Source organism: Calypte anna, chromosome 1, assembly GCF_003957555.1.
Source record: "Calypte anna isolate BGI_N300 chromosome 1, bCalAnn1_v1.p, whole genome shotgun sequence".
Lineage (NCBI taxonomy): Eukaryota > Metazoa > Chordata > Aves > Apodiformes > Trochilidae > Calypte > Calypte anna.
The window spans coordinates 56,679,719-56,751,807 of record NC_044244.1 but is presented as its reverse complement, the minus strand read 5'-3'; the positions used below and the strand labels follow the sequence as shown (position 1 = coordinate 56,751,807).

Here is a 72,089-nt window from a genome sequence, read left to right as displayed (position 1 = left end):
CAGTGGTTGAACCCAAAATAAATAAGTACTTGTGGTCAGCCCAAAATCAAATTCTTGTGTGAATTGAAACAAATGGTTATTGCCAGTAGGAATATTCAAACCCATATGGAGAAAATGCAGTTTCTAAGGTCTCATCTTGACAGCAGAATTTCTCAGCAAATATTCACCTTTTGCACCATATGCTTTCATGACCCATTGTAACCCTGCATCCTGTTGCTGCTAGCAGAAGTAAAGGCTTTTCTATACATGTTTTAGTTTTTCCTGTATTTGGAAGTAATGAGGCCTTGTTTAACAGTAAATCTAATTTGGATGTGATTATTACTGTTGAGAGAATAAGTGCTGGATGGCTGGGCAGGGAGCCAAGAAAGGTTTCTAACCACAAGCAAAGAAAGCAGCAAGATGGGACTCAACAGCTCCATGACCTTGCCAAAAGGGTAACACCAAGTTTGAGGGAAGGTCTCAATAGCAGGCATAAAGAGAAGACCTTTGCATATGGTGTACTGGAGCATGCCACTGGTTAATCACAGTCCCAAAAGCAAGTGGAAAGAGATCATAGCATCTGGTGTTGGTAATGAGGAGACAGATGGGATAGGCACAGGATAGTTATTTCTTTAAAGTTTTGTGTGTATGAAAAAGAAATCTGTTCATGTTTTTTTCTGAGGGAGAAGACTCGGATGCTTTGCTCCATTCAGTAGTACCAATTAGCTGTGAAGGGTTTGATGTAGCTGGGAAAAAAGGGTTGAGCCACAGTTTCTCCCATCACCACTGGTATTACAGCTGCACCCAATTCTGGGCAACTGTGTCCTAGTATGAGAAAAGTAAGTAACCATATAATAACTGTATATTGGAGGTGGTGGGAAAGAGAATGAGGAAATCAGGATATTAGATTTGCCTCTCTTTCTGCCTTCTACCCCAATCCCAGTCAAGGAGCTTATCTGTAACAACAGCCAGCAAACTGCAAGATCTCAGGCCCCGATAAGACATTTAACTCCACCCTGAAATTCCTCAGATTACACGAAGTCCTCAGATTCCCAGGTTCCTTGGAAATTTTCTTTGGCAAAAATTTTTATGACAGTTGAAGAAAAAGTGCAAGGCAAAATGAACGTAACAGAAGACTGGCAAAAAAATTAATGTCCAACATATGCAGTCAATATGTTGTATAACCTGCATGATTGTTTCACTTCAGAGACAGTAGGCTTGTTCTGAGTGAGTTACAATCTCTCTGTATGGCTTACACCTCTGTTGTGTGTTGGAATCACTGCAGTTGTAAAGAAATTATGTTTTGTGCTAGCCAATAGATGTTGCTCTACACATGCCTGGACTAGCATGACTGAGAACTATCCCCCAGTTAAGTTAAAATACAGAGCATTCAGTAGCTTACTGCAGTTCTGTGTTACTTACAAAAATGGAAAATATTCATTACATCAAAAATTGTGATTGCTTATACATCTCCTTTATCTTACAAAGGCTATGGAAAAATTGCCACTGAAATTATTTAAATATTTCAGGTGGAAATTCTTTTCTCTTAGAAAATTCAACAAGCAGAGAAAACTGGGTGTATTTTTAATAGGTTTTTTTCTTCCTTTTAAAAAAGAAAACACTAAAAAAACCCACTCCAGAAAACAAGATTCCTAGCAAAACTTGTTTTTTAGTTTTCTTCCTTGCCAAATCCTCAGTTTTATATCGCATAGTTTCAACAAACTTGTTTTCAGACAGCCCAAAGAACAAGAGAGATCAAATAAAATCTAAGATGTGCTCTTCAGCTTGAGAGAGGGGGTAAAATTTTACAAAGCAAAAAATTCTAAACTGTTTGGACCACAAAGAAGTGTTTGGGGAGTCTACTTAGACTCGTCTATGTCTCGCTGATTTGCCCTGAAACTGCTAAACAGCTAATGAAGCAAAAGTTCAATTCCAACAGTTCAATCTAGAGCTAACTGAAAAATTACTTGGAGCAAAACATTTCAATATAAAATGGCTTTTTTCCAAAACCAGAACTTTTAGGAAAAGCATTCAGATTCTTCTAAATTTCCATTTTTGCAGGAACAAAAAATTTGCCTTCTCTTCCTCTCTTCCCCCCCTAACCCCTTTCCACCACCCCCTGGCACTTCCTCCCAGCACCCTACATTCTTCTTTCCTTTTGCCACTGAATACCATATGAAGACTAGTGTCTAGGGAATATTCCCTCCTAAAGCTTCTTTAAAGATGTTTTATTTTATTCGTGTATTGTTGTTTGGTTGGTTTTTGGTTTTTTTTTCATTTTTGACCATCTGAAACATTCTCATCCCCGAAAATGTGTGTGTGTGTGTGTGGGGGGCAATAAAAGTGTGTGTGGGGAAAATGTCATTTGCAACTTTTTCAAAGTAGAGAAAGCTTTGAAAAATTGCAGAATAGCAGATTTTTTTTCTGAATAAAATTAATGTTGTTTAGAGAGAAATAATGTTATAAAAACAGAAAATTAATTTGAAATAAATTTGAAAAAAAAAACCCCTCATACTCCAAGTTGCATATGAAATAGCAATAACTTTGTTTGCCACTACTGTTGTTTTTATTGGATGATGGATTGTAGAAAGCCTGGGAGAAGAGTCAAGGGGCACACAGACAACAGACAATAGAATGGGGCTGTGGATTTTAAACAAGAAAGATTTTCTTGGAGCACCTATCCTATGAAAACAGGCTGAGAAAGTTGGGGTTGTTCAGCCTGGAGAAGAGAAGACACTGGGAAGACCTTATAGCAGCCTTCCAGTACCCGAAGGGGACCTACAAAAAAGCTGGGGAGGGACTTATGAGGGCATGTAGCAATAAGACAGGGGAATGTGGTAGATTTATTTATGTTAGGCATTAGAAAGTAATTCTTCCCTGAAAGGGTGGTAAGACACTGACACAGGTTGCCCAGGGAACTTGTGGCTGTTCCTTCCCTAGAAGCATTGAAGGCCAGGTTGGATGGGGCTTTGAACAACCTGGTCTAGTGGGAGGTGTCCCTGCCCATGCAAGGGGGTTGGAACCAGATGATCTTCAAACCCAAACCATTCTATGATTCTATGATTTTTGTAGTATCATGAATATTAGATAATTGGTGCAGGAAAATTGTCTAGAGAATGCAGCAAGTAACTGTGAGTCTAGGAAGTCCAAGAATGATTCTAGATTTTAGACAATCTATGAATGAGGTTAAAGACTGAAGGAAGAAAATCTGAAGAAGTAAGAGAATCACACAAAAGAGCTTTTTGTTGTTGTGAGAAAGGAGAAAAATATGTAGGAGAGCAGAATTTAAAGCAGAGAAATATCATAGGAAAGAGAACTAACAATTTGAGAAATGTGTGTCAAAGTTGATTCAGAAATAATAGCTTTGAGTAGGTGTGAGGAAAGAAAAAAGATCAGAGGAAGTGGCAGGGGATACAGAAATCACGTGGGAATGAGAAAAGAGTCAAGAGCTTAGAGAAATATAACAAAGAATTCTGAGAAAGAATATTTTGGGGTTAAAGGCTGGCAGACGTAGGCATGCAAAGAAGCCATTCTGGTTTTTTCCTCCTTCTCTGCTGTTTGTTCATATCCCGCTGACGACAGTGGAATCTTTCTCTCTCAGTGCTGTCAAACTTCTAACGTTGCTGGTTTAATAGCTTCAACCATGACTGGAAGATTTGGTCCATAGAAACTGGAAGAATATGACTGTCCATGCTGTCAACCATGCGTGCTTAGCTAACAGCACAGGAATCGAGACTTGACTGACTGTAGCAAATTAAGCAATGCCAGGGAATGTTCCGAAGGCTGCTTTTCTCTATTAAATTGTTAACATGGATGCTGGCAGTTCTTTGACCCAGGTCAGACAGTACTCATCTAGACAATTCCCAACTCTGGCTCAGGAGCCAGTGTATGCCAAGGGCAGTTCCCAGTAGGCAGTTTGTGGATGCACTCGCCCCATTTTGGCGAGTAATGGAAATGAATGGGAATGAGGCAGCCTATCCTGTGCCAGATGTGCTGTGGGCCAGGGAACATTCCTTAGCACATTTAGTTTACTAGTATGGATGCAGCCAAAGAGTGCATTGTTTCCTCTCTTTAAAAAAGAGGATGCACTTACTCCTTAGTTTAGAATAAAGCTCATCTTCTTTTAGATTAGAAAAGCTAAAGAGATAAAGGTGCTGGAAGAGCAGCTCTGGGTTTATGAAGGGGAAGAAGCAAGAAACACACAGAAGAATGGAAGAACTTTGGGGCAATGGAAGAGTGAGGGACTGTGAAATTGAACGTGCTGGTGTAAGTCTTAAGGGTGGGGAACTAAACCAGAGCTAGAGATGTATCTGGATGTGCTGAAACCATTGGCTGCCTCTTTGAAAAGTGTTAGTGCTGCATTTGTAGAGGTCACAAGGCATGGGGCCCTGCCCATGCTGAGAGGCACTAGGGCAGAGACATGAAAGTAGGCAGTATTAATTGATTATCTCCTTCTCTAATGGCTGTGCCTCTGGAAGTACATGTAGTGAACTGTGGTGCTGCAGGTGGGACACAGTGTCCAGAAACTACATGAATCAATTGTGAAATGTGCAAATGCTGAACCTGCAAATTGGCAAACTACATAACGGAGAAACCTGGAGGTTAGGTACAACTAAAGCTAGAAGTAAGCACACAGCTTTCTGGTCTCTCTTCACCTCTTGATAGCATTAGTTAATGTCTGCATGTTGAAGATTAAAGAGCCTTCATAAATTTACAATTAATGAATTAAAAGCAATAGTTTGTTTTAACAGCTTATGTAATTTGTGCCTTTGTGCCTAGATCCAACCAGTCAGCTGAAACAAAAGACTGAGTAAAAACAACTTGTAGTGTAAATAGTGCTTCAATGAACAGAGTCCTCAGCTGTGCCACGCTTCTGTGTTAGCAAGCAGATTCTACAGGAAGATTCTGCATTTCTGCAGCACATTGGAGAGTTTAACTCTGGAACGCAGTGCTATGATCTTGTCTGTTGAAATTTTCTGGCCTTGTATTCTCCATCTGTTTCCATTCAGGTCAAGTGCACGTGCTTCTCATTTATTACTGTCTGTCATCTACATGACAGGAACACCTAGAGGCCCCACCTGAGATCAACTTCTGATGATCCTAAATACTGTACAGAGATTCCTATGAATAAAGAGATTCCTATTAAGGCACAGCCCTTAACTCATAGTTTCTAGTTCAAATAGCTGTGACCAAAAAAAAAAAGATGAAGTAAAATATCTTCAGGTGGAAGATATCAAGGGCTAGAGGCAAGATAAAATCCTGGCCTAATATCAATGATTTTTCATTCGTTTCCATGTGATCTGGATTTCTTCCCTGGCTGACTTGACCAAAACTATAGGGGAAGTCTGCATCAAAGACAGGAATTGAACTTTGAGTCCTTGTTTGGTGACATCACCCTTCCTGTCAAAATGGTAGGATGATTTAGATGTGCTCCATGCACATCTCTCAACAAAATCCATGGAAGTTGTGCATGGCTTGGGTCATTAATCTCTTGTGCATCCTTTCCCTTCACCTCTTGGTAGAATCCCCCAGGTTCAGATTGTGAGAGATGAGTAAACTCAGCAGGTTCACATAGGCTCATGTGAACCTTCTGCAGCCTGAGTGTGAGTTTAGGATTGGAAGGAATCCAAAACCTCAAAAGGAAATTCAGCTGAAATGCCCAAGTTTTTGCCTCTTTTGGGGTCAAAACCTAGAGAAAACAACACTTCAGATGTTTTTTATATAAAAAAAAACCATGAAGCCACACGGGTTTATAGAAAACCACCTCAAATTTTCTTACTGTGAAGCCAGGTCCAGAAAGAAGGTATGGAAAATTGAGTAATGCAGCTCAAGTTTCAGGATGATGGCAAAGGTTCAAAATATTTTAAACCTGCTCCACTCTGGGCTCATTTCACTTCTAAAGCTTGGCATAAATCCAGCAGCTACCTAAAGTAGTGTAGTACCAAGATACTTACCAGACATTTGCAGTCTCCTCTACCAAACCATTTGCTAAGCTTTTTTCTTTTTTTTTTTTTTTTTTTTTTTTTTTTTATCCTTTTTTTTTTTTTTCCTTTTTTTTTTTTTTTGGCATTTACATTTTAAGCTTCTTCCTCAGGGATTCATGTGGCTCCTGTCAAAATTTGAGTGTTTCTTGGAATTTTATTCTCAGGAATTTTAATTCCAGACAGATCTCCCAGCACAGGAGATAAAATATTAAAAGGTCTAAATAAAGCATGGTCCAAGAGTTCTCCTTAATGGCAGGCCAGCATCCTGTTCCTGTAAAAAGTCAAGGCTAGGGAAATGCAGCAAACCAGTTATCTTGGTAGAGCTAGAGCTCATGAAGTCTTGTTCTTGCAATAGTTGACAGCTTCCAGCTTCAGCTTTGCTGTTCTACATGGCCCTTATTTTCTTGGTGAAATGTCAGACAATAATCCTACCTGTAGACTAAAAATGTGTTTGTTGAAATTTCACCTTGTTAAATGAAGTTCTGCAAATGATACATTGTCCATTTAAGCACAACCAGAGCCCTGGAAAAGAACAAACTTAGCTCTTAAGAGAAAATAGTCCTGTTTCAAATCTCCCTGAAAATAAGTGTACTACTTTCTTCACAGAGTATAAGAACTCTGCTTAAGTCCAAACCAGATAGTCAATATCTTGCAATGAAGTCAAATGAAAAATATTCCTATGATTTCTATCAAGTCTTTCTTGGTAAACTCTACTAATGGTGTCACTTCAGCGAAGCATTCAAAAATGTAAGAATCTGAATTCACCAAATGCTATGAAAAGCTCTTTTCTGGATGAAAATTTGTATGTATAGTCATACTTGAAGAATTCTGGGTATTCTAGTACCTCTAGTTCCTGTGCTACCTGTTATACATAAAGAGCAAAGAAAAGATGCTTGTCATGGCATTTGAGCAATATTCTTATCACAGAGGTTAGTCAGGATAGTGTCTTTACTCCAGGAGTAAAACAGAAAAGCAGATAACATGGAGATGAAAATTAACTTCTCCGTGAGGCAACAGATTAGTGTGTGTATTTTTAGTAGTCTTCTGATTGTCTTCAGTCTTCTCTGAACCAAGGGCAAGGTTTTCCTAGGAAAATCAGCATTGTGTTTTCAGTTTTGCTGAATTTAAATCCTGCTAAAGTTAACAGTAGCAGTCAAATTATATGAATTAAGATGGAGGAGAAATAAATAAGGAGGATTTAAATTGGAAATGAACTTGGTGACACCTAAGTCATGACAGAAGAGAACCCATATTAAACGGTTTTACTTATATCTGTATTACATTTGCTCTAATATAATTTTATATATAATAAAATAATAGCCAGTAGGGCACAGTCCTAGGCAGTCACCTACGATTAGATCCTACAAATAATCCAAATGAGGAATTTTGCCTGACCTATGAGAGTGATAAGTACTTTGATAAGAAAACTTCGATTTCATTTCAGTGCTACCATCTGGTGGCCAAAATGTGGACAGCAGGAATCACATAACACTGGAACATTCTGATACAGTGAGTTTTTGTTTTATTTTGTGGAGGAAACATAAGATATTATTAAAACAACTTGAACATCTGGTTTGGGGATAAAGTCATTTTGCAGTGCTGCTGCCAAGCCTCAGGGCCAAGCGCGAAGAGAACAACCCTTCCCTCCTCTCCATAATGCAGAACACCAAGCTGTAAAATGTCATGTTCAACACAAATGAAGAGCAAAATATACTGGACCTATAGATGTATAAATTTACAGAAATTCACCTGATACCTCGAAAGCCAGAGAACTGCATGAGATTAAAGCTGCAGAATTGCAGAAAACAACATCAGGGAAGAGGTATCATGTTTGTTTTTGTATGGGTAACCTAAAGACAAAGTTACATCAGGCATTCTGAGAAAAAGAAGGGGAAAGAAAATTCACTAGGAAATCTTTGTAATTAATTATTGTAAGGCTATGTTAAGATGCTGAAAGGAAGAGCAGGGCTATTTTCTTTGGTACACTTAGAACTTACAATGTGAAGGTGGAAACAAGGGTCAGATCCAATCTCCTCCAAGTATGGCCTGAACTTTTGGGATCTGGAAGAAAAGGGACTAATTGTTCCAATTTTGCATTACTTACTTTCAAATGAATCTGTCCCAAAACCTCAAACATTTATGCAAACTTTTTGCCTGTTAAAATGTACGTAACTGTCATAACCACATGACTTTAGTTTTATAAAACCTTGGGAGAGATTTTAATGAAAACACTGCTTCAGGGTTGAAGTTCTGGTGTCCTTAACCTTTGTGTGGCTGGGATTCTACTGCTGGAATTCTTCATTTTTCCTATATTGTCATTTTCTCAGACGTAAATAAGAACTAGCCAATGACATTTCAAATGCTGCCAGTCCTTTACTCAAATGATCTCTTTGGCCATCTTCCTGCACCCAATAATGAACTGTCTTTTAGAATGTGATTGAAGTAGAACTATAACATCTGGGATCACTGTGACATTTAGTCTGGCATAAAACTATAAAAATGAAACCCAGTTTAGCAACATTTAATCAATAATAGGTTTTTTGGAGCAGGTGTGAATATGCCATTACCAGTCTCTGAGACTGATACATTAAACCTTTTGATTTAACTCAGCAGACTTTATGTAACAATCTTCCATGTTTAAGTGCTGATATTGGTATTTTTTGAGTCCTGGGTAATGTAAATCTGCTACTCCACAAGGTCAGCCAGTAGGTGACTTAATGTCTCTAAGAACTTCCACTAATGAGTACAACAGTAATTCATGATAATTTCAACCTTGGTAATAAGGTTCACAGAGATCTGGTCAAGCATTCCAAAACTCCAGCTTCATCAGGAAATTTGTACTGCGGTTGAATGAGAATAAATAACCATTTTCTGAGATTTGTCTCATATATTGCTCTCCTGAGTTCCTGCCAGCCTGTCAACTAGAACAAATATCCATTCTTCCAGTATAGCTTAAAGTGACTTCTATTTTTCCTACTATGGTCTTGGCCCTTGACTTACAAGTGATGTGATCAGATGCAGGAAAGACTGAGATGAGTTACTGTGTTAAATATAAAGAAATTGAAAATATTTTTTGACTCTATAAAATATGGTCCTCAGGTTTCAATTCCTCTACACATTTTATATTGAAAAGGTGAACAAATATTAGAAATTCTCAGATATTAATTCCAGGGGAGCAGAAAGAACAACAGCTGCCTATTTAATCTGATTTCCTACACAAGTATTTCAACACCATATGGAAGTTTGAAGTGTGTTTTGGTTTGCTTTTTTTTTTTTTTTTTTTTTTTTTTTTTTTTTTTTTTTTTCTTCTTTTTTAGTGCAAGTGTATAATCATTATTTGTGGAAAGATCTCTTTCTGCAGTACCCTAGAAATTCAGCAGTTTCTCCTACCTTCTGTACTTAGGAAATGACACATGCTGGCTCAGAGATGCTGAGACTGTTCTGTATTTTTTGAGAAGCAATTCTGATTGGAAAAACCCCATAGAGAGTGTTCTGTGTTTTTTTGAGATGCAGTTCTGATTGGAACAACTTTTGCCAAATGCAGAGCTCAAAAGGACCTCAGCATCTACCTGGGAATTTGACACTGCTCTCCCTGACAAAGCTCTCCCTGGCTTTAGATGACTAAAGAGGCATCTTTTCAGACACAGACTACGGGGCTAGACAGATTATCTGTCTATCAGAGCCTGGACAGGTGTTCTTGTGTTTGTTAGCCTGCTTCTTTTGAGTTACCCAGGAGGCAATATTTTCCTTTCCTTTACAAAGTCACTTCAAATTCCCTAAGGGAGAAGTTTGTGCAGTCCCATAATTGCATGGTGCTCCCTCCATGGGAAGCCCAGCTGCCTCTCCCTGGACTGAGATCTCGGAGGACTCTGTGGGCCAAGAGCAGCTGCCTCATGCCAGAGGCTGTATCCTGACTCCATGGTAAGAGCTCTTGGTTCCAGCTGATTTCAGAATTTACCACATGCCTGAACTCCCACAGAGGTGGAGTCTTCTCTGTGGAGAGGCAAATGATTTTAGCTCCCTCTTATACTAAGCTACACTGAAACTATCATGTCTTTCCCCCTTAATTTCAAGCCCTTCCTGTATAATATCACCCATAAATTATTCCCAAGGAATTCCTTTATTTCATATATTTCTTCTTTTTGATAACTATGGTATCTTTTAGAAGGAGATCCAGGTCTGATTTGAAGACTTGAGCTGATAAATATTTCTTCCCCTGCTCAGCATTCAGTGACCTGACTGTATGCCTTTATGCCTTGGCTTTGAGACAAGCTAGTACATGGCTAGGGAAAAAGACATAAATAATGTCCTCAAAAGAAAAGGATGAAAAGAATATTGATTCCTTACTCAGGATTTAGTGCAGTTTGAAGAAAAATCGATTTGTACATTTTTCACTATTTTTTGCTAGCTCTTTGCAATAGTTTATAATAACCATGTTAAGCTCAGTATTATTCACAGGGCAAGATGAAAAAAAACATCTCTGTGTCAGAGTAAGGTGCTGGTAATACTGTAGGAACAATATTCCTTTGAGATGATCCAGGAGATCTGTTAGTTTTTTTTCTTTTGTCATACCATTTTCTTCTGATCATCTGCACAGATGGGTACAGGCAAGTTGTCTCAGTCTTTCATAGGCGGCATGACTGTCACCATCAGAATCATCTGCTCCTTCAGGAAGACATTCCAACCTGTCATAATTCTTTTAATTGCATAACACAGTAATCACTTATGCTGCTAGTGTCCGTGTCATTAAGCATCCTCACAGATATTCCAAAAAATAAGCAGAGTTGCTTGCTTCCTCCACAGGGGGCCCGAGTTGATTTTTAAACTGAGAGTAGCAAAGATGGAGTCCTGCAAAGACTGTATATTTTTTGATATGTCTAGCAATACTAGATTTGAGAGAGGCAATTTCCTGTATTTAATGTTTTAGCATGCTGAGTGGTGAAGTAATGACTATTTTCAATAGCAGCACTTTTTTTTTTTTTTTTAATTTTCCAGTGGAAGCTCGTTCGCTTTTCATACAGCAGCTGCTTCCTAGAGGATAGCTTAAAGGCTGCACACATTACAAAGAGGTATTGAAAGCGACAATGGTTGGATGGGCTTCAAGTAAGTTGGAAGAGAACCCCACTGGCCCTCAAAAGGCCTGAGATGGGTGGTGTGGGATCAGAAGGTGTGGAATGGTACTCCTATCAGACCCAAAGCTGCAAGAATCCATCTGCTCGGGGCTTTTGTTATTGATCTGTGCATTAGCAATAATTTCATATGTATTCTGCCTATTCCCAAGCCTTGCCTGGTGGTAGGGTTCTTTCAGCCAGATTTTTCAGTCTGTCTTCTTGGGCCCTTCTCCAGGGGATCGCTCCCACCTCCTTTATGTCAGAATGGATAACAAGGCACTTACCTCAGTAAGCCAGCAGAGTTTCTGCAACATTTCCCAGCAGGCTTCAGTTTGGATAGTGAGGCAGGTTGCCTCTGGCAAGGACTAATGATAGTCCTTTTAAAAGCTATGGTAAAATAGGGTTTACAGTGAAACTGGCTATTGAGAATTTTTCTCCAGTGCTGTTAATATAGTTTGTTTTGTCCTTCAGCTTTTTGTCTCCTAGCAATAATTTCCATTCATTTTACAAACTTATGAATGCTCTTATGATCCTTTTGCTCTTATGATCCTTTTGCAGTCAGTGATGGTGTCTGGCACTAGAACATTTGATTATCAACAGCAGAATAGAAAGTGAAAATGTATTCTCCCTATACAAATTTTAGAGACTGGGGAGAAGACCTGAATATACAGATTACAGGAGAATCTTCCTGTAAAAGCCTAGATGGCATGCTAGGCTTTTGCTATTGGTGCAGTATAATAAAAGGCACTATATAGCAATTTACCTTCTTTCTGCTGATATTTTTAAACAATATCACAGCATAATAAGTTAAACATTTGGATTCCTGCACTAGTTTTTTCAGGACACAGTAGATGCTTTTTTCCCCCCTCTTTCTGTAGCATAGAGTTATAGACAAAAGCATTTCACCAGACCTATGGAATACAGTCTAACAAATTCTACTTTGCCATCACATTTCAACTTTCAGATGAGGGGGAAAGGGTAATTCTTTAAAATATTGTGTCCCGGTCTTGGGGCAGAACTAATGATGGCTGTTGACATTCTCAAATGTGAAGTTTCCAGTAGATGCTGTCTGCCCTTCAATCTGTGATAGGACAAGGCAAACATGAGCATCTGAGAGCTTATTAAAACATCATTCACGTGAGTCAAAAACTATCAGTGGTATACAGAGTATATTCCTATGGTTGTAGGTGATTATGTTTGCATTTTGTCACTAGGAACTAAATCATAGAATCATAGAATCATCAAGGTTGGAAAAGACCTCTAAGATCATTGAGTCCAACCATCCACTCCACAAACCCTAACCACTAAACCATTCACTGTAGCTCTTCATCTACCCATCTTTTGAACAACTCTAGGGATGGTGCCCCCACCACCTCTCTGGGCAGCCTGTTCCAATGCCTCACTGCTCTTTCTGTGAAGAAATTTTTCCTAATATCTAACCTGAACCTACCCTGGTGGAGCTTTACCCCATTTCCTCATTTCCTATCACTGGTCACCAGAGAGAAGAGGCCAGCATCAGTCTCACTACCACCTCCTTTAAGGTAGTTGTAGAGAGCCGTGAGGTCTCCCCTGAGCCTCCTCCATCATGGCATTCTACACACTTCTAGTTAGATCTCTTCTCCAGGAAGAAAATAAAGTCTCAAGTTTTGGTTTCATGGGAAAGATATTGAGTAGTTTTGGGTAAACCTTAAAAGAGTGCTCTGAAATTGAACTAATCTCGTGTTTTGGGAGACTTAAAGACTGATCTTTACTGAAAAAAATTTTGCTCAAGGGGTGACATGGTAGCAGATGTCACTGCTACCTCTACTACTGCCTGGTAATAATCAAGCTTGGACCAAATGTCTTTCCTATCTTATTTGGAAGATATAGATAATCCCAGTGAAATTGGGATCTACTTGCCTTCTTAACTATATATTTAGCAGCAAGACCTTGTGCGTTATAGAACGTGCAAAACAGAAGGATAAATTATGGTAAAGAATTGAAGAATAGCAAATGATATTATGTCCAAAAAGGTCACTTATTTTCATGGGCTTCTCACATGAACTTTCACTGGTATTTAAGTCAACTCTCGCCACTCAAGGCTCATGGGACAGCACATTTGGATATATTTTATTTATGTGGGTTTCCATTAAGACCAATAATTACATTCAAGCCTCATGATACTGTACTTGTAATCAGACATACCCTTCTTTGTGTCTTTCTTTGTGGAGGGCAGATAAAATCTGAATCAGGAACAGAATTTTTGGTTTTCTTTATATGTCAACGTGATAGTTGGATTATTTGGTTTTTAGTAGTAATTTATTTAGGGCAGTGGATGTCTCATTTTCTCTTTGGAAGTTCCTAATCTCGAATAAAACAAAGAAATTAAGTAGTGTTGCATATTATTTTTTATATTTAACAGTTTTCCCTCAGTTGCAGCACCATTCTTTCCTCCATAGGTAGGATGTGACCCAAATGAAGTATTCAAATCAGAGACCCTGAAGATGAACTTTTGATCCATGCTTCATGCCTGAGGCCAGTCTCTTTTAGGAGGATTAATTTTTAAAAAATTGAGTACTATTAAAAACTGCTTCTGACTTCCCTGGACTTGGGATCAAGATGATGAGTGTATAGTATTTCCAATGTAAATCCTTGGATATACCTATTTTTGTAGATAGAGTGTCATCATTTGTAGTATAGGAGTACTCAAAGAGCCCCAGACACAGACAGTAGACAAAACTACAGTAGACAAAGCAACTAAGCTAAGTAAAAAAAACAAACAAAAAAACCCCCAAAAAAGAACCATAGATAATACATTTTCACAAAGGCAAGATAAAGTTCAAAGAGAAAAAGCTCGACTCAGACATTCAGTTATATGAGATTTATGACTGTACTTTAGAAATATTTAAATATGACAGTTCCCATGTTTATGAACAAATTATTGAGTTCCCATACAGATAAATAAAATGCATTTCAATATTCTTACACTGGTCTCTGTTTATATGAGTTTTTTGCCAGAATTCAGACTAACGATAAGGATTTGCTACTGCAAATGGCTAAAGATTAATCCAGATGTTGGTGTGGGTTCTTAAAAGAGTAGAAAGCAGATGTATTGAAAGCAGTGAAGCTGCTGTTGATGGCTTCTTATCTTTAGTATTACATTTTGTAAAGTGTGGTAGGGATGAAAGCATTTTATAGAATGACTGAATGGTATTTTGATAGTTGACAGCAAGCAGCTAGTAGGAAACAAATTTTATACAAAACTTTCATAGTAGATAATCTTAAAGCATCCAGCCTATCTTTATTGCTTATGTAGAATTCTATATCCTTATTAAAAATTGGTTCTCCAGATGCCTTTTTTGGTTTTACGCAGGAAAACACAGTGACTTTGCTATTATGATTTGGTTTTCTAGCACCTCTGTGGAAAAAAAGAAAAAAAAATGTTGTTTTTCTCTGTGAATCTAAATGCCTTGTTATAGAATGGGACATGGCATGATCCATTTAATTCTGCTGTGGATTACAGGATAGAGTAGGGCAAAAACTGTTCACTCCTAGTGCACAGGTCAGGCACCATTCATGGAATATAATTTCATGTGAACTATGGAAGGTGGGGGCACCATTCAGTCATGTAACTGGTTTGTTTTCCTGGATGCTATCCTGGATGGATTGCAATAGCAATACCAACCAGATACCATGAAGGACAGAGAGAAGGAAACAGAAAAAAGGAACACCAAAGTTCCATCCATTCTTCCAAAAGTTTGAAACCTTCTAATTTACAGTCTGAATTTAGTCCTAGCCAATTTACAAACACTGACAACGTTATTGTCTTTAGATTTTCAAATTTCTTCCCTGTATCTACTTTTTACTCGTTTCCTTATGTGTGCTGAGCTTACAACCATTGGGATATCCAGATTTCTTTGTTTTGCTAGGCTGAGCAACTTAATGGTTTGGTTCTCCTCTAGGAGGCAGACTGACCAGCTCTGTGCCCAGTCTCTGTACCTGCTTCATTTTCAGTATGTCTTTGTGGCACGTGGGTGGTCAGAGTTGTATTGTGCTCATAAGTAGAGGCTTGCCAAACCTTTTTGCAATGACATTAGTACTTCCCTTTAACAAGACATGCTGGAGTCATAGCTGTCATCTTCTTTGTAGCTGCATCTTGTTAATGACTCATCATCAATTTTTTCTCTCTTCTCCTGTTGGACCTATCCTAATAAAATCTATAGCTGTGCACTGTAACTAATAAGCCAGATTTTGTTACCATGCTATGCTTGGATATCACCATAAAAGTTTCAAACTAGAAGTTCCTTCTGTTTCATTTGTCTTGCAAAATTCACTGCTCACTCTGGCCTCATTAGCCAAAAGATTGTTTTAATAGGTGTGGTAATTATGGGTAAAGAATCAAACAAACGTGGTTGGTTTTGTGGTTGGGTTTTCCCCCTTTTTTTCATCCTTTCCTGTAATTATGACAAAAGATTCAGGGCATATGACAACTAGAGTCAGCTTGACCAGATGACTCAATTTGGACAGCAGAAAGGATTTACTGTTGAGTATCAGGACCTCATTGTTCAGGTGATCTACAGCTTCCTCACAACCACTTGACTAAACAACCAGCAAACTACAGAATGCTCTGTGGCAGGTCCTCACCTCATGCCATGGTGCCACTTGGCAATCTTGCCCACAGTCTCAGCTGGCATCTGCTCAGTCCTGCCTGACTATTTCCACACCTGTCTGTGGGCAATTGCTTGGGCCACCAATATTATTTTTGAAAAGTCATCAGTGCTCTTAAGGAATACAATAAAGTCTCAGAGGCATGGTGGAACAGAGAAGCAGAACTGCAGTAGGGATCCCCTCGTTCTCTCACTAGCACGGACCTTAATGTCCTCTGCTATCCCGAAGCACCATCTTCTTCCTAATACACCCCAATGTCCATCTCAAATTTGCCAGTCCAGGGTGTTTACAGAACTACAGAGATCATAGAATTATTAGACTGAAAGGGACTTTTAAAGGTTATCTATTTCAGCCTTCCTTGATTTGGATTATATGTTGATTTACCTCATCTGTGGGAAACATGTTTTAATCAGTCTGTGTTGTTCTGTTGTTGGTCTATACTGCAGTCATGATCATCACCATAAGCCAGATTGTGGGACATTTAAGTAATCTCTGCAAACTTTTACCAATAGATCCATTAAAATGACACCACCAGCACCTGAATCCTGGTTGATATAATGCCTTGAGGCTGTTTTCCCTGTATTTTTTGTGTCCATGCTTCTTGCAAGGATTCCAGGGACAATGAGCCCTTGCAAGGAAAAGAGACAGTGAAGAGAGAGACAGGATCTTTTGTTGGTCTCTAAAGACAGCCTTCCCTCTTCTGTAAGCTCAGAACAACTGCAGGCATTTTCCAACTGCATTCCAGTCTGCCTGTGTGTATCTTTCTCCAATGAAAGTTTAGGAAAGCAAGAAAAAACATTAGGCCAGAATATTTTACAGCCCACTAAGCCAGCCCTGAGGACAGCAGAGGGCAGGCAACAAACTCTTCACTGGTTAGACGATTTTAAGGATCCTGGGTAATTCTGTGCCCCTACTTTCAGTGTTGGCATCTTAAGATCCAGATGAAAGAGGCCTTTAGATTAGGCATAATCCATTAGGATTTCATTAGGAACAGCTTTTATGTTTTCAAATCCTATTGGCATTTTAATGTTGCTACTATTACTACTACAAACACCATGAATCATAAATATCACAGCTTATACAGTATCTGAAGGACACCTAAGGTTGATGCAAAATATCATGCATATTTTGGATAACATTTCATTCATTATTTTATCTGCTGCATCTCCACCTTCCTTGGGCATTAGTTGTTGACATTGGTTATCTTGTCACTGTAACCCAAATCATCCTTTTAGACATGATTCTATGTCTTCCTCTCCTGACTAATTTATTTTACTTTCCAGCTTCTTTTTTTTCTCATGGGTGGAAATTTCAGCCACTGCCAACAACTGACCTCTTCGCATTTAAGGGACAGGGCTCTCTTTCATGGTAAAACCAGTATTTGTGCAAAAGTATTTTTACAACTATGCTCACACTCCCATCATTAAGAGTATTTTATGAAGTCCCTCAGTGGTTTGTCTGCCATCAGAGGATCCCTGTATTACACAGCTCCCAAAGGGCTGTTTCATTAGCTGAATAGGAATATATTGCCAGTTATAATGCCTTTATCTCACCACTCTACCCAAGGCAGGAAGGTGAGCAGAGTGGTACAATATTCCCAAAATGCTATCCTCCATCTTAGAGAAAGCTTTTGTAAATCTGTGAAGCCAGGTGTGAGGTGTGTTTATGTCACTGGCCTGCTGCACAGTGACTTTGCTGGAGCTGTCTGGCTGAACCGGACCATAAGCATATTCTGAGAGGCAGGCAATTCAGAAACTCAGGAGCCACTTCTCTGTGTGCTGGCCACAATTCCTGCTTCCCCTGCCAGTATGCTTATGGTTTGGCATTTGTAAACACACCACAGCTGTCCAGTTGATAAACTGACACACTCTGGGTGGCCCCCATCTCTTGAGATTTTACAACTGCTGTTTGCTCCACCAGGCATGAATTGAAGTCTTCCAAACTCTCCCACAGAGACTTTCCTGGTACTCTGCTGTCAAGTTCAGAACAAGAATCCAGAGCAGACATTTTATTCCTAATAACACTTGTTTTCTTACACTGCTATTCTACAGCTAACTGGTGCCTGCAATAAACCCATACTACTGTTCACTGGGGTGCCTTGCTCAGCAGTATTCAGGAGGTATTTACCTTCCAATCCAGGAGCCCCCTACCCTTGAAGGAAAAAGGACTATGTATGCTCTACTGTCAAACTCAGGATAACAGATCTAATGTTTCTGCTGTACACATATTGGGCCTCTTTCTGGTCTTTCCTGCATGCTCATTTTTCAGGTTAAAGAAATGGCTATCACCCAATTTTGTACAGTAAAACAGCACTGGAAAATACAGTGTCCCTTGCAGAGATCTTGAGAAACACAATTACTGGGATGTCCGCAAGGTAAATTTCATAGTAGCTTAGAGTTATGGGTCTTGTATCTCTCATGCAATTCTTACTTTACTCACACATTACTTTTGGAATATGTAGTTTCATCATCTAGTAGAAAAAGAGAAAAAAAAATCACATCCATAAGAGGTGATGTTTCAAGCCAAGAAACAGAAATAGTTTCAATTTTTACTGGCCACCATCAACTTCTTGTCATGATTGTTCTTTTCTAATTCCTACATTACAGCACGCAGGTAACAGTGAAAGTGGATTTACTGATAAATCTGATTTCATGCCAAATTGATGCCATAGTAGAGTCACCACTGGATTGAGGACAAAAGGAGAGCTATTAATTTCCGTTTGCTTCTGCAGTAGATTCATTGAAATGTGTTAGCTCAGCTGTGTGCATATCTGCTGATGTAATCAAGCCAGGTGCATGCACAGGATTTTCTAACAGGAGGTGGAGATGACTTTGGATCATGCAAAGAGGAGATGGAGAGCTGTGCAGGATGTTTAAAGGTCACAAGGGTACTTAACATTTTGTACCAGATATGTGAGAAGGGAAAATAGCATAGGGCACAGAGTTGTTAATACACAGATGGCAAGAAGAGTATGAGTTAGACATTTAAAGGTCCAGAGCTCCAGATCATGTATAGTGGAAGGGAGAGGAGAGGGGACTCCACCCCTTTGTGAGTTTAGGTAGATAAGATTAGGGAATGTGGGCTGCTTACAGGAAAATGGAGTAAGGATTACCTCAGAAACGTTTTACTATGCCACTTGAACCAGACCAGACATTTAGTAGGCAAATATTTGCTTCCAGCAAAGCAGATCCAGAAGCAGCTCTTGTAAAATGTGTAAGTATGTTTTTTTTCAGTCACCAAATACTGCATTATAGTTCAGTTTCTCATTTTTCAAGGGAATGTGGTTTTCCTTTGACTTCTTGGGAGCAGGGAGAGATATGGGACAAGGGTACATGGAGGACACGTGGATAAACAAGGCTGAGCTTGCAGAGAAATCTCTCCAGCTTGATTCTTGCCACCAGAGACTTGCATACCATTAAACTTCCTAGATAGCCTCTCATTGTATGAGTAAAAAAGACATTACATAAGCTGCCAGCATTTTTCTCTTTTCCACTTCAAGAACCACCCTTGTGGGACAGTTGTAAGGAATTTAGTAGGTTTGGCTCTAATACATTTTTGCAGACAGCACTCTAAATATACAGAAGAGGAAGTGATATGCTTTTTTTTAACAGTTATAGAATTCTAAACAAGGGATTGAATACTTTTCAAAGTTTTATAGGAAACCTTACAATTTGCATTGCATTCTATTATTCTTACAGCATAGAGGGGATGCCATCAGATATTTTCAGTGGAAGTGAATATGTGCTTTCACATCTCACCAAAATCTAGTTGGATTATGCGCTTAATCCCCAACCTTCCTGTGACCTGATAACTGCAGTCTTGCATTCTTAGCAGCAGTCCACCACTTTTCCAGGGATGGTTTTACAACCCCTAAAAGAAATTGCATACTTCTGCAGCCCCGGTAAGCCTTCTTGTCCCACTACAAGTTCACTGATAGAGTGGTTGAATAATGCAGTAAGTCATGTCCCTCCATGCTGGTCTCCAAAAATGCTACTACCCATCTGCAACCGCAAATTAATGACTCTTTTGACTACCCCAAGTAATAACTCACTATGTTTACCCTTTCCTCTGAATCCTTTCAGTACTGAAATGGGGCTTATAAGAAAGATGAGGAACATTTAACAGGGTCTGGAGAAACAGGACAAGGGGTAAGGTTTCTAAACTAGAAGGACAGAGATTCTGGCTAGATACAGGAAGAGAATTTTTAAGGTGAGGTTGGTGAAACAGTGGAACAGGTTTCCCAGAGTGATTACAGATATTCCATCCCTGGAAACATTCAAGTGCAGGTTGGATGGGACTCTGAGCAACTGGATCTCATTGAACATATCCCTGCTCATTGCAAGGAGGTTGGACCAGATGACCTATATAAGTCTTTTCCAACCATTCTATGATTCTATGATCACAACAGCAAATGCTTAATATTGACATCTCATGACTGGCTTCATTTAGGAAACCCTATGGCTCTAATCTATAGGATAGAAGAAATCATATTTTCCCAGTTTCAGTAAAAATTTCATGATGTATGAAATTGCTTGCATGAAATTTAAATCCAGTTAATTTGGTTTACCACATATATGGATGTCTGCAATCATATCCCAAAGAGGTTTGACATACCAGATAATGGCCATTAAAAGCACTAGAAGCTTTGTTTCAGCCTAGAAGCTGCCACACTTGGTGCCTGACACTGACCTTGGTGGAAGATGCATGGCAATGCATGGCTGCCACAGAGCTCTGCCAGCAAGTCCCATAGGAAAGCCCTGACTATTACTTGTCCCACATCATCTCTCTTGTTTCCCCATGTGGTTGCTTAAAATCAGCTGAATTATGCAATGGAAGCTGACCGAGGTCTCTGTTGGCAAATCTAGTATTACAGCCCTTTGCATAATAATTCCAGGACCAGTCTTTCCCTCCATCTTCCAAGAAATTCAATAGCTCAAGGCTATGACACCTGTGCAGAGTGACTTTTCCAGAGGAGTGACCGTTCCCTATGAAGTTTGCAACCATTACTGACTGCAGTAAATTTGGAAATACTTTCTTCTGTCCCTTTTTATTTACATCAGTTTGGTATTGTCAATGTTGCTTCCAAGGTCAAATCTACACTAGCATTCGTTTTCATGAGAATCACTAGTAACCTCTTAAACAAATGACCTCATAAATTACAAACTTTGTCAAATTTGTTTGGAGGGGAATGGTACCATAGACATATACATGCACAGCCTGCAGTTGGGGAAAAAAGGCTCTTCTTTGTGCGTATTTTTTGTAGCCAAAAACTAGATTGGGAAAGGAAAAGATAACATCTGAGTTGGGATGACCAAAGTACATAGAGAGAACAATTTAGTCTCTTAAAACAATGCAAGAAGTTAGATTCCAGTAGTAATTCAAATGAAGGCAGGGGGTTGGGTTACAGCCAAACATCTACTCAGTCCCAGTGACCCAACCTATCACATGTGATATACCTCACTTCTTTATTTGCTTGTTTATTCTGAATGGCTACAAGGGCACTGGATGTGATAAAATGTGGACAATGTCCTGAGTTCAGCTGGAGGGAGTTAGAATTTTCTCTTTCTGGAGCTTCTCCCTGCAGCAATGATAATACCCGTTTTGGGGTTAATCTTTTGTTGAATACGCAAGTCAGGTTTTAAGGCACAGGTCCAGATTTTAAACAAGTCAGTCTCTTTGGAGCCTGCTTTGGCAGCTCTGCTGAGGTTACTATTTGTATTAAAATATTTGCTAACCTATTCTTTATAAAGCCAGGTATGTTTCCGTGAAAATGAGAGGCAATGTTGACATCTGTCCTCTTGCCAGCAGCAGCAATCATATTACCTTGGTATCTCAGCTAGCCCTTCCCCCCCATGCTGATGCCTTAAATGAGGGACTGCTGAATTTCTGGGCCAGGGCTGATTACATTTCTGCTCCACACAATTTTTGAGCATTTGTGCAAAAGGCAGGAGCAACTTGGCCCCATCATTCCAGTGGCACTGAGAACAGAAGAAACCTTAGTGCTGAGAGAAACCAGCAATAGAAAGCTCTGGAATGTAAATTTTACATGAGGTAGAGATTTTCTCATGTGGCTGACAAGCAATTTAGAGCACTAAGGAGAGTTCAAGAGGGAGTTAAGTGGTCCACGTAGATATACAGATACTACAATGATTTGAGTGCATTTAGGATGTAGGATAGACAAAGAATTCATTTCATCCCCAAGCTGTTTGGAGCTGTGACTACATTTTGGTTCTCAGCTTGTACCGAGTTTTCTACAGCAAGACTGGCCTCAGCTATAATAGATCATTGTAATAGCTCTGTTCATATTACGAGGTTGGGGAGTGGAAAGCAAACAACCTTAACAATGTAAGACTGCCACAATTGCTTCAGTTGTTTTTATAGGTTACCCATAAAATTGTGGGCACTTTTCAGGCATAGAAAAAGGCATAGACTTGGACACGATCCTTATAGCCCAAGGCTCTAGCCTAGTGCGTGCTCCTTGTGTTTTCAGAAGCCCCATTGGCTGCAGTAGTAGATCTAGGACGAAATGCAGGAAGCTCACAATTATTATTTATGATCCCAGATTTAATGAGATGTTTGCAAGAAAAAAACAGGATTAGCTTTGTGTGACAGAAGTTTGCTGTCCCTTTTGTATAAATGTGCAATCTGAAGGTAAAGGAGGTTTTATCTGATTGGGGTTTTTGCCTTTTGATCCTCCCGTTTGCCATTGGGTAGAATCTTTACTGAAAACTTTAATTGCTTAAACTTTCTGTTCTCCATTTCCATGCATTTGATAGTTTGTGGGTTTTTTACTATTTTTTACTATTTCTTTGTGTTTCAAAGTCTGATGAACAAATACCAGAAATAATAGATGTTGTACACACAAGCAAGGAGTTAAATCAGTCATTCTATTGTCTGACTTTTATATGCTGAGTGATTTACACCTCTAAGGCAGAGAATTTTTTCTTTGAAAGTACCTGGGGCTGCCCTCATCCTAATACCACCAATGCAAAGGTTCAGTAGGAGCAAAGGTAGATAAACTATGAGCACACTGGGGAGAATTCCCTGTCAAGTAATTAGGACTAGGCATGCTGCTGTCCAGATCTTGAAGTGATCTATCAAAAAATTATTATTGGTATACATTCACTTTACTTAGTGTAGCTGGATCAGTTTATATCTGACCCCTTCTTCTGGGAATTCTGAGTGACAGTGCTGATATATCAATGGTGGTCTAAGAATACAGACAAAATCAGTTTTGTGGGAAGAGGTGATGTGTTTCTTACTCTATCTTATATTACTGGAAATATAGACAATGTTCAGGGCACACGAAACCCATTTTCATTTTATACCTGAAGGTTGGTCCATATTTCTGAAGCCATGTTGTATTTTTCTATTTGGTTTGAGTGGGACTGATGGGAGAGTGTCTTTCTCTAAACTTAGGTACAGTGATTTCTTTAAGGCATGACTGGCTGTTGCAGCTCTTTCTCAGGTATCTGTCTATCACAAGGCAGCCTTTTCTATTTTTTTTTTTTCACAGTATTCAGTGTTTTTATTTTCTGGAATTTTTTCTCTTCTTCCCACTTCTGCCTATTCCCATCCATTATGTTTCCCTTCTTGTAAATGTCATACTGAATTCCCATTTAACTTTTTCCCCCACTTGGTGGTATGGATGGGCTTGCTCCACAAAAGAAAAAGCACTCCACAGTATCTTTATTATTGTGTTCACAGCATCTTTATTATTGTGTTTTGACATTTTTTGATTCTCATGTAATTATAGGCTGAGTTACTTTGATAGAGACCTCATGCGTAGCTGAGTATTTTATTGGTTTGCATACCGTCAGTGTTAAAAATTTATATTTTCTTTTAAAATGACAAACTTCCCTTGTTTTTCCCATCTTGTTTTCATTAGTTTTTCTTGACAGTAGGTCAGGTTAGGTGCTTTGCCATCTCTGCTTCTTCTGTCATCTTTTAATGTCAAAAATGACTTTTACAGAGGCTGTTGTTCTTATCTTGAACTTTCATTGCAAAGCTTGTGTGTGGGGTAGATTTTTTTCTTTCCCTCTGTCTTTGCTGTCTCTGTTTCTTGTCTTCTTGGTTTGTCTTTGGCTTTTGTCTTTCTGTTTTTTTGGCTCAGCTGTTCAGTAGCAAAGGCAAAGTTATTGTTAGCTCTGGCTGAGACAGCATACACGATGGAGAGATGCTTCTTTCTTCCAGTTTAGTTTGGTGCAAGCTCTTCCACTATCAGCATGCTTTTGAATCCCACCCTGACTTTTCCAATCTGAATTCAATTCACCTGAAACAGCACAGACAAACTTCTATGTCACACTATGATTTTTCAGGGAAACTTGACTGAAATCAGGCAAAACATTTTGGAGATAGGAAGATATTTTTAAAAATGGAGTGATCTCACTTTTGGATAACTTTGTAATGTTTATTTTAAAGAAATGTCATGACTCGAAACTAACTTGACCGAGAAACTCCAAACTTGGGTTACTTTGTTGTCCCTGGCAAGGATTAAGTGCTTTGGACTCAGTTTGAAAGGTATGGGAGTGTGTGTTGTAATTTAGATATTAGTAACAGCAATGTCTGCATACATAAGAAAGACATCAGTTTTCTGAATCCCACATTCTGGCTTGTGCATTGTTTATGAACCACATGCCAGCAGCCTTTGTGCTCTTTAAGCAGTACTATGCACTCTTTAGGAAGCTCATAGCCAAAGGCTACCAGATGGATGCCTGGACAGTTGCTATTATATCCATCAAGCAGGATGGAAGCAGCACTCAGTTTGAAGCATCTTCTGATCTCCACAGGAGTTTCTGCAGTGTCTGTCAATTTCATGGGCATTCTCAGGATTGTGCTTGTCTGAGAAAACCCCTCAGTGTCTCTGGGCAAATCCTGCAAGTGAGATCTCAAGATACCCTGCTCCCAGCCTACCACTGATTGTGAGTAGCTCCCTGTATGAAGTATGGCTGTTAGGGAAGCACTTAAACATTTCTATTAAATGCCAGAATGTTGAAATGTGCAACTTCCCTAATCTAGAATTAAGGCCAAGGAAAGAGTGCAAGGGGAGGTGGGGATGTGGGGGTGTTTAGGGATAAAATGGTAATCCTGCAGGTATGTCAGTACCTCAGTTACTCCTCAGTTACCGGCAAATAAGCCTGCAAAAAGCACAGAATTGGGATAAACTGTCTCTTAACATCTTGATAGAGAAAAATACTTTGTTATGCCTTAATCTTGGAAAATTCGAAGGCAACTTGGTCTGCCATGTAAGCTCTACACAGCCTCTAAATATTCTGTTCTGGAGTCCTAAGTCTGTTATTTGGGATATTAATCTCTTAATCAAAGCTGATGTAACTTAGGCAAGTACTTTTATTAACTGGCATTACTGTGGCACATACTAGGACATCTTGAGAGTGAGCTTTGCCTGAGCTTTGATTGCACTGAAACCTCAAGGCAGTGGACTTGGCCTCTGGTCACAGAGAATCTCTGGGCACAGGACTGAAGAATTCAGCAGAGGTTGAAAAGCTATCACTAGGTGGGCAAAGTAGTCCTCACTAAGCTCCTTGCTGGTGCAATAAGGCACTTTCCAGTGCACAAGAAAGGCAGCTTATGTTAGGTAAGTTTACCTTACCAAACCATTCTGTCTGCCATGGAGAAAAATGGAGAAACATTTAAAATATGTCTTATAGCATTTAAAATATCTCTTTATTCATAATGAGTCTAGGATATTGTACCACCTAGTATAACCATAGTCCAGAGATACTCAGAGTTTAAATACTCACAGTAATTAAGTAAAAATTGTGAAATCACATCCATTTACAACAAAGACTTCATTTTGAAGCTTCTCTTTTGAACATCCCAGCTGACATGGGGAAAGTAGTTTTAATGGGTACAAAGTGATGCTTCTGAAATCCTCTGCAGAGCAGTGAACTGATGAGGAAGAAAGATCTGCTTGTGAAACTTGTGTATTTTGCTATTTTGGACCCAAGACATCTGTTCCACAATGAATTTATTATACTAATGAAATGGACAGTTGGTACCTCTTCTGCAGAGACCCTGTATACTCAAGTGTTTAGATTTGGGATAAGTGTTTCAGGAAAAAGACAAATGAAGCTAATAAAGATGCATCTTTTGAGAAGATGAAGACTCACCTTTGGGTGAGGGAAATTTTTGACAGATTAAGACTTTTTAAAACACACAGAACATACTGTTCCTCCAAAATCTGTCTCTTTCAAGTAACACCAGAAACACTTTGGGGATAAAAGATCATTTTCTAGAGAATGGTTTGATAAGACAAAGAGTCTCTAGCCAAATATGACAATAGTCAACATAGTTCCTTGTGTACTTCACAGTTAAGAAATCTTATTGAAAGTTCAAAGGATTGGATTAAATTTCTCTTGGATTTCCTGTGATAATCTCAATTGGATCATCTGCTTTTACACGTTAGAGCTCAATATGACTGACTCTGTTGAGTAAAAATTACATTTATTAGACTCAACTTTCCTTTACAAACCTTCTTCATCTAACTGTGAGTCCTATAGCTATAGTCCAGTTAATGTATACTGCAATTTCTGGCTTTTGTAGCAATGATTAAATTCATCCTGCTTTGCACAGAAGCAGAATCTGGTTTGAAACACTCACCCATACATTATCCAAGTACTTTACTAGTGTGCTCAGTAGTAGTTGCACATAATGATAATTTTCAGCAACTGTGTGCCAGCCCAAAGGTCCAAAGGATGTTCATGACAAGTAACGTTAAGGGTCAGAGTTCTTAGATACAGACTTCTATTTCAGGAGATGTAGTTAGTGTGTATTGAAGACTAGAACACTGGTCAAATAGACCAATACTTCTTCTGGGTAGAAGAGTATTCATCGCATTTTCTGCTCATATCTTTATTGGCATCTCCCATTTGCTATTTTTTAAAGACATCTAAAACTTGGGAAGAATGTTTTTATGTTTGTTGTGTTAAACTCTAAGTAAACAACCCCTAGATGTTCACCTGGTAAAGATCATCCTAGACTGACTGATATTAAAATTACTTAGCCATGTATCTGCTCTGGTCCATTTGAATTCATTGGAAGTTTTGCTGTTGACTTTACAGGACCAAATTTCACTCACTCTTATAAATATTTAAACAGCTATATTTGGGAATTGTGACATTGGCAAGTACTTTGAATACACCTGATAAAGAAAATGTTTGTGATGTGTCATACCATGCTGTGGGAATGCATGCATTGTTAATTTGTTTGGTTTACTCTATTTTTACATAGTACTTGAGGACAAATTTTAAAATTTGAACAGTTTAGTCTACTAGTTAAGCAAGTGTTCTCCTTTGAGCCAGAACTTCTTTTTTTCCTCTATTTCTAATGCAGCCATACTCTTGTAAAGAGTTACCTATACATATAAAAAAGTAAAGATTACTAATTCTGTTTATTAGCAAATGTGAATTTTGTTTGAGCAGGGTTAGGTGGCTGATAATGATTTATGTCATGACTCAAACACAAATATGGAAGAGTTTGTGCTGGCTTCCTTGAAAGAATGCCTCTGCTGATTTTTTTAGTCTTTTTCCAAAACCCAGTAAGAGAGCTCTCTAGTGCCATTAGAGAGGCAGAAGCATTTCCAAGAAAAAGGAAAATTTGAAAATTTGCATTTTCAGCAGTGACCAGCATTGGTTATTCGTCAGTTTCAAGATTCAATAGCAGAGAATTAAAAGGAAAATTTGGAAGCAAATGCAAATGAAAAGGGGCCTCAGTTTCAGGTTGTTGGTACTTTATGCTTTTCAGACTCCTCTTTTGAATTATCTCCAGTCAGGCATCTGAATCGTTAGTCATTTTCATTTTAGAACTTTCAGACTCATTCTTTTCTTTTTTTCCCTCATCTTTTTCTCTTTTCTCTTTTCTATTAAGGTCAAATCCTGCTTCTCCCACTGCCAATAATAAAACTCCCATTGATTTCAACATGAGCAGGAAATATGCAGTTTGCTATTTACCACAACCACCACAATGAATCTCTGGGAAGAATTCATTTATATTCATTCCAACGATGCCATGAAATATGGCCTCTTGCTATTTTATCACATCCAAACTGTTGCTCTAACTCTAACATCCTAGTTGTTGCTAACAAGTCAGTGATGATTTGTAAATCAACAATTTATGGTAACCACATTCCATCCCCATTATGATGTGTGGTTTGGAAATGGAAAAGTAATCAAGACCTCCTGTTAAGAGACTTTATTTCAATTGAATGTTTCTGTAAATAAAAGCATTTTGAAAGGATCATGGCTATATGTTTCTAACTCCACATTTCTCATTTGATCTAGGCCCCATCTATGCTCCAGATTCCTGCCAGGCTCTGTCTGTCAGGAGTTGTGAGATCCCCACTGGTGGCATGAGCATACCAGCAAAATTGTTTCCATCAATGTAAGTATTTTCACTTGACTGGATAGTTTCACTAGACTGAAACAGCAGTTCCATTTCTTGGAGACAGCTATGACCATTCCTTGGAATACTTCATAGTACTTTATCAGCACACTATAAGGGTACTCTGACATAAATAAAGGCCTCCTACTACAGTTACAGTAACAAATGAAGAATTATAGTCAGACCCACGGTATGTAGTAATGCCCTCAGGAGCTAAGAGCCTGAGTAGTTTGTGCAACACTTTGTCTTGGTTGTAAGGATTGTGGGCAGTCACTCTGACAGTGAGGAGGACTTTCCAGCACTTTGATGGGAGACCACCAAGAATTACTGGTAAATAGACTCAAAGAAGGGAATTTTGTTCCAGTACTAGGTTCTGGTACCAACTAGGTTGAAAACCTTTTTCTGATCTCTTTGGCACTAATACACAGTGTCCTTTCAGCCCTATCTAAGAAGCCTAGCAGCCTGGGATTGAAGTTAGAGCCACTGTGTTTGATAACCTGCTAAAGGAGGTATCAAATTTTGCAGTCCAGAGAGTGCTGTAGTTAATCAGCACTGTGATGTGATGTGAAAGTAGAGACCACATTAATTAGGAGATAAAGCTCTCTTTCCTCCCCTTCCTCTCTTGCAAATCTTACTTGATCAGTTTATGCATCCCAGGATCGAACACAAATCACTAGGGGTAGGATGTGTGCTCCAAGGGTTTGTATGAACACCCTGATTTTCTGTTGAACAAAAGACTGACCACTTGAAATCACACTCAAACATTTATTTTGTGACCTAAGAGTACAAAGAGGTCTTGAGCATGTATGAATCCTCATGTGGTGTTCATTAACTTGGCTATACTCTAATAATGGCATGAAAACCTAAAAAAATATTTGGTCATTAAGTAACTTTTAAAGTAGAAATCTCTGTGACAGTAATATAAAAAAACATATTTCGAAGGACAGTTTACCTCATTTCGTACAATAGACTGAAAACTAAAACAGAAATGCAAGAAAGAGAGCTCATTTACCATTGGGAACTACAGGAGGTTGTAGATGGGACTGTCTGAAGCCAGTATTAGTGTTGTCAAAGCCAAAACTCTACCTTAATCTAGCTTTAGAAAAGAGCCTAAATATTTCACTAAAGAGATGATCAACATATGGCCTGACAAAATGCCTGATGTGCATTCTGGTGAGTCTTGAAAGGATAAGTTCTACCATGCTGTGGTCTCCAGCCAGAGAGCCACTCAAATGTGGTGTTAGGGCAGAAATGTGGTGTTAGGGCCCAGAAAATTTCATCCCTTTGAGCATTCTTTTATAATATTTGGTAGTATTTTATAATATCTGATCTCACTATCTCTGGCAACAAATCAAGATCGCAAAGCTGGGTTCCATGATTCCATTCCTACCCCTCATTCTTTCCAAATAGCCCTTTTGGGCATGAAGTAGATTTCTGTATCTCATCTTTATTTTCACAACTATATTTACTTTCTGTGCGTATATGTCTTTGGCCTAACATATCACGCTCTTCTTTAAATAGTAAGTTAACAAAAGGAAGAAGATCGTCAGCATTTGTCCAGCCGTAGGAGTCTGTCAGGTAAGTAGGCAAAAATTCTGTGTACCACCATGTTTACATTAATGCTAATGCTGCGCTACCACCGTGTGGACAAAAGGTAAATAGCACCTCGTTGCTCCAGGGGAAGTAGACTGCCCATGAGGAATACATCCAGCTGGGAAGGTGAATGTGGGCAGTTTAGCTGGCAAAAACAGGATAGCCTGAATCCTGCAGACTGAGCCAGTTCTGGGTCTGGGCAGCCAACAGAAGTCGAAGAGTTTGTGAAAAATCTGCTGGACTTCTGAAGTGTGATATCAGGTGAAGGGTACTGGTGACAGGCTGATTCTCTTCTAGAATATGGAGACAAGCAAGCAGATATGATATCGTGTTCCTACTAGAGTACCAAGGCTTCTACATAGGCAAATCCCACTCACAACTGCAGTCCTTAGAGCTACTTGAAACTTCCTTCTACCTGCTACTTCAAAACCAAGTCTTTTAGCAGTGTGTTACGTTGGAGTCCCAACTCCTCCGTGGTCTTCTCTCCACAGGCTGGGCTCACAGCACCTCTCTTACATTTCAGTGCAATGCTTCAGGGAAGAATAGAAAGCAGAACACCACCTAAAATTTCATTTACTGAACGTGTTACTAATAAGAATATAATTAGTTGCCTCTTCATCCCATCAGCCTTCCAATAGAACAGATTCCAAGAGAAGAAGATGCATCTAAAACCTTGTATTCCTTTTCTCTGAACGGATCCCCGTGCAGGTCTGAAACTCTGCACAGTCAGGAGGCAATTTGCTGTCTAATATGTTTCCCTCACACCTGAACTACAGAGGGATTTGGAAAAGAAGTGTCACTCAGACATCTCAATCACATGCCAAAGATCATAGGCATGGCCCTGTTTGGGTCTTACATGGCTGAAGGCAAAACCTTCTGTGGGACTTAAACCTCTTGCTAGTGAATTTAGGTTAGAGATCCAGACTTGTTCTGATGTCAAATTCTCTCTGTGGTCAGATGCAACACATAATCAAACTGAAGCTTTCCATGTTCAGAGAACATGTCCAAATGCTCCAGTTTATTTGATATTACAAATATCAGGAACAAGCCTTCCACAGTTGTTCTTTAATTAGAGCACTTATTTTTGCATAATAAATCAGATGTTCACTGAAGTAAGCACATGAACTTGGCTATTTCTGCTTCCTCTGTGTCTCATGTGCCCCATCCTTTAAATTTTCAAAATACATTTTTTCCAGGATTACCTCTTCTAAGCCCAAGAAAGGTCCATGCTGACATGAAGGAAGCCAATGAAAAATGGCAAGAGGCCTGCATGGTTTAAACAAAATGCTCCAGATATAACTCAAACATAAAAAACCCCAAACAAACGTGAAAGAGGTGTATCAGGTAGATGGAGGAAAGTGATCCTTCCTTTCTGCTCATCAGTGGTGAAACCACATCGGGAGTGCTGTGGCCAGTGCTGGTGTCCCCATGACAAGGATATCAACATACAGGGACAATGAAGGACCATGAAGATCATTTAGGGATTGGAGTATGTGGCAAACAGATACTGAGAGAGCTGGGACTGCTCAGCCTGGGAAAGAGAAGGCTCAGTGGGATCTCATCAATGTGTATAAATACATGGTGGGGAGAGAAAACAAAGTAGAGACAGACTATTCTCAGCAGTATCCTGTGAAAGGAGAAGAGGCAATGGGAATAAATTCAAATATGGGAAATTCTATTACAATGTAAAAGGTCTTTTTTTTTTTTTTTAACTCTGAGAGCCATCACACCCTAGAACAGGCTCCCCAGAGAAACCTGAACATGGATTCTCTGTCCTTAGAGATACTCAAAGCCTGACTCAGCACAATACTGAGTAACCTTGTCTAGCTGACCCTTCTCTGAGTATGGTGTAGGACTTGGCAGTCTCCAGAGGTCCCTTCCAACCTCTGTGATTCTGTTCAGTAACATGTTCATTACTACAGACACAGTTCCGACAGAAGCAATGCTCCTGTTTACACCTTCTTGTTCCTTTTTTTGGCAGACAGAGGAAAGACATTTCTATCATTTAATTTTCTTTCAGGATAACATTCAGCTTACAGGTACTGTGGGACATGAGTTAGGGTTACTGCCCCTCAATGGACTCTTCAGCCCTTTTCCCTGCCTTACTTCCCCTGTTGTCCAAAGAAACTTTATTAAGCATCATAGCACCCTTCTGGCCTCAGCTTCTGTCTTATCAGGAGATGGGAAAGACCAGAGTTTGTTTTAGTTTTTTGGTTTGGTTTGGGTTTTTCTGTGTGTGTGGCAGAAGCACAGGATAAGCTTAGGGCATGAGGGGCAGTAAATGCACTGCAGCTGCTCTTCTACTCCAGCTCTGTGGAAAAGTAGTCCTTTAATTCAGAATTAGATCTCTCACTACTTGTTCTGCCCCAAGCACAGCAGAATTGTAACACAGGACTACCATAAATCTAGGACTCTCTCCCATTTCTGCTCACCTGCTTGTCCTTTTCCTCCTCTCTTCCACTGACCAATACTGTGAAATAGCAGAAGTACCATGGACAAATGTGTTGTGTACCAAAACCCTTAATCTTAAAAATGTCTTAATATCATCTACTGAGTTCTTTCTAGTGAAAGATTTTCATGCCATGCCAGAAATAACAATTTCTTTACTGAAGGTGGAAGTCTGGTAATGTGACAAATGCTGAATCTGTTTCTCCAGAGAGAAATTGCTAGCAGAAGGCTCTCTGATGATGCTGTAGGAGGAATTCAGAGCAAAAGAGTTCTTGGTGAGTTTTGTTGGTTCCCTCAGTTACATTCTTCCTCATTTCCATGAGTTGTATTCCTCATGTAAAAAAAAATTTTCTCTTTATTCCATGTTTCCTAAAATACATAATTTATCTTATTCTGTCTTGCACATAAACAGGATTCCATATTCTCCAAACTGATACGTTAGAAAGCACAAAACCTGAACTCCCTTTCCTGAATTCTCAGAAAACATAGTGGGCCATGCAGCAGAGCCTAAGACAGCTCTTATGAAAGTGGTGGTGTAATACCATATCAGCTGAGGATATAGACCTAGGCCATCAGGGGTAATCATACTGTGCCCAACACCACCTCTGTAAGAACTTTAGCTTCTTCAGCTGGTAGTCAGCACCTTGCTAAAGGCTTTATTAAACTGTTGGAGTGTGAAAAACAACTTGCAGAAATTAAGCAGCAAAGTGTTTGCCATTAAAGAAGTAAAGAGCGAGGTGTTTTCTGCATAGTGATATCATTCCTGCTTTGCTTCCTGGAGCAGTTCAGTCTGGTTCCTGGAGAAGTACAGATGCCAAGGCAATAGGAAAGTCCATTTTCTCCACATAAATTTGTTTTTCATCTTTATCTTAACTCCATTTAACTGAATAGGGTAGCAATGCAGAAACTAATGACGTATCACAAAGTACTGAGAAAATCATCTTCAATGGTTCACCCATGACTCAAATGGGCAATATCATCATAAAGCCACTGCCATATTAGTGCTGAGGTGGAATTATTACCAAACTGTTTATGCATTTGATAGCACTATAAGATGGTATGTTGTCAACAGAAAGCCCATTCTGGTATCCTTTGACTTGTTTCCTGCCCAGGGGTAAAGATTGGTAATTGGAAGAAACTTGGAACAAGCAACAGTGATGAGCAATTTTCAAAACACCACCTTCTTCAAGTTCCCTGCAGCTAACACAATGTTTCATAAAGGGGCTAAAATTCAGATTCAGCCACAAAGCCTGGCTTTGTAGGACACTAGAGACACAAGAACCAAGTGAAATAATTTTGTTTACTCAGATTTAAACCAATAAATATAAACTAATGTAAGAGTCAGAACCAAATGGAAATATCTGAAGTACAGGACTTAAACACTGGACAAAATCTGTATCGTCATCCAACATGCATTCCATTTCTAACCCATCGGTTTTGGGATTCATTCAGGAAATACTTAAAAACAGGCTGCTTTTTTTTTTTTTTTTTTTTTTTTTGTGGGTTCTATTGCAAACGTTTCTAACAGTCCTTTACAAAACATAGTGATGGTCATCTGTGTCATCTTGTGAGACATCCTTAAAAGACATCATTTGTTAATTAACAAATAGATATTTCCCTTCTACTAGTTAACTTTAATTGACTTTATGTCAGAGTATTTGAAGTGTGTCAGTCTAGCACTTCAAACAATATTTCTATAGCACTGATAGTTGTGGTGGGGTTTTTTCTCTGTAAGTAAATATAAGAGGAAAATACTTAATTCTACACAGTGATATGACAGTAAATGGTCCCTTTATTTTTACTTCCATGTTTTAGCTATCAGCCTGCTCAACAGAAATTTTGCTGTTGTTTCAGAGTCTGTAGGTGGAATCAGTCATAGTGGCTTCTCTAATGTCAACAGTGAATCCTGATTTATTGCACACCCTGCTCAAACTCCACCTGTCTGATACTGTCGAACTAGGCCACATAATTGTAAATGGTATGCAAAATTATTACAAAGCAGACAGCTCAGATACTGGACTTCCAAACTGGATAATTTTTCTGGTAATTGTTCTATGCTTTATTTTATATCTAGTACTTTGTATTTGTCTATCATGGGTAGTTTTGAGAAAGACACACCTTGAGACTAACGCTACTGCTTGGGATTGGGAGTAGAGATTTCATTTGCATACACCTGGTAGTTGCTGTCACTTCTTTAAATCAAATGTAATAATTTTGCCAGGTCTTAATTGCCTTCAGAAAGGGAAAGGTTTAAGTTTCAAAGGGTCCATTTGTTGCCCAATTTGGACCTAAAGCCTTGAGAATATACTACTGAGCTTTCTCATCTTCGATGAGCTAATTTTTCCCATCTGCAAACACGAGTTAAAGGGATCAACATATAACATTTCAAATAAAGGGAAAAAAACAGCTCTGAGCAAAATAGTTGGGCAGGGTAGCAGCATAAAGCTATAGCAATAACAAATATAGTCTCTTCTGCTGGATGGGAAGTGCTTGGCCAGATATTTGCTTTCCCTTCCTACAGAAGCCTTTACTCAAATTTTAGGACTCCTGTGTATTGCAGGGCAGCAAGGCCTGGTCAGCTACAACTTTCCCATGCACTATGCTGAACAACCCTCTTTCGTAAAGAACTATTTTCTTCTTTCTAACCTGTGTGCCTCCTGCTATATGTAAATGCCCTAGGTAAGGCTGATGCTCCTCAGGCAGAGATAAAGTTTGAACTGACCTTGACTCCATACCCTTACAGGTACAAACTTTCCTCCTGTATGCTAAGAAGCTCCCTTTCAAGCAGAAGTGTTTCTGAAGTATAATGGAACACCGTATGCAAAAGAAAAATCTTTTAGGGCTATCTACCAGTCCTTTCCATTCCTTGTCCCTTTGCTCTGTCAATTGTCAGCCAGACTCCTTTTCTAGTCTGACTTACTTTCCCTGAGGAATTCTTGTGGTGAGAGAGAGAGTGCCAGAGATTTTCTTTCACTTTGGGCCTCAGCCATCAGCATTACCCAAATTTAATGTATATTTAATACGATACAGCCAGCAACCCTTTCTGCCAACCTCTGATCATCTGCCAGCTGAAGAATTCTGCGAACTAATATCCTCTAACTACATCTCAAAGCCCACATATAAACTCCTGATTAGCGGTGGGTGAGACTACTAGAGATGTATGTATATACTCTTCTGCTTCTTTTCCAGCTGGAATTTCTCCATGCTGTAGGATATCTATGGAAGCAGGCTCCAGAAAACCTTCTGGTTTTGCAGTATGTACATCAGGCAAAGCTACTGGAGGGTTTTTCCTGGTAGCTTTGTTTCCTGCCTCAAGCAGTCATGTAACACTTCTGTGCATGGATAATTGATGATCATGGTTTACTTGGTAAGTTATGGCATTTCAGTGATTGGTCTAAGATGATCTTCACGGATGTAGTTGTACATGGAACAATTTCATGGTTTAGTTTTTTTCAGCAATATACTGCCATTTCCATGGAAGATTGCTTTTTTCTGTTTGCTTCTTTCTTCCTTTATGGATCAACAGAGACAAGGAAGACTTGAGTGAAATAAAGTTTCTCCTCTTGCACAGTTGTGAGTTTTCATCCTCTTTCTTCCCTTCTTTTGGTAAGTAAGGACTCTTTTGATTAAGTAAGGACTATGTTCACCAGGTAATATAAAGGTCAAAATGTTAAGTGAACCAGAGAAAAGTGATTGAGAAGGTCTTTCTGAGTATGACAGCTCTGCCTTGTAATACAATACTATTTCTCATGGGAGTGGGTGGGAGGCTTGCCTAAATTTTCTCTTCCTGTCCTGCCAAATTCCCCAAATTGCATAACTGTGTATTCTCCTTACACAGTGGTACCCTTGGCATCCCTAGTAAATCTGCAGGGAAGCAGTGAAGCAGCTGGAGGCTTGAAGGTAGACCAAAATTGGTAGAGGACAGTCTTGGTTAGCCAAAAAACAAAATAAAGTCAAACCCACGAACTGAATTTACTAACTCTCCCATGTTTAACAGAACAGTACAATACAGATTTAATAATATACAGTATTTTTCTCTAAATACACTCCATCTAGGAAAAATAAGTTTATCAGGATAAGCAAAGGACCCATGGGGAGTTCATCAGTTCAGTTTCAAGTCACAAAATGTGTTTTACTTGGCTTTGGAGCATTCTTGGGCAAGATTAATGTGAAACTGCTGAAATGCAAACTGACAAAAAGACATATTTTTACTGGTTGGTGCTTTTTTCCTCTGTGCCATTATTTTCATCAGCAGGCCCCATCACTGTCTTCCCCATCACCCCTGCTTCTGAGAGAAGAATGAGGTACTTCTTGGCTTCTGGGAGGAAATGAAGGAATGACTATTGGAAAAGCAGCATGAACAGTGTACCTCATAAGGTTATAACCCTGAAGGCTTTTGCTTTGTCACTGCACTGAATCAGAAGAGAAGAATTTGGACCTCCTTAGAGGGGAATGTCAAGCAAGGCAAGAGATACCCTAACCTGGGGTTAGTTTTGCTTGAGCAAGGAGGGAAAGATTTGCCTCCTTGGGAAAAATACTGATGTTCCTTTAAAAGTTCAGGTAGCCATATTCATTACATTTGAAGCTTTGCTACTCTTCACTGGAGCCTATCCTAGCAATGTATGCTGGGTGGCTGTCACTAAGACAATAAAAAAGCAAGTACCCCCACAGAGGTTTTGATAATCCTGCTCTTACTGACTGTGTACAGCACCTTAAGTAGGCTCAGTACTGTTGCTGGGATTGCTTGAAAGATTGGGTAATACTCAGCATGTGTAAGGGTGGGAGAATCTGGCTCCAAATGGTTTCTTTTTCTCTCCTTGCTACAGGAACTGGAAAAGACAAGGGTGTGTGGGCGGGCCTGGAGTCCCTCCAAGGAAAGTGTGAGGCCTTGGGCAAAACAAATCCATCAGGTCTCTCATTTCTTCCAAATATAGGTCTATTCTGAGCAATAGCCAAACTCAAGTCTAAACTTCACATTCAACTGTTTCTGAGGGAATGCATGAAAAAGACCCCGCGGCCTACAGAGCCCGTCTATAGAAAATATTTTGTTAGCTCTTCCGCTCTGGCATTATCTTCCACTTAAAAAGAAAGAAAAAGAAAACACACAAAACTGGAGCACATGGTTCAATTTTCACTGTAAAACCAATTGATGAAAATAATACTTCTGAAAATGATCTGTTGTGAGCTATCAAGCATTTTTGCCTATGCACCAATTGGCAGAAAGCAGACAGATAAATTATTACAATATGTAACAAAATAAATTGCTCTGAAGATTTGTGTGTGTGTATGAACAGAATAAATAGAATTAAATCCATAAAAGTATGCTGAGAGATCATCCTCCACTGCAGCAGGAATATACTGCAAGCAAAGGAACTCACTTCAGCTCTGTCCCTATCTTAATCTCTAGCAAAACACAGTTTATGATATTCAGGTACTCTCTCAGAGTGCACTAGAGGTATCTTGGACTTAAATGGGAAAAAAAAAGAAAGAACTTGGGATGCTCCTGCTGTTGAGAAGAAAGTTCTTATAGACATTTTTGTCAAGGTGCTTCCAAATTTTTCAGATATCACCAGATTTTAATAAAATGGACCAGTTTCAGCAGCTCCCCAGATCTAAAATACTCTATTACTGCCCATGGGAAAATTTTCAGAAGTTCTTGAAGATACAAAGATTTAAGAGACAAAATCCCATTGACTTTGAGTAAGACAATTTCTGTAGAGCCTGGCACATGGACAAATGAGGGTGAGATAAGCTCTGCATGAAGTAACAGTATGTAAATTGCTCTGTTGTGTCTTTCTGTGAACACGCTCTTATCCCACAGTGACCAGTTAAAGCAGAGATGATGACTTTTCTTCCTTCAAGAGCCAAACCACCTCATATTTACTTCACAGTTCAGACCATGGACACTGCCAGTTAGTGGACAGCAGTGAACAACCTTGATGTCTGCTACATGCTAAATATGCTTTTAAATAATAGAGCTTCTACACTGTGCAGGATAAATCTACCCTGACATTTGTGGCATCATTGTCACCCAGCTGAGGCATAACATTCGCATTACCTCTCCTTATGCCATACCTGTAACCTGCATCAACCCCACCTATTTGCTCTGCTGCTAACAGGAGAGAGAATCCTTTTAGAACCAGAGGCACAGAATCATTTGGGTTGACCCCTTGAAGATCATCTAGATCCAACTCAAATGCATGGACTTTCACACCTCTTGGAGTGCTCAAAGCCCCATCCAACCTGTTCTTGAACACTTACAAGGACAGGGCATCCATAACTTCCCTGGGCAACCTGTCCTTGTGTCCCACCTTGCTCACATTAAATAATTTCTTCTTAATAGCTAATCTAAATCTAATCTCTTTCAGTTTGAAACCATTACCTCTCCTTCTTGTAAAATGCTCTGGAAAAAAAGTCCTTCTCCAGCTTCTCTAGAAGATCATCCTCATCTTCTTCTGAAATACTCTTAACTTGTGGACAGCAGAGGAAGGAAGGAGACACAAAGGTCAACAAAATCTGGAAAAGTCTGATACTGTTTCCATAGCATGGCTATATGGCTGCTAGTTGTTGATCCTAGGTTTTACACTATGTTCAGTAGATTTGGCCTTTTGGTTATTACTACCATCCTCATGACGTAATAACAAAGATTTTTAAAGGTCTCCAGGCATATCCAAATCCCATGAAAATACCTAATCTCTTTCCCAGAATCCAAATTTCCCTTTCAAATTTGTCATTGTAGGTGGTAGAACTAGAGTATCATGGGCCTATTATTTTCTGCTTTTTTTAGCCATAGGACAAATATTCTGCAGCCTCGAATATGGCAGGAAATTATTTTGCTGTATTTGAAGGCTATTGAATGAGTGTATAAAAATTAAATGGTGAGCAGAAGTAAAGAGTTCCTCATACAAACTCTTGCCCATTTTAAGGAAAACATTCATAGTTTTTGAGTACAATAGCTGATAGTAATTGCTAGCAGAAACGAGCTAGCTGCAAGGACTGCTAAATGCAGGCAGCTAACCGGCCTAAAAGATTGTCAGCATGTCATTTCAGAAGCAAGTAAAAGACTGTGTGGCTGAACAGTTATTGTGCTACTTTGTGACAGATAACTTGAAAAGGTGGCAAGTGAATTAAAAAAAAAAAAAAAAAAAAAAAAAGCAACAACTTTAGAAGTCCTATAATAATGGATAAATACACTGCAGACACCTGTAGCTCATATCACCTACCAAAACCTGCACTTATTTGGTCTTGTTTGTCACTGAAGCCTACTCAGTAAAAAGTCATCAATGTGGTGAAGTCATCAGCCTAAACGACAGTGAAAGGACTAGCTTGACAGAGCTGTCTTGTGGCCTAAAGATTTTTGCATACAAATACAACTTCATCACTAAATCTTCAAGTGCTGGAACCATCTACAGGTATCTCTGTGCCAGGTGAGATGTACTGCTGTAGTTTTAAGAAAGGTTTTCATAGGGCCAAGCAGAGGTTTTCCAGTTCCTATTTGATCTGATGGAGTGTCCTCTTGACCTTCTGAGGTGTGTTCATCACCTCTATGCTGCTGGTGTATGGATTGTAGTGCAGAGAAAAAGGCTTCCTGATCTTCATAGCATAGTTTCTGTGGGGGAAGAAGGCAGAACTGCTACTTCCAAAGCCCAAAGTGTAAAACCGTCAGGACCTAGTTTGTCAGTATGTAGGCATGGACTTATCAAGAAGCAGAAGCTCCTGATATATCTCCTTGCTATTACTCCTTAACATTGTCTGGTGCAGGACATCTTACCCATGTCTGAACTACTTGCAGCCCAAAAGATCTGCAGTGCCTGCTTTTCAGTGTGTCTGGCTCAGACCTGCCTTTGCTCTTACAGCTCTACGTTAACACAATCCAAAGTTATTACAACCACAAGCTGAGGAATGCAGGAGCACAGCGTGTCTTCTGCTTTCACTTCCAAGAAATAACCTGGAGTAGCTCTTTCTGAATAAAATTTTAAAAACCTGTTGATCCTAGGCATCCTGGGCTATTTTGCTGTCTCTATTAAAAGAAAAAAAAAGTGATTGCTTGCCATTTTCGACAACATTTCCATTATGTACATGCTGGTAGGAACCTCCTGTGCTGATGTTGCCTTATGTTTCCTTTTCTGACAGATTCTTGTGCCATCAGTTATTTTGAGCAGCTTTGGCTGCACAACTACCTTGAAAAAAAATGTATGAAAATCTTCATGTCTGAGAATGGTGTATTCCTTGTCCTTTCAATTTCTTTTCAGGTTTGCCTGAGTCAAATGCTCAAGAGTCCTTTTTCTTTTGCCAGTAAGTTCTAAGCCACCCCTTTACACACATTAATAATTTAATGTGATCCTTCAGATGTAAGATGAGGGGCCTAATTCGCCATTGCTATAACCTCTGGAGTTATAGCTTCTGGAGTAAAGGGGGGGTGGGGGAGGGAAAAAGCCTGATCCAGGTTCTCTTCCTCTAATAAATCCCTCATTTCAGTTCCTACACGCTCCTCAGTAGTTCTACAACCAGCTTCCTGCTTCCAGCCAGAACTGCTCACTTGGATCTAACTGTTGAAGTCAAAGGCCAGAATTTAAACCCTGCTTGCACTAAAAAATAAAACAATAAAATTTGACAAAATCCTTACTGCAAAACATAACACAGTCAAAGAAATGCATTTAGAAACACCTTAAGCTAATTTGAAATAATGTTATTCAGGCTTCAGTCAGCTACTTTGTAGAAATTAGATTGCTTGCGAGTGCTGATTCTGCATTCTTGTGCAGATATAATCAGAGGAGAAAGGCAATCTTGTTTTTAAGTCCCCTGCTGATCCGTGTTAACTCCTGAGTCTGCTATGAAATTTCAGTGTGACCTTGGGTAAGTCAGTTCCTCACCACCTCCTGTTTGTATTGACCAGATCATGGGCACCCCAGTTGTGGGACTGCACCCTACTCTTACTATTCACGTATAGAATTTACCTCAGAACTTGCCTTCTGAGGCATTGCTAAGCTGAAGCATGGGAGAGGTCATGGCAATATATAGTTAGGATTTTCCATGAATCTTTTTTGAGGTAAGCAATTTCATGTTTAACTTTGTTTAAAAAAAATAAAAAAAAACAACCACTGCAGATGAAGGGTGGAGTGAGACAGCCTGGAATGGCTATCACAGAAGTGGCAGATGTGAGATAAATATTCCAGCCAGTGTGCCCTCCTCAGTGCAAATACTCACAAACATTTTACTTACTGAAGCTTGGCCTTGGCATCTTCAAAATCTTCTGCTATGAAATAGACAGGCTGGAAGGCTTGATCCTGATAGGGGTGAACTGCAGTCACTTCTGGATCAAAAGGCTTGTACTCTGGCTTGTTTGATAAAGAATACTGTGAAACAGGAACAGCACAGGTGAGAGCAGCTGAATGAACATAACAAGAATTAGTGCCTACTGGGCTGTCAAATGCTCTTTGTGGAATAGTTAAAGTCATGGTCTATCACAGGTGAAAACTACTTTTTATAATTCGCAGTTAATAAACCAAATAATAAGTAATTTTTTAAAAGAAAAATCTGATATATTGCCTGCATTACAGTGATGTACTATTGAGTATCATAACTACATTCCCAGACAAGAAGGGGGAAGTTCATGCTAACCCCAAACTGAATATCTAGAAGAAAAAATAGTATCATGCTGCTTTTTTTTCAACTAGTACTACAGAAGATTCACAATCCTGTATGGCACTATTTCCAAGTCCCCAGCCCATGTCACAAATCTCACATTTCCTGCTGAGCTGAAGAGCAGACAACTCTCCTGGTATTTTCTGCACAGAACCAATGCCAGCTGAGCAGCCTAAAATCTTCCCGAAAACCCAGGGTCTAAATACACACTATATTCCCTGTGTGCATGTTTGTGCTTTGGGCCCACAGAAGTTCTTCTATGTGTCTTTCTGAGGTTCTTCTACATTGCCTGTTCAGGCAGACAGGAGGATTATGGAAGCCACCCATGTCCATGCTGCTATCCATAGTCACATCTATCAGTTCTTTATGCAAACTGGAGATACCTTGAACTCAGGCAACAGCAGAGCTGGTGACAGTGGGATTGCATGGGTATTGGTACTGGTTGTTTAGTACCTCTATAGGATGCAGGAAAATCAGCTCAGCTCAGGCTTAAAGCTAAACTCCATATATATATATCCATATATTTATCTCCATATATATATATGGAGATAAAGAATAAGGTTGCCATGATACAAAAAACACAGAAGCATCATAAATGTGCTGACAACAAAATTCACATATTATCATATAGGGGTATTTGAAGAGAAGGTATATCAGAGAAGGGAGGTTTCTCTCCTATTCTGTATCATCAGCTTAATATTCAGCTTAATGTCCTGTTTAGTCTGTCTATCCCTGAAACCCAAGTTTAGCACTAGTTCAGCCACAGTGACATTCAAACTGCACCACAGATATTCCTAAAAGCTTGTTTGGCCCCCAGATGGCCAAGTCAGAGAGTGTCACAGCCACTTGGGTGACGTGTTCTGGGTACAAACAAAAAGGAAAAAAAGCAACTTGTCCCACTCAACATCCAGACTTCTCTTTTTACTTTCAGCCTAGACAGTGGGCTCCATCCACCTTTTAGTACCCACCTCTTTTTTAAGATCTCCCTGTATGTCTTTCTTTTTTCCCCAGCCTTCAGAAGGCTCCCCTCAGTATCTTATGATCCAAATGCCAATCCTCATGGTGCTTATAAATAACTGGTAAGAGTGGGTGACCCTTCACAAGACTTTCAGCTCAATCTGATAAGAGAAAATTTGGACACTGTCTTTAAGCACTTATTTAGATGTTTCACTGAACTGAGACTGAACTCTCCTTCACTGCCTTAACTAGTAGGCCATTCTGATGCAGAAAGTAATACAGGACCTTAAAAAAAAAAAGTGTTAAATGGTGTTTTTCCTGTTCATTTGCAGAGTATGATTGAAGAATAAACCTAGGAGAGCACTCATGCAATCCAAGATTGATGGTATACACAAACATGAGGCTGCTCTTACAATCTATGAAGCTCTGGGGACTAATGGGAGAAGATTTTAGACACTCAGCCCCTGACAGTGGTCCACTATGCTGTCAATGTTGAAGCAGAACTAACATCTCATTGATTTCAGTGGAAGTTCAGCATGAAACCGGATGGCCTTAAAGTCCTCTACAAGTTAAGTACTTGTTGTGCTGCAAGAAAAGCATATGTAGCACTGACTGCTGCCAGAAGTGTGGTATGAGCAATAAGATTTTACAGTATGTAGGAGAGAGTCCAGCTGAGTATTAACAGGAGAAGCATTTTGGATAATGTAGAACAGCTGACAGAATATAGTGAAATAAACAGTGCAATACCAAGAACTGTTGAGGAGAAATTCTTACAGTTCAGGGGAGGCAAGGTTGGCCAGCAGTCAGACCCATTACAACTGTTCAGTTTAGACTTGGGTGTTGTTATTCTGTCCCTTCTGATACCTCACTGCTGTCACTAAGTGCTTTATTGGATAACAAAGAATCAAGTGCAAGTCTTGTGCAGAGGGTGTCTAGCTCTATATCTCATCCTCTGCCTTTCTCCTAAGTTATAAGTTATCCCTTGAGTTTGGACAGGACCAGCTCATTCACAGAAAATAACTGAGTTCAGTCATTTTCAGACTGGTCAGAGTGGGTGCTGCAGAGAGGAGGAAAACATTGTGAAGATTTCCTAGTCATGATGGGGTTCCCTGGGTTACAGTCACACACCTACAGTCCAGGCCACAGCTTAGGGATGTTCCCAAGATCCCTGCTGATGCTAAGCTCTCATATAACAGTATCTGGACATCCTGCTGCTCACTGTCTCCAGCTGGTTAGATGTTAGCTGCTTGTAGCCAACCACCTTGCCTTAGTAACTCATGCCTTTATTGCCTACTATCCTGATTTGAGCCAAGATAGAACTGGTTTTCTATCTAGTAATTTTACTTTTCAGTTAAGTCTTTTCTAAGGAGCTGTGCTTGATGCAATTAACAGCATGTTTTTCACTCATTGTCTTCTTCTAGGAATGATATAATGCTTGATGTTTCTGTTACAAGGCCTCTGTTTCATTCTGAAAAATACCTTCTGCTCTGGAAACAAAAGGGAGTAAAGGGGTCACACCTGCAACCCTTCTTTGGGGATGAGCAGAGCAGACAGGTGACCAAAATTAGCCAAATGAAGTATTCCATCCCAGACACATCATACTCAGTATAAATTTGAAGGATCTCTAGGGTTAAGCTCTCTTTGTCCATGGCATTTGCCCTGAGAGGATTTTAGCTGTTCATTTGCCCTCCTGAATCCCTGAATTTTGGCATTCAGTTCCTGTCTTCCACTGATTCCAAGAGCCCAGTCTGGAATGTTTCTATTGCCCTGCAGCCTTGGTGGCAATGTGAGTATTATGGGGGAGCTGGGAGGGGGGGAGGGAAACATGATCCTGCTTTTGTATATATTTGACTGTCTTAGTACATATTTCATTTTTTTCCTTTTCATCACTACTTTTTCATTAAATCTCTATAGTTTAGTTTCTAACCTGTGGGTTTATCTCCCTTATTCTCTCCTTTCCCTACAGGGAAAATGAGAGGGATTAATAGAGAGCTCTATAATTCATTTAATTGCCAGACCAGAGTTAAACTGTGATACTTCCTCAGTGACCAAATCACCCTGCTACTGCTGGTTTACTTTAGGGATGAGAAAACCCCTCCTTTCACAGGCTACTGCAGCTTGTCTCCTCCATCACGTGAGCTGCAGTGAGTCTGTGCAAAATATGATGATGGTCTAAATGACATGGAACTAAATTTGGGGGCTCCGTGCACGAGCCCATATCTGGGCCCATACTGAAAAGCCTGGCAGATAAATGACTGGATGGGCAATGGCTTTCTCCCAGGCAGTAGCAAAACTTCCCTAGAGCTTCTCAGAACAATTCTAAGACTGTGAAACTGAAGGCTACCTTAAGCCTCTCAATCTTGCTGTCTTCATCTCTAACAAAACTGCCCAGCCACTGCTGTATTTCTAAAAAAAACTAATAAATCCTGCACTACACATGATTTTTTCTCTTCAGCTTCAAAACAAGCAGTAGGTATACATTTTCAAGTTGTTAGCAGGTGCTTAGGCACAGGACCTGGGCTCTGTCCATACACTGCCATTGTCCCTACCAGTTAGAATCAAATGCTTAATGTGGACTAGAATGATTAAATAGAAACCTTTATGTATTTCAGTTTTGTTGCAAATAAAACTCAGTGAGATAAATGCCAGCTGTAAAAGGAAACTTCAGCACTTTAAGGCTGTGGATGTTATTGCTTTGTGTACAAGCAGTTTCTGATGCTCAAGGTGAAGAGCATCACATAGGGATTGTACAGGAGGGCACATGGCAGCATTGCTGGTGAATTGCTTGCCCATCTTCAGGCTGTCTTAGGTGTTACATAACCAAGGTGGATGCATTCTTGGAAGAGGGTGATTCTCCTTTATTACCTATTGAGTATAAATCAACTCTGTGTGTAAGTTCAGTAATACGATGGATTAAGACCCAGGTGGACTCACTTGTATCAAAAGTTTATCCAGCATCATTACCGAACCACTACTGATCATAAAACTAATAATAAGGATTTTCTATTTCTCAACTCAAGGACAGTTAGTACTTCCACTGTCAACCTTAGAGGCAGGAAATCTGACATGCAGATATAATTTTGTGTTGTATAGCAGTTTTGTGAACAAATTTCTTGCCTATTATAATCAAAAGCAGAAGAGCTTGTTGGTGTCTGGTGAAGAAAAGGGTAGAAAGAGAGGAGAGAGAGCACAAGCCAAGTACCCTCAACTCCAGCCACCAAAACTATGCACTTCTAGTGCAACTTTTGCCTTAATCTTTGTCAAGATGAAACAAAAGAAGGAGGCAATATCATGCAAATAGATTCTGTGGTGTATATTCCTATGAAGGCCACATAGGTATTGGAGACATGATAACCTCTGCCCTTCAGTACCCCATTTAATATGCAAATGCATTTGATTCAAAATGATGAAGCATCCCGACAGGCAGAGTAGAATAATTATTGCTTTGAAATGAGCTTTGTCACTGGACCTTTTTGGTTTTACCAGGTAAATAAAAGCAAGCCTGGGTTTCCTGTTTGTTGGCTGTGAATATAGCAAGTACTGAACAATTCTCAGAAAAACAGTAGCTTCTGCCTTATCCTGGAAAAGACTGGCATGGAAACCAGTTTATTGCATTGGAACCTAGTTGTAAGGGAAGTCATTGACCTGCTGTTTCAAAGCAATGTGTTTCACTGTTCTAGAGACAAGTGCTGTGATGGTGCCAGCACACTTCTGCTCATCTTCAGGAAGTCAGGCACAAGATCAGGTTGCTATGTAGAAATTTAGGAATGTTTATTTCTCTAAAGGGCCAATAAGAATGCAAATCTGTTTATCAAAAAAGAAAACTCTGTGAATCATATACCACAGAGTTTGCTTACAAAAGTCATCAAATTGCAAATATTGAGAGTAAACCATTGCTAAACTTGGCAGGTGATGAAATGAAGGTTGGTATCTGGGAGGGTTCCTCCTTCTATTACTTAACTCTCAGCTGCCTCTTTGTTGGGACTCCTTTTAGAAATGTCTTGGGATACAGTAAAGTTTCTTCCATCTGTCTGTTGTCAGGAAGGAGTGCTGACTTGTGTACCACTAGGAGAGTTTTGTGATGTGTTTATTGTCACAACAATCCAACCAGCTCCAGCTATGGGAGTCTAAACTGTGCTAATCCAGCCATGGATCCATGTGAACGGATGCTGTAGCTGGCTGTTAGGCTGTTGTGTCTTGTTATGCTTAAAATATAACTCCTATGAATTTTTTCCCCTCATTTATAAAAATACTTGATAATAGTGTTTTTCATTTTCCTTTGGCTCTTACTAACTCAAAAAAAAAAAAAAAAAATTAGTATCTGGACAACCTGAAACGATTGAAACCTAGACATACCAGTTTTGGGGGGTTGGGCTTAAAAACTCATAATCTACTTCAGTGCTCCACGAACCAGGGGAAAATAATCTTCCCTCTATCAGCTGTTTGCCCAAGGGAGGGCAAACATAAGCTTTCTGTAAAGGTGTACAGTACCTCTTAAAGCAGTTAATCTGACCAGGCAGGGCAGTATCAAATCTGCATAATGCACATTTTCACCTACATAAAATGTCGTTTTTAAATGTATTTAGGAATGTAAAGTACTAAAGCATTTTCCTTTTGTTAGTGTCCTTGCTATTGACATCATCTACACACTTTAGCTGGTCCAGCAAGTCAGTGCCTTTCTGATCCTTGTGTGCAGGAACGTCAATGGCATAAATAAGTTGCAGTTGATAATAGGCATAACATTGCCCTCTAGTGAGTAATTCAGAAAGGTGCATGTGTTTATGTTAAGTCTACCTTATTACTACTGGCCAGAAATAAGAAAATCTAGTACATTCATAAGATGGTTGCTTCTGCTGCATTTCATCTCTTTAGGGATAAGACAGGTACAATCCTACAGTATTTCCCCCCCCTACTCATAGCTTCTGGGGTGGGGGAATGGATTTCTTTGCAAAAGAAAAATCTGCATTTAAAATTGTTTTGGTTTGTGTGAGGAAACAATCTTTTGCTCTTAATAGAGAGGTCATAAAACCATGTTGTATAAATATTTCAATACTGTATATTTGACACATACCATAAGCTCCCCATAAGACGAAAGCAGTCCTGCCCCATAAGCTCTGATGGATCCATTTTCCTTGCAGAGGCCAAACTCCACAGTGAACCAATAAAGCTGTTAATAAGAACAACTGGTGAAAAACAGTCTCAACAAGCAGTTAATTTTTAAGCTTCTAATTTTTCCTTTCATTTTTGTTTATCCTTATTCCTTAATATATTTGTATCTTCATATTTTATAGTTTTATATTTTAAGAACCTTTTTTTTTTCTCTCTCAAGATATATAACTCACACAAATTATAGCATGCATTAGTTCAGAACTTGCCACCACTCTTAAAAGAGACAAACAATTTGTTCATGATAATTACCTGGGTAAATAACACCATAAATTCCTATTCCCTTCTTTCTTTGGAAGATGTTACAAATTACCCTGCAACCTGTTAGCCCTGCACTTCAGTGTAGTCAGTGGAAGCTGACAGATTTCAACCCACAGCCCTCAGAAAGACAGGTAGACCCCCATAGAGGGTTCAAAACCTTAGGAAAGGTACTTGAAAGGGCAGTTTCCCTTGTCTGTCTGTCACTTTGGAAGAGTTGAAGAATTACTTATCCCTGAACAACCAAATACCCTTTAAGATTATGGCAATTACATCTTTCTCATGCTCCAGTAGAAAATAAGATGCATCTCTCTGGGGTTTCCCTGCAATAAAGAGTGATTAGGACCATACTTCCTTTGCTTGCTGGACAGTAGTGGGATAAAAGCAGCTCTGCTCTATGCCAGCCTGTTAGCCCTTCCCTTCCTATAGCATCTAAGGAAATGGACAGTGGAGGACAAATCTGGACACAGGCTGACCCCTGGACAGGTGTTGTGAAAAGGAAAAACATGGAAAAATAAAACATTTCAAGAATATGGCTTTGTGTCACAACTCTCCAAGGTTCTTTTAGGGACATATGGCTCTTTGATGCCTCATAAACAGGGCTGGACCTTGGCTTCTCTTTAGCCGTAAGTATTGTGTTCTCAGAACCTTTCTCAAAGAACTGAAGACAGTTTCTAAAATAATGTGAGAATCTTCTGCTATTCTGTCCGTTCTGCTTCTTTCTTTCTCTCTCTTTCTCCTGCCCTCTTTCACATGCCTCATGATTTTTATGACTTGGTTTTAGCCTGAAAAATTACCACTAGGAAACAGCATGCCAGGATATTTCTTTCTGCAGAATCCTGAGATGCTTTCTCTAAAGTTCATCTAATAATTCTGCATTGTTACTGTATTAATAATCATGATTCTTCACATAAAATCTTTCGAGTATCTCCTCATTTTGAGGAAGGTCTTTGTGGCTGGAAAATGAGATGTCGGAGGAAGAGGAATTATTTTTAATTTTTCCTTATATATCTTGTATTTGGCTTTTAGTTAGTGAAGTTCTTTCAGCTCTCACTGTTTTAACAGGGTACAAAATATGATACTAGCTTTACACTTTGTACAAATGAACACTGGAGATTTCCCGACTGTTGTGCATGGATCTACATGCTTAGACAAGTCCAGAGACTGAAAGAAATAATGGCATTTTGAAGTTTGCATCATAAATGCTATAGACCATATTGACAAGCAAAGTTAAGCTCCTTGAAATAAACTTATAGTTATCTGTAATGTTGTAATTTCATCCAAGCTACTAGTTACTTATGTTCTCTTTATAATAAAAAGAGAAGCAGAAGGGCATCCATAGAGAAAAAAGAATTTGTCTGACATCTATGCCAGGATAGTGAATATGTTACAGGTTCTTTTTTGTCTTCACTTTCCAGAGAAGAAACCTAACCAATAAGCCAAGATTAGATGTCTAATTTTTAAACTACTGAAGACTGATTTGTTGATTCAGAATATATTTACTGAACAGAATACTTGAACAGCTCTTACACAATTGTATTCTCACAGATCCTGAACTGCATGTAGCCCATTCAAAAAAGTGTCCTTGTTCTACCTGCCCAGACCCTAGATGGTACTACAACAATTTCAGATATGAGAAATCATTCTTCTAACCTTATTCGTATCTCTAATCCAGTCCTAGCCTGTCCAGGGTGCTTGCAAAGCAATGGTATGTAAGCTATTGGCCTTCACTCAGTCTCACTAAGTCTTGGGTAATGATGGAAAATAGCTCTCCAGGACACATAATTCTTTTACTGCTAGTGAACACATGGATCTGAATCTTAACTCCAGCCTCTCAAGACCTAGAGAGGTGAAATTGCAGAGGAAATGTGGACATGTCACTGCCTCTTCCCATACAGTTCCCTCATATATCACCAGCCAGGACCTGGATGATGCCATGAAATTTTCAGCACTTACACATTTTGGTCTCTGAAGTCTAAAAACACTGTTAGTCTCACCTAGTCCTGACCCAAGGATGGATACATGCAGACAGATTTTAGGTGAGCCATAATCCCCCTCAGACAGTGCCTCGCTCTGCTTTGCTTTGGGGCCATGATATGGGAAAGGCATTTCAGCTGTGAGTCTTCTACCATCACCCCCTTTCCTAAATGAGCCTTCCCCAAGCTCTTAAATTTCTTTTCACTTGTTTTGTGAAATTAATGAATACAGGGTGAACCAAATTCTGATGTTTCCGTGCACCTTATGGGGGAAAAAATGTAGGAATCACATTGGGCATTCACTACTAGGTGAATCTGGAAGGTGAATTGGGACCCTCCTTGCTGAAACTGCAGAAACTCAGCTTCACTGATATTGTTTTATAGAAACAAAAAGTACAAACACTTCCTCAGGTGGAATCACATACTTCTGAGCTCTCTCAGAGGGACTCCAGCCCCTCTTCCCTAACCTGTAGGTGAGCAGAAGAGAGAATCCTGCTGATACTCCCTGCTAATCTGGAGGAGAGCTTTCCCTTCACAGTGAGGGATATGGAGCAAGTCTTTTGGAGGTTGCCTCCAATATAAAACTGCCATCTGCACTTACTGTGGCCAGTTTCTCAATCTCCTCTTCAGATGAGCCGAGAGAAGCCAGTCCAATATCCTAAAGCAAGTAAGCAAGCAGGCAGTGTTACACTAGCGTGATTATTCAGCCCAAGGGAGAGAAAGGGGGGAAGGGGGAGGATCACATCATTTCTAGCATGAATAGCATGAACTATTCATTGTTTTTGTCACCCAAAATGACCTTCTATGGCTTCCAGGATGCCTACCTCTCCCTGGCCCCCAGCTACATACCACTGGGAGCCACATTAGATGAGTGTTCTGTCCTCAGTGTTCACTGTGTAAAGTTTAACCATCTCTTGGCTTATTGCTGGACTATGCATGGCAAAGATTTATAGTGAATCATGAGAAGAAAGAATAGCAAGGTGGGTTTTATCTTTGCCGATACCTTTCTGTCTCTCATGAGACAGCCCTTATGAGTGGTTCAGATCTGTGCAGAGAGGATTCTGTTTATTCTGATCTGTGTCCCCTGTTTATCAGGGGGACAGTTCCTCAGAACTGAGCAGTGTCCTTGGTTCTGCATACCAATCTCTAGCTGTAACTATAAACATCGGATTGTGTTATCCTCACAATAGGAATCTGTAGATGTCTCAAGTTCTTAACTATTCCAGAATCCATATCATTCAGCAAACAAAGTTAGGGCATTTTCACCATTCATCGTCTCATGTTGAATTGAATAAAAGAGAACTTTCATGCAGTAAATTTCAACTGTGAAAATACTTTGTGAAAAATAGTGTAAAGTTTGAAATTTCATTTAATGTGATCTCATGTTGTATACTAAGTGTTATAGATGGGAAAAGAGGAAAGCTGAAAGTTTTGAAATTGCTATAATCTCTTATTTCTAATGTGTCTTCAGTTCTGGTATTGAACTGAACTGAAGGGGTTTCTTCCACAATAAATTACAGACCACTAGAACATTTTAAATACTACTCATCTGAATCTGACAGTACCCAGTATTTATGACTGTCATGCATCCAAGTTGATACAACTGGAAACTACCTAGAATGAGGTGAATTAGTTTTCTTTTTAAGATATTCTGACATTTACATCATGGAACTTCTCTGCTCTTTTTGTCAGTTTCCACACTGCCTACTGATTGATAAGCCTAGAATATGAGTTATTTTCTTCCCTCTGCACATTTTTTGAGGCACATTCATAGTTTTGAAGTCTCTAATTATAAGAGGTCATTGAGTTCGCTTGGGTCTGACACTGACTGCTCATACTAAACAGCCCCTTATTGTACAAAGAAGCCCTGTTTGCTTTTGGAGCTTCCTCACCACTGTGAGCAATGCTGTGAGAATCTGGTGAGTTGTAAAAGGAAAAAACAACTCTGATAAATGACATAGTGATGGACACAATTAAAATATCATGTGAGATAAAAATGTGCATCCGGAGACAAGCCTGTGGGCTTGATGGCTGTTGCTGGTTGGGTTCATGTGGTGTAGGAGTTCATGTGGTGTAGGACAGGAAGCCAGGGGAACCACACAGTCCTTATAACTCACATACCACCGTAGAGGATCCTCTGGTATCCTTCTGACATGGCCCTCCCACAGGGAAGTCCCACAAGCACTTCTTGCCCTTCCTTTTACCCAATGTCCATTAGGAGCAGTGATATCACTCCTTTGGAGCAGATGTCCCCCAGGGCACTGCTAGCCCACCACCCCTAGAGGTTGAGACTCGGGCACAATCAAGTCTTAAAATAGCTTTTCAGGCTCAGTGAGCTGCATGCCTTTGAGGCTCATCTGGCCTGCTATACAGAGCAGTTGGATAAAGAACAGCAGAACAAGTTTCTTACCTGTGAGAACTGGGCAAACTCCTTGTCAGCTAGCATGGGCACATGGCCCAGCAACTCATGGCAACAGTCTCTGGAAAGCAAATGACCTTCATATTTAATACAGGTTTCTTTTACTGACCTATGTAGACTTCCCATGAAGGATTTTAGCTGGTAAAGCCCCAAAGGGAGCTAGTGTGAGGTCTGGTCCACAACAGCTGCCTCCATACCTGGCCTGGCTCTGCAACAAGCGTGATGGGGCATTCTTTTCTGCCATGGGAACAGCTGTCCCCCAGTACTGGGTATTGGGTATTGTCTCACTTGGGATGGCACAGGCACTTATTCTCCTATGTCACAACATCTTTGAAAGGCCCTGTTTTGTCCCAGCATACAGCAACAGTGTCTGTGCAAACTTGTAATTTCTCATGAAATATAATTGCTGTTGTCTGGCCAGCACTTACTGGGAGAGTTTCACAGCGGGGAATGAAACTCCAGCAGATGGTAACTGAAGGCAGGATGAAAAGATTAAACAAGATATTCTCCAGTCTTTTCCTTCCCCAGACAACTTTGCAAGAGAGACAGAGACCCACACCCTCTCATGCATGACTTCCCCTTCTAACTCTCCAGCTACCAGTTTGACAAATTGTTTCATTCTGTGGACTACTTGATAGAGCTCCAGAGCTGTTCCCAAGAGAATCATTCCCAACACATTCAGGAGGACAGAATTGTGCCAGAGCATCAAACTTACGGTTCTGGGGAATGCATAGGAGATGAGAAATGCCTTATATACTGTGTGCTCTGAAAGACACGAAATGCCAGGCTGGCAAGAAAGTCACGAGCAGACAGCAGTCCTGCAGCTGGTCTCAGCTGGAAACCTGTTCTCTCTGCAAAGAAAAGTGAGACTGAATTCAGGCACATTTATGGCACATTTACTTCAGTTTCAGAGGACCTTTGTGCTCTGTTGAAGGAGTTCCCTCTATTTAAGCATAGTAGAAAAATCCTGGCTTAGCATTAGCCACGCGTCCCTGTACTGCCAAGGCTCAAACCACTACAAGATCAAAACATCAAGCCATCCATCCTTCACATGTTCATACAGCAATGTTATAAGGTATGGGAGTGCTGCCTATCCCAGTTTACATTTTAGCACATTTACAGACATTTATATGTCCCATGTATCAGTGATGTGTTTGATCCCTGTGTCTTGACCCTTATGATCAAGCAAGAGACAGAATCTGCATTCTCAGGCTTGGCTAGTCTTAATTCTTGGGTTCTCTCTCTCATTTCTTGTATAGCATATGTAAAAGAAAAACAGGAGCTAGATAAGGGGGGCAGCCTATCCCTACCCTTTCCTGATAACTCCTGGTTCTTGCGTAATGCTAGATTACTATTTAGGCCTCTGCTGCAGACTTTCTTATTCCCTGTACTGAAACACCTTGTACCTTACACTGTTAAAGACAGAAGTGGACCATGGACCTTCTTTGGTCTGAGCAAGTCTTCTGTTCCTCAATGGGCCTAGTTCAACATACCCCAAAGGCAGAATTAGAGCATACTCTTCAACTTCATTTCCCATTGCCAGTGCATGCTCTGTTTGTATAAACTAGGTCAGCACTGACAACACTTGCTATCGATTTTAACCTTCTGCGTGGACCTTGTTAGAATGGAAGCATGCAGTAGAAAGGGCAAATAGGTCCTTGTCAGAGAAAAAGGTGCTGGAATTTGGCTCTTAACCATTTAACATCAAAATTTCCATCAATGCTCTTGCCTGTTTTTCCCCTCTGCTTTTTTGGGGTTTTTTCCACCATTATGCTTGACTGAAACTAACCACACAGACCACCACTGACGTGTTCATGCTGCATGTGTCCATAGGTAGAAGAATACAATATTAGCACCATGATTTCAGCTTGTGCTATCAGTGTTATCCCAGGACACCCTGCATTACTACAAAAAGTTCTGGGAGAGATGGCAAAAAAACCCCAGCAACCCAATCCTATGTCCAGCAGGATATAAAATCTACATTTTCATGGGAAACATGCTGGTGGTCTGCAAAGCTAAGAAACTTGAAAATCACTGCTTTAAAAGAGAGCCAATGATAATCTTTTTGAAGTCCTATATTCAAAATCTGTGTTGCATTCTCAGCTCCCATAAATGACATTTCATCTTCTTTAAAACATAAAACTACATTTTAAAATATTCAGGAATGGGTTTTTTGCTCACATCTCAATCCATAGTCTATTGTGTCATGAAGCCTGGAACCTAATTTATTTTATGTAAACAAACAAACAATAAATCCCACCCAGAAACCAAGCCATTTAAAAGATTTGTTTTGGTTTGGTTTTTAATGTTTCTTCCAGCATTTCTTGTCTTGCTCTGTCTGGCTACTAACATTTTTTTCATTTAAAAAATAGAGAAAAAAAAAACAAAAAAACAGAGAGAGAGAGAAGAGAAGGCAGGAGGGTGTGGGGAAAGGCTTTGTTGGAAGAAGTGACAAAACATCTGAAGCTATACCAGCCAAAAAAAAAAACAAAAAACCAAACCAACAAAAAAACAACCAACCAACAACAAAAAACCCCAAACTAGAACAAACAGAAAGGAATGCTTCTACCTGACAACGTGAGAGACTAGGCAGCTATGGAGATTATGTTTTTATCTTTGTCTAAATGCTGAGCAAAGCCATTGGAGTTAACCAGGCAATGAGAAGTGGTTGTAAGGCAGTTTACTGTTCTCCTGTCTCCCTTGTTAATGCAGGGTGTCTGGAGGAACACACAGACCATGAGCTATAACTCCTCAGGCTCTGGGCAGGAGCTGTCACAAGAGGGGTTCTCCCTGGGTGTTGATGCCATATTAACTAGTGCAGAGGAATCTCAGAATCTGGTCCTCTTTGGGCTGAATTCTGAGTCTGAATAAAATGAAAACTGCACCAGCTGAAAAATATATCAGATGAGAACCAAGCCGTAACTACGGCCAATTTTGGAAGCACTATGAAAGAATCTAGGGAAATTTATATTGCTTTAGCATCTATGTCAGAGGAGCAGGAAGGAAAATGAACATTACAGCTTATGTTCCCTGAGAAGCCCTTTTAAATATAGGCCAGTGAATCAGGCAGTCTGCTGATGGAACAGACTTGGCCACTTGCTGATGGAACAGACTTGGCCACAGACAGTAGAAAAAAGTTATCTACTGAAGGTAATATTGGCTAAACCTGAACTTCTATTTTGTTATTACTCAAGATACCAAAAATCAGCAAAGAACCAGGGGCATAGCTAATTGGATGTGCTGCTCAAAGATCTCTAAAATGAAAATTTTCTGAAAATAAGGTCTTGAGTGTTTGACCTAAAGTGATCTGTACGACTTAATTCTTGGCCTAAAAATGAATGCCTAAATCCAAATATCTTTCCTAGAAAGAAAGATATGCCTAGGTTCATCTAGTTAACCTGTTAGAGAAACACCATTTAAATTATCACATGTTTAACCATTTAAATTCCCTTTTAGTAAATATTATATACTTATAATGTGCATCTCATCTCTGTTCAAACCAGCTTCACTAGCAGGCCAGGTAACACTAGGTAGATCTTAATGTTCCATTTTTATTGAAGTCAAAAGTCTAGCATGAGTTCACAGATAGTGCTCAATAAAAAAGATGGTAACTTAGATGGCTGTGTGGATGGTTATAACATGATCACTTCTTCCACAGGATATCGTGGATGGAAAGATGACCATGAGCCAGCAATGTGCCCTTGTGGTCAAGAAGGCCAATGGCATCCTGGGGTGCATTAGAAGAGGGGTGGCAAGTAGGTTGAGAGAGGTCCTTCTCCTCCTCTACTCTGCCCTGGTGAGGCTGCATCTGGAATATTGTGTCCAGTTCTGGGCCCCTCAGCTCCAGGACAAGGAAGTGCTTGAGAGTCCAGTACAGAGCAACCAAGTTGTTGAAGGGAGTGGAACATCTCCCTTATGAGGAAAAGCTTGAGGGAGCTGAGTCTCTCCTGCTTGAAGAAGAGGAGAATGTGAGGTGAACTCATCAATGTTTATAAATATGTAAGAGGTGAGTGTCAGGAGGACAGAGTCAAGCTTTTCTCAGGGGTGACTAACAATAGGACAGGGGAAACAGTTATAAACTGCAGCATAGGTAGCTCCGTATGAATTTAAGGAAGAATTTTTTTCACTGTGAAGGTGATGCAGCACTGGAACAGGCTGCCCAGGGAGGTTGTGGAGTCTCCTTCCCTGGAGACATTCAAAACCCACCTGTGTGACCTGCTGGAGGTGACCCTGCTCTGGAAGGGGGGGGGTTGGACCAGAGGATCTTTCGAGGTCCCTTCCAACCCCTAACTCTCTATGATTCTATATGCCTCTCCTTCTGCATCACTATAGCTTATTATATTCAAAGATGTAACATGGGAGATTTTTCAGAGCTGCACAATCAGAGGTTAAAACTGGACATTAGGAAGCATTTCTTTTCAGAGAGGGTGGCCAGACACTGGAACTCTAGGTTTCCTAGAGAGGTTCTCCATACCACATGCCTGCCAGTCTTTATGAAGGATTTGGACAATGCTATTAATAATGTACCTTCACTTCTGGTCATCCCTGAATTGGTTGGGTGGTTGGACTACATGAATGTTATAGGTCTCTTCCAATTGAAATATTCTATTCTGTTCTGTTCTGTTCTTCCTCTCCTCCATTCCATACCATTCCAAAGTCTTATCCTTAGATCTTTTATAGATCTTCTATAGAATGGTCCAGTCCTTAGAGGCAATATCTAGCAAAGAAAAATACTGGAATTTATGTCCTAAATAGGATATAGGTACAGTTCAGGGCTCACCCAGAGCTAGCCAGTGACAAGAAACACTTCACTACGCATCTCCACATAGGCTGTAGTTAACATACATCCACTGTATGCCAGGGAATTTTGGGAGACACATCACAGTCTATAGTTTGGTTAAAGTTCAGTTGGTTGAGTGCTGCACACTTGTAATGCACAAAAGAGCCTAAGTACACAGTAGACTGATGAGTTGTAAGAAACAATTCTGGTCTTTCTGACACCAGTGGTTAAAGCCACCCAGATAAGTAATAAATCAGAAGAACTCCTTATAAATCATTACCCTTTTTTAGTGATTGTTTGGCACGGGGCTGTCTTTAACACAGATTTTAGAGACCACGCAGATCCTTCAGACTGAGTTTGAGTTTGTTATAAAGGGACCTTGCAATAATGTCAGTCTTTATCCTAACCTAGAAAGTATTCTGCATTGTGAAATGACCTTATTAGAGGGAATCACTGAAGTAAGATACCAGGTCAAAGCCCCATATAATGAGACTAAAATAGCTTACTCATTCTTAACTTCATCTAGCTGTAAACACATTTCTTTTGAACAAACTACGTTCTGTCTATGCATAATCTTTTCAAAGCCTACAGACTAAACTAATCTGGATTTTGTCAGCAGTTTAATGAGGGTAGGACCAGTGCTCCTGAAAGCCATTCTTTCCATTTTCCTTAGACACCAATTTGAGATAGAATGAAATGCCTCTGACATGCCTAATTCTTATTCACAGTCAGAACAGTTCTGACAGCTTACACTAAACACCCCATGTTTACAGTAGATGAGTTAAAACTCATTGTGAACATCCTCCCAGATGTTCTTCACAAAATTTTCAGAGTTGTATGCACTGGGACAATTTGTATGCCATAGAGAATATTTAGAAACAGAGCCTACAAAAGAAATTAGCAGTCTCAGATGCCAGACAATCAAATTGTGTTAAGCAACAGAAGCAACACAAGTAATATGGCAAGATATTCTTACATTATCCTGAACTGTCTCACTTTGAAATCATCTGTTTCACTTAAACCTTATGAATATCTGTGTTAATCAAATCAGTATCACATGAGTTTTGGAGCTCTCTGCTAGCTACTGTGTGAATGAAATGGGATCAACTTCTCCACGAGAAAAGATGTTTTATCAGCTCAGTTACTACAGGAGGCAAGTAAGATGAGTAGTTCATTAGAAGGGAAAAACACATGAGAAAATAAAAAATGCACATACAGAAAAATTCCTACAGCTGGATACAATGATGCTCATGAGAGATGCTTTTCCTATGCCAGGCCTCCATTCCCTTACATTAAAGGTGAAACAAAACCTGTCACTGAACGGTTCAATCTTCCCTAAAAATGGCAATGTCTTGGTCGTAGTTTGAGTTGGAGGAACTAAAGAAGGAGGGCTTTCAGACAGCTGTGTGTGGAAGTCATGCTGAGCAGTGTGCTGCTGTGGCTGTGCTGCTGCTAGTACTGAAATTACTGAAAAGTCAGTGCCACACCAACTGCAGCCACTCACAGAGCAAAAACAAACTTACAGCTTGGTCCCTAAATGTGCCTGGTATCAACATCTGGTGTTACAGCTCATCTTGCACAGGGAATTCTACAGCTCTGCTCACCATCTTGGGTACTATGAGATGGTTTGTGTGTGTATGTAGTGTACAAAGGCATCCAGGAAACCGTAGAATAAACCATAGGTCATAATAACTGACCTTTTAAAAATCTAGAGACATCCTGAAGCTGAGGTATGTTATCTTCTTGGTAGCCACAATATTTCTCCAGCTGCTGGAAAGCATCCAGGTACTGTGTACAAGCATGAGTAGGGTAAAGACTTCTCAACTTCCTGTATACTTCTCTCCTGAAAAGCAAAAGCCATATCACGACCCACCTCAATAAACTGTAATTATCTGCCCTACATACAGATCCACACGGAGGCATAAACCCCCAGCCTAGGCAGCAGTCTAGAACTGTGAACTTGGGATGTCTGGTGCTTGACAGCTGATGCCTGGGTGATTGTAGTAAAACATAAAGTGTTTGGATTTTCTTTTCTTTCAGAAGGTGGAGCAAATGTGGTTTACCCCTTCCTACACTCCCCTTAAATGAAACAGGACTCTAAACCTAATTAAGAACGGCTTTTTGCTTAATTATATGGTTGTTGGAGGTACCAGGGAAACGCCAGGGAGAAATCTGAGGCTGTGGCCCTCTCTGTTTTGCACAGTTTAGGGATGAAATGAGTCAGGTATTTCCCCCCTCTCTGCCTTGGGGTACAACAGTCCCTCCATCTCCTTGCTGAAGCCTATTCTATATTTGGCTCTTACAAATTTCCTCCCCCAAAAAGCATATTTTCTGATACTGGAAAGTAACATCTGGAAAGGCATAGAGGTTCATACTTTTGCAGTTCAAAATACCTGGCATGGACTATGTATTTGGAAGACTTGCCAATTGCTTGAAGTATTTAGCCCATTATAAAAAAGAGACCAGCTGAAGAAAAATATATATAATCAGATCTGGGCACAGGCTTCAAGCATCTCCCAGACTTGATGGTACTTGGATTTAGAGCTGTGGCTTGGAATATATTTCCTTTTTATTTTGCTGTTGCAAAATAAGCAAGTAGTAATAGGATGGCAAAGAACCTTATAGAAATAGTTATTTTTGTTCAGACGTATCCCTAGGGTGTTAAAAATTTTATAAACATTGTTTTATGAAAATTGAGATCATTCTTGGAAGTGGTGGGAATGGAAAATTACCTTTTGTTGGTTTTGTATTGGTATTTCTTTGGGGTTTTTTGTTGTTTTGTTGGGTTTTTTGGTATTTGGTTTGTTTGTTTGTTTGTTTTTTGTGATGCTCTTGTTGCTATGGAGGTGATAGCCAGTCCCTGGTAATGTCTCTCTCTTATTTGTATGAATATCTTACACAATGTGGGAGTAATGACCCTGAATGAAGCTGGGGAAGTAAACCTTAGGAGGAAAAAAATTAAAATAACAGAGGCAAACAGTGGCTGCTGTCACTATTGCAAAAGCTGCAGGAGACTGGGTCATTTCCATAGAATTAAGAAAAAATAAGGACTAGAGTTCAAGTGTTGCTCTGGCTTATTTTCCCATAGAATACTACTGATTTAAGTGGCACTGGGTAGGATCTGAACCAATACACAATTTATCCCCAGAATGGAGCTTTACACTTTTGCAAAAATAGTCTTTTTTATCAAAGCATCAATCTACTCTGTGTCAAAACAGACTACCACAGAAACATAGTCAGTCTCAGAGACCAGTGATGAATTATTCAAAGTTAAGCGTTGTTCCTCTCTATCTACCTCTAAGGCAATCATCTAAGTTCACTCCAAAGGCAACAGAGTAGCAAATATTTCTAACCAACAACTGACTTTCCTAAGGTAGTGTCTCAAATAGGTGCAATGCCTCACATTATAAAGGTGCTATCACTCAAAGAACCATTAAGCTGCTACCTGATGGTGCTCCAGTCCTGAGATGGAAAGAGAAACTCCTAAAAGAGCAGCATGTGATAAACTCTGGAAAGGAGCCTCATAGGCAAGGAGAGAGCCAGCTACTAGAAAGGCTTTAAAGGTAATGATCTTATTTTACACAGATTTCTTTATTCTTTTAGAAAAAACTGGCACTGTTCATCTTTATTAGGAGGATGTGGCAGGTTCATCCCCATAATTTTGTCCTAGACTGTCTCTTTTTCTTATGCAGGTTTTACATATAGGATGTCTTTTATCACTACTTTGTTTCAGGGCCTTCCAAAAAGCCTGTTGAAAACAGTCTCAGATGAGCTGGACCCTCTGTTTTCTGAAAGACGTATTTATTTAGTTATTTAGTTTTCTTTTTTATAGCTGTGTTGCTACAAACTGAAGGCATCCAACAACTCTTCAGAGTGAACACCAAGGGGATTTAGTCTCTGCTACAGATTTCCCATTCAATTCCAAAGCCCTGAACTAAGTTGTGCTGTGTGGCAGCTGACCTCAGGGCACAGACCCAGGGGACTGTGATATCCATTGGGAGGTCTAATTTTGGAAGCAGCTTTCCATAACAAGGCAAATGGGGTTGCTGGCTGTTTGGGGAAATGGACAGAAGTCCTTTACAGGTCTATTCTGTTAGCACTGGTCCTGGATGGAGAAGTACTGGAATGAAGTCAGTGGGACTTGTCCTAGGTGGAGAAATACTGGAATGACAGAGGTTGGCAACAAAATGGAAAAACAGGAAAGAACACAAAATTAAATTTTCTTAAACATGACATTCCCACACATCATTGCATGCCAAGATTGTTGGCTAGTGGTAGCAATCATGAGCATGACATCAGCCATCAATCTCCGACAATTGAAAGATGCTATAAAAACCTTTTTGAGCTTAATAAAAATGTAACTGCCTGGATGAGTTGGATGCAATGTTTCCTTGTGACTGTGGGCAACAGCCCTCAAACTTCCTATGGCACAGTAGATTTTATTTAAGATAAAATAATCACTGAAAAAGATGAGATCGCCCTGTGGTTGCAGTTCTGGCATAAGACATCTACTATAGGGATTTAATTCCTGGCATTGACATAAACTTTATATATAATTTTGGGCAAATTACTTGAGCTCTAACATTTTCGTTCCATAGTTATAAAATGTGGTCGTTATTCTTCCTTCCTCACTTTTGGGCTGTCTTTCCTTTTAAACTGTGAACCCTCCAAAACAAAGGCTCTATCGTATTATGTGTATATGTGGCACCCTCCCCAGTCCTGGGACTCTGCACTTTTTTGGGACACGTGGAGAAATTTATGTTTGTATTAGCATACAAGTGTGTAACTATTGCTGCTTACTGAGATTTGTTAAAGTTAGCGAAAGTGGAAACAGAGCTATATGAAATAAGAACTCTGCTTTCTTAGAAATCTACCACATATTTCACATTAAGTCAACAAACAGATTCTGAATTGAATTAATTCTGTCTCTTTGTTGAGGTGGAGCTTTTTTTGAATGGCTAATTTTCAGGTGAAACAAATCCCCAGTGAAGAACTTCTGTACCCAGGTAATAGTGCCATAATTTCATATGACATCAAAGGCCTTTTTACAGTGTAAATACTGTATCCTGGAAAGACACTTCAAAATTTTATTTACCTTCAGTCTGAGAATGATAACTATTCGTGCTCACAGCAATTAATACTTTCAGGAGAACAAGCAAGGCTGGACTGTCCTCTGAGCACTGGATTAGCCACATCCTATGAGTGAACTTCCATCCTATAAGCAGGCTTTTTCTCATGGTTATGGATTTGGAAAGTTGGAAATGGATTTGGAAATATTTCTAGCTATAGGTAATTAGAGGCCAGTTAATATTATAGGTGTTTTCTTTTTTCTATAGGTTGATGGGGTTGGCATAAAATCAGGTTGATTGTGAGGTGGTAAGGAAAACACATTTTACTCTAGAAAGTGAATACTTAATACCAACTCTGAGACCAGCTTTCCACAAAACAAATGACAAAAAGATGACACTTAGATAGATAAATATGATATGAAAGAGTTATGACTGTCCTACATTGTCGGTCTTTCCTGGGACTACTCTGGAATGGTCCAGAAATCAGAAAAGATGTGAAAAACTCACCAAGTTGCAGTTTCCTGTGCTGTGTACTCGATGTGAGGCAAAGGGTCTCCTCTGTAATGAAAAGAAAAAATGATATATGTATCTAAAGGAGGTTTTAAGTTCAGTTTGCAAGTATTTTTTTTTTTCCTGCACCATGCATGTTTGCTATAATGAAGATAGTAACAGCAAGACACCACTTAATTAAGAGCTTTTTTGTCTTGGTAGGCTCTAATGTGTGTGCTTTCTCCTCTGTCCCAGTGTGACAAGGCAACAGAGGGATAATGTAAGAAAGGGAGACACATTCTGCTTTACAGAAATGAAAAAGGTATTTAGGCTTACAGCTTCCTCTGCTCTAAGCAATCTAGCAACCAAAACACAGTGTGGAGGGTCCATCCCTGGAGAATGGGATCAGCATAGCATCATAGCAGAGAGGCATTCATGAACTCATCAGCAGAGAGCTGCCCAAACACATACTACATGGTCATCAGTAAATGATGGGTGGTCTTCTCATTGTCACTGCTGCTTCTTCAGTAGCTCTGAGTACTGGTTTTATGTAGTTTTGTACTGTTTGTTTTATATATGTATATATGGTGCAGTATATAGCTGTGATATATGGTGACAGTGATAAAACTGTTCTCAAACAGAAGTCTCTTCAGACTTGGGAGTTTCCACCACTTCTTGGGCACTATGAGGCTGGTAATCCACAGCCAGCTCTACCTATACATCTGATTAACTCTGTTAGACAGCAACGTGATTCTGGTGACGTTTCACACATAAAGGCAGAAGTATTTTCAGTCACCCACATGAGATCTGGGAATTTTTTTAGGTAGCTAATGTACATGGTTAGAGACACCTTAAACAAATTAAAAAATAGTAAATAGTTTTTCTTTGTAAAAAATATATTTCTAAATATTGTTCCTTATAGTGTCTTGAAAAATATTAGCTTCAATTCAGTTCTAAAAGGAGCTGCAAAATTGCAATGAGAAGAATTATATTAAGAAATAATCTCTACTAAGACAAAATATAGCACTGAAGGTGGTGTGAATGCAGTTCTAAGATTTTTATCTAAAAGTATATTTTCTGTGTTGGGTAAAAGTCTGCTTCATCTGGAGTGAAAGTTTCTATGGCTGAATTCTGACTAGGAAAAAATAGCTGTATTGATACATTGACAGAAGATTAAGTCTCCAGTATTTCTTACACACAAAGGTGTCTGAAAGCACATGAAGACAGCCAAAGTCTCTTTTCAGCAGCCTTGTACTTACGCTCTGTAATTAAAGGCAAGGTCAGCAAAGAACGCCCTCCGTTTCTTATATTCCAGGTCAGCATATCCCTGAATTAGAAAATAATTCAAAAAAGGGTTTACGTTAAGAAAGACTTATGGGCATGAATCATTTTGCTGACAGAAGCATTCAAAAACCTAGGCCTCAAACAGGCTGTTTCTCTGAGGCAGTGACTCTTGAACTTTATGGACTTGAGGCCAAACTCTGCAACCAGAAGGGAAAGTAACATGGCTTGGTGGGAAGGTTTTGGTGTTGCTCATAAAAATTACATCATGGGTCATTACACTTACGGTCAAATTTAAATGCAAATCATACTCAAAATGGAATTGAAATAGGGGTGTTGCTTCCACTGGGGAAAAGCCAAATCTCTGAATCATTTATTTCCTGTGCTAAGACACAGAGACTGAGATATATGTCCTTTCCAACCCAAACCATTCTGTGATTTTACAGAGTTGTGATGGATATGAAGGTACCAAGCCCAGTATCCACCTCATCAGAGAAAGGATTCACTGCACCTGGACAGTGGGAGAAGGAATCCTCACTGCATAGAAATCATTAGAACAGTTACTGAATAGGTAGAAATCCAGACTTTCAGTTCAGTTCCCCCCCTTGCCCATTTATTACTGTGTTATGATAAACACAGGGTCAGTGGTATGCCTTTAAAGGGGCAGTTTACTTACTAAATACTAGAGTTTTCTTTTTGCCCCCTTGGTGTTTACTAGCAGTTCAGCTTCAAGCAAGCTTCTCCAACTATTAAATATGAACAGAGATGTGGAATCAAATTCCTTTGAATTTTACGTCATTTATAATAGGAATAATATCTGAAATCTGGCACTGTTACTAATATTACCCAGAAAGGAAAGCTGATTGGCATCACTGTACAAATATTTTATTAGTCTAAAATATTCAGAATTTACTGGAACCACTTCATGTAGTACAAGCCAAATTTCTCCCTTAGGTTTAACCACATAGTTTTCAGTGTAGCAATAATACCAGCAACACTGCAGTTAATGAGTATTGTGTATGTGAATTTGAGGAAAGAAATGGATCCTGAGAACATGTTTATTTTTGTTGTGTGTCATGGATTATACGTTTATTCAGATGGCATCCTTGCTTGTCATTAGCTGTGGCAAGTGCATGTTAAAACACATGGAAAGGTCAGACCAGCACTGATGCTGTGACCTGTCAGCTTTGTTCCTGAAGCTCCCAGGGCTCTGTACCCACCTTCGGGGCAGCAGGAGCCATTCTGGGGGACCACAATAGCCAGTGCCAAGGTGCCTTAGAGACTGATGCCACATTGTCAGCATCTTGCTTTGCTGGCCCTTAAAGACACATAAGAACAAAGTGAAGCTGCTGACACAGACAGCTCAAATAGCCTATTTGGCTGTAACTACATATGCAAAATCTCTGCTGAGGCACCTGTAAATCAGTATATATCAGTACATCAGTATATTTAATACCTTACTCTAGCCTGTCTAACAGGTTAGACAGAAGCTGACAGGCTAACAGAAGCCCAGTAAATACTTAGCAGCCCAGTAAATAAGCCTATGTTGTGCTCCCTTATAGAATCATAGAATCATTTCAGTTGGAAAAGACCTTTAAGATCATCAAATCCAACCACTAAACCAGCACTGCCAGGTACACCACTAAACCACGTCCCTAAGCAACACACCTACACATCTTTTAGACACGTCCATGGATGGTGATGACACCACTTCTCTGCGTAGTCTGTTCCAGTACCTCAAAACCCTTTCAGTGAAGTCCTTTTCCTAACATTTTGTCTAACCTTCCCTGTCACAACGTGAGGCCATTTCCTCTTGCTCTATTTCTTGCTACTTTGGAGATTCTCACTGCCTCAGCTAACTTGTTTCAAACTATTTGAGGTATATCTACATTGCACTGCATTGTGCAGTGTAGATTTATCCCCAGTGCCACAATATATATATATATATATATATATATATATATATAATATCCCCCAATTCCGAAACTCTGCACCGTTGGTGCTTTCTCTCATCCTCTTTAGCACTCAGACCTCCAATTTTGGTGGCAAAGTAGGAGAGGAACTTAGTCTAATTCAAAGAATTCCCAGCATTCAGTTATCATGGGAGAAGCAGCCTCAGAGCTAGCTCAGAAAAACAACAAATAATTGATTTTTTTTCTATCAGAAAGATATGAGGAAAAATTAAATATGTCCTGTTTAGGAGGTTACGGAACTCTCCTAGAGCATTATAATTTTAAAAGCTATTCTCAGAAATAAAAGACAGCCTTGGAAAGAATTTTTGCACCACACAGAAGTGTACATAGCTAGTAGCATCAATATTGCAGAGGTGAATAGTAGGGTCTAAATAGAATTCAAATGTTCAAAAAAAACATGATCTTGGAGATTCTGTTGACGTCCACCTCAATCTTCCTTATATTTTTGCCTTGAGAAATCTGTGCTTTTTTTTCCTTTTCATACTGTTTCCTTTCATACTGTTCATACTTTTGTGATATTTGGCAGAACATAATTATGTGACCTACCTCGCTGAGCAGCAAATGACCCGTTGTAGTCCCTTATTTTTTTCATACAAAAGTTGGAAAACATTGATAAGAAATAAGTGTTTATTTGTTTGTTCCCAGTACTTTGCCTTACTATTGTCATGACTGGAGCAGGACTCTACACTGCATTTTCCCTCTTCCTTAACTTAGAATTTCCATGTGTGGCAAGACTAAGGGTACACACACAATATAGTATGAATAAAGTCCTTTTTGCAGACCACTCATAAGCAAGACTTACTGCCTGAATTCAAGGGAAAGCTCATCACAAATATTCTATTGATGTAGTATCAATTAAATCAGCCACAATTCTGGCTCTGGAGCCCTTGTGTGAATTAGGATTATACTCTTTCCAACTTGTTTCCTATTTAAACTTTAAGTACTTACCTTAATTAAAATCACCAGACCTTTTGAGTTTCTCCTATTATATTAAAATCTCCATTCAGATATTCATAAATCAGTTGTGCCATGTATTTGTCTTATCTTCTGACTAGAAGATTTTTGCAAGTTAAATCATTTATAGTCCCCTCTGAGGATATGATGCTTAATTTTTAGCTTTTTGCTGCTTGTCCTCATTACCATCCTCTGTACACCCGTACTTTGATGAAATTCCTGGCATATTCACAATTAAAAATGCAGATATGGAATATCTGAAAGGTCAAAACAGAAAATGCAAAAAGCAGAAGGATGAGGAATTCAACTGCTACATGGACCAGCTAGTACCAGATGGATATATGTCAAATATATGAGGGGTGAAATAATAAACAGAAAAGATTTTTAAACTAAACAATTTGAAATGAAAGCAAAATTAAATGTAAACTCAAGCTAAATATGTTGAGAAGAAATTACTTCAGAATGTGTCTGATATTAATCAAATGTACCTTGAATGAATCACAGGACACATACTTTTCTCATTGTTAAGTCATTTATTCTGATCTCCCTAATTCCACTGAAAATCTGCATTTATCTGACCATCAATTTTTTCCTGTCCTTACATGAGTATTTCTTCACTCCTGAAATTTTCCTTACAAAAATTTCCCTACAGAGTTTCATTTCTTTTCTTCTTCTTTTTTTTTTTTTTTTTTTATAATGAAATAACAGTGATTTCAAACTTACAGGGTGACCATGGTCCAAACTGGGATCATACTTAGTGATCAGATGGTGACACTTGTCCAGATCTTGTATTTTTTTGGGGAACCAGGGCACTGGAGAGAAAGCAGTGAGATTTAAATGAGATAGGTGAGGCAGTACAGCCTCAGACTGTCAGCACCAAACAATTGCTGATAATTTCAACATAAGCTTTGGGCTATGTGCAAGGACAGTGCTGCTTAAAGCATATTTTGTAACCGCAAGGAACAGTACGTTAGAACACTCGAAGGTTAAGGAGTAAGCAAGACGATTAGATTAAGGGACTCGGCACGATTACAACATCCACGAAGAAGCTCGAATGTGTGAAAGATAAGCTTTGTTAGTTAATTGTTGCTAAATGCTTTGTAGCCAATCAAGTTAAAACGTGTGTAACGAGATGTAGAAATCACCAATCAGCAATATGTATACGTGGCATTAGCTCTTAGATTAGTGTATAAATATCGCCTTCTGATTCAATAAAGGCGGACATTTGTTTGCATCAAGCAAGTCTCCGTCTCGCATCTGTTTGCATCAAACACCCACTGCGACAGATAGGAACAAAAAAACTTTTTTAAAAGACACAGAAAAGAAAAATTGTACTGAAGATTACAAGTTTTCTTTTCATCAACATCTAAGAATATTAGTATCTACATGTCACTAGTCAGATTTTTTTGCCAACCAAACTGGTGCTGGATGAAAAAAAATTTGAAACTAACTTGTAATTATGATCTCTCAGTTTTAATTAGCAGAAATATCTGCAAGCCTGACTAGAAAGTGAAGCTTCAGCTAGCTTCTTTTAATAAGTTGCACCACCACTTTTAATAGAATATACCAATATTTAATAGGATATAAAATGGGCCATTAGCCAATCTTAAACCCATGGCCAGCCGAGTTAGAAGTCCTCTGAAACTTCAACACCACTGAATTCACCTCAACAGGACCAAAACCACTAAAAGCATTTAGACCAATCCTTCAGTTCTCGCTGGTGCCCACAACTAAGGTATCTCTGTGGGCCAGAAATATCAACTCCCTGACCTTTTACTCTTGAAATCAAGTGAACTGCTTTGGACACTGCTGAATTCTGTGATCTGAAATGCCCAGAATAGATTCTACAAATTAAGGAGTTCTGTGTATAAGTCTGAGCTAACACAGAAACAGAAAGACTTTGCATGATAAGTATGTTAGTTCTAGCATAATTCCATCTAAAATATACCTGGTTCCTTTTGTGATTGCTGCTCAAAACCATAACTAAAAAGTAAAATATGAAGAATTACTGTTAGCTAAAACTGTACTAGCTGTAAAGCATTAGACTGTATTAGCTGAAAGCATCATGGAAATTTCTGCCTGGCTTTGTCAACAGCAAGAAACATCATGGCAATTCTGTATTCAGAAAGCTGAAGCTATGAACTGTATCCTCAGCCTTCTCACTTATCAGGGAAATCTCTGGTGTCCTCAGGATTGTATTAAAGGTCTCCAACAGCTTGTTGTACTCACCAATAATCTACCTGTCTGTAAATGGGAAAAACACCTGTCTACCTCTGGAAAACTGGTAACTGGTAGGGATGTAACTCAAATACAGAACAGGCAGTGGAGTAGCACTTGTAGCACTTTGCCTGGTGAAATGCAGCTCCTAAAGTTCAAGTTTGAAGCTGCACAACCTCCAAACAAGTGTTATAAGGTTTTTGAGAAAATGTCTGATGCTCTTTTACTCCAGACCTGGCAGCTGGTCTGTTCTCTACAAAATGTTCATCCACTGCTTCTCCCAGCCTGAACCTCTCTCCCTCTAATGCTTTGAGAGCTGCTTTGAGCTGGTTGCATTTAACTAATTTCAGATAAGCAGCAATCTACCTAAAGACAACATGACTGAACTCAGACAGCAATGGAAACCACAGACAGATACTGATTCTTTTAACAAAACCAACAAGCAAATGAAACATTCAGATCCTCTGCCATATCACAGTGTTCCCATCAAGTGTCTGTTTTCACCTTGGAGAAGCCAGTTCTCTGCACAGCTCTCAGCCCACCATATTTCTGTTGTTCAGGAGTTTCTAGTTTCTCTTCAGCTTCTTGTTTTGCTGATCTACCTTTCAATTCTTTTTTTGCTGGAACCCTTTTCTCACCTCAGTGCCACTTGTTATGGCAAAGTGCCTTCTACTTCCACACTAGTAGGAATAATACAATTCAGACAAGATAGTCATGCAGAGAAGAAAAATTACTGCAGGCTCACCTGCTATACAGGTTATTTAAATTCCTATTAACAAGCTAATGCTAAAAAAGTAACTCCAGAAGGGAACAAAAAAGCATTAACAGACACATAAATGTCTTACCTTTGTTTTCTCTGCTAGTTTTCACATCCTCTGCTACTCTCTTTAAGGAGGTGATAAGGATACCAACATCAGCACTATGAACTTCACATTCAACAAAAATATCAAGATTATCAGCAGAATTCTTGGGCTTTTTGGCTTGTCTGGTTTCAAAGTGGTGGATTTGAGTTTCAAACACCTGCAAGAGTGAGTTGTGTATATGATGAAGCTTCTGACTGAAGCTGAAAATCTAGGTAGGTTTAGATCTACTTCTACAATCCCTTTAAAAGGTGACTTTTAAAAAGAGTTCTTAACTACTAGTGCATGTGAAGAAAAAAACCCTAACGATGCCCAGTTTAGAAGGAGATAAACTACAGGAGAGCAAAAGACTAAACATTTGAGAACTACATAGAGAGATGGAGATGAAAGATGAGTTAGTGTTGACTGTAGCATTTCATCTGTGCAGAAATAAAAAAAGAGTGGCTGGGTAACTCTTTGACCCTGGCAGACTACAAGCATATCTATTAATTTATAATAACATCATAATAATTAAATAATTGCAAATTATTAAAAATAGGTAACAAATGTAACATTTTTCTTTTGAGTTATTCATTTCACAGATAAGAGTGAGCACCTGGCAGAGATCCTTTAAGTGCCCAGAATGTTTAATGCCTGCATGGTTTACAGCTCTTGTATTCTCTGTATCTCCTGCCAAATATGCAGAGAAAATTCATTGGCTTGAAATGTAGTGGCTGGACACCATAACTGAGAGAAAGCAATAATAAATTGGCATCTGCTCTAGAAAATCCTTATACAAAAGGATGATCCTTGTAAATCACTGTGTTCAGCTGCTCCCTCCCTACCAGGCACTCTCCTTCTTCACCTGGAGAGTCCAGCCAACCTCTCTGAGCAGCTGTGGCACAACAGGGAAAATGAGAAAGAGGGAAGTCAGCTGGAGGCACAATTCAGGCAGGGAGCAAGAGAAGAGTGAGAGAAAGGGAGATGCAAAGTGAGAGATGCAAAAGAAATAGGGAGAAAAGGGAGGGCTTATTGGAGGAAAGGAATGGTGAGGTCTGTACCTCAAAGACTTTGGCTGCCTTAGAGACTTCAATCTTCCTCACGTTGTAGAGGATAAGAGTCAGGATAAGAGTGGCTTCATCATCCTCCCAGTTGTAGTCCAGGCTGCCTTGTCTGCTCAATGACTCTGTGTTGCACATCTCCTTCTCCTTGATGCCCTCTTCCTTTTGGCCTGAGATCCCCACCAAGTCAGTCTTCATTGGAGATTATTTAGTGGATTGCAATTGCTAGATGTTGAGTGGAAACTGCCCGAGGATGTGAATGCTTCTGCCAGAACAATGGCCAGGGAATTTACTGGGACTGGAGATGTACTGCGTATATGTGGGCAGTGATATCAGAACTACAATACAGCAGCAAAGCAAGTTGGTTGTTCGTGTGAGGTGTAGGGACCTTTATGTTGGCCATGCCAGGCACATCAAGGGAAGCTGCCTACGTAGGATATGCGCAAGAGCCCAAGAAAACCCTCCTCCTCTGGGTAACTTCAAAGCACAGCCCTCTTGCTCTGTTTGAAGGTGTCTGCAGGCTGTTCAGCCCTGAGATGGGCTTCTTTGAGGAGAGGAAATTATCTTGAGGCCCATTTACATCTCTTAGTCTGGAGTGCCCTGCACAATATCTGAGGTTTCCTTTCCTCTCCACCCTCTTTACCTCACTGAGGCCCTCTAAAGGTGCCAAAGGAGTTTTTCCCCCAAAGCCTACCCCAATCCAAGAGCTGTTCCCTCTGCAAACTGGGAGTGCAAGGGAGACATGAGTAAGAGTCAAAATTCATTGACTACTTCTGAACTTCTGTTGCCCACAGGATCTGGTCTGTTCTACCCTGTCCTTACAAGGGCTGAGTGTCACCCCCAG

At 39.6% G+C, this 72,089-nt stretch overlaps 1 protein-coding gene across 1 annotated transcript; it reads right to left on the bottom strand.

Annotated features, from left to right (window-relative positions):
* Positions 1–39,407: 39,407 nt before the first annotated feature.
* On the bottom strand, positions 39,408–71,443 carry LOC103539151 (tyrosine 3-monooxygenase). Its single transcript, XM_008505634.2, has 12 exons — positions 71,246–71,443; positions 70,191–70,365; positions 67,852–67,940; positions 64,180–64,247; positions 62,939–62,989; positions 59,060–59,205; positions 53,298–53,433; positions 52,574–52,643; positions 50,765–50,821; positions 47,835–47,930; positions 41,384–41,517; positions 39,408–39,770 (listed from the first exon to the last, which is right to left on the bottom strand). The coding sequence occupies exons 1-12, from the start codon at positions 71,441–71,443 to the stop codon at positions 39,653–39,655; spliced, it is 1,338 nt and encodes a 445-aa protein (XP_008503856.1). The 3' UTR covers positions 39,408–39,652.
* Positions 71,444–72,089: the final 646 nt, after the last annotated feature.

Bases quoted from the DNA above. Each gene is read 5' to 3' on its own strand.
- LOC103539151 (XM_008505634.2), bottom strand. From the start codon at position 71,443: ATGAAGACTGACTTGGTGGGGATCTCAGGCCAAAAGGAAGAGGGCATC. The intron at 64,248-67,851 runs GTAAGTTTGAAA...TTTCTAATTCAG, and splicing joins GTTTGGACCATGGTCACCCT to GGATATGCTGACCTGGAATA. The intron at 47,931-50,764 runs GTAAGTGCAGAT...TCTTATTAACAG, and splicing joins AGATTGAGAAACTGGCCACA to CTTTATTGGTTCACTGTGGA.